Genomic DNA, 71,020 nt, shown 5'->3' on the forward strand with positions numbered 1-71,020 from the left:
GAGATAAACAGAGGACTTCAGTCCAGAAAGCTATCTTACAAAGGCAATAAATTCCCTTTGGGGAAAAAAAAAAACCCAACAAACACCAACTCACACTTGTGTTGCTGATGGAAGTGCCGTTACCTTTTGCTACTGCAAGGTAAGGCAGACGTGTTTGAGCTTTGCTTATGAAATATTCCTGAAGGCGTCCTTTATCTATGCAGGCTTATCAGAAGTGGACCTTTGGAGAGGGAAGGGGCTGTGCGCAGGCATGCAGAGGCACAGCCCCTGCAAGGGCACAAGGAGCCTGGCCTGCACCAGGGTGCTGGCCCCACTTGCTGAGGGGTTAAACACATACAGCAGGGATGCTCTGTGTGCGTGTGGGTCCTGCAGAGCCCAGGCGGGCCCTCTCCCACAGTCTCTGGCAAGCCTGTGCTGCAGCCATGCTCACACCCTGCCGTCTTGCCCGATGGGGCCCTGGCTTGGCCCCAGAGCTGTGCACAGTGAACTGTCTTGCAGATGACATCCAGCTGAGATGCAGCTTTTCCCCCACACCACATTACCTCATCGGCGAAATCAGTTTCCTGGTTTGTTTTTCTAGGATTCCCTAATGGAGAGGGCAGTGTGTGATAGGGATGGCTGGAAGAAGGGTGGGATGGAGGTCTGCAGGCAAGGGTTGCTCAGCTGGGTATAGCTGCTGCATCAAACAGCAGCTCCTGCAAATCTGGACTGTCCCTCTGCCTTCCCTAGGGTCGGGGGGAACAGTGGAGGAGAGCCATGTGTCATGGCTCTGTCCAACCACTTTGGTGCCAAATGCCAAGAGTGACCCAGCGGCTGTAGTGCTGGAGGACAGTGAGTGAGGGGAGAGCTTGCAGGACCTGACCCATGGCATGGCAGTAAGAAGAACAGCCAAGTCACCTGCCATCACCTGTGCACCCCTGCCTTAATCTTAAGAAAAAAAATCTGCCCTTATTTAGGGGAAAAGCCAACTGCTGTTTACACTGCAGGTTACGCTACTCTTTCAGTAGCTAAAAATACACCATAGCTTCTTCAAACAAATGCACCTTCCTCTTTCACACCTGCTAACTCTTGGGCTTTGAAAAGTCACTGCCTCTTCTAGTGGTAGCCAGCTGGATTTGTATACCCAAATAAACAGGGCAAGTGGCCTGCATGCACCGCCCGTCCCTGTCTTCCCTGCATGGTGAGGCATGCAACAGATACTCCATGTCCGTGGGGAAGCTGGAGTGAAGGCAATGTGCTAATTCATCACAGTGAGACTGCTGCCTTTTGGACCCATCAGGCTATGGGAACGTGCTGATCAGCCCCATGGGGCAAGCACAGCGGGACTGACCTGCGAAGGGTGGGAAACCCACTGTGTTTGGAGCTGCTCATGCCTTGGGTTCCTTCCGGTGTCCTCCTAAAAAAGTCTAGCAGGTCTCCTCTTCCCCCACCTGTCTCTCGGAGCACCGCTCTCCCTACAGCCACCAACAGTAGATGCCTTAAAGGCAGCACATCAGATGTGCTGAAAACATCTATGGGTTGTACAAGCAAATGCTGACTTCTCCTGAAACAGGTGGATGTGAATGGCTTCTCCACCTCAGTAACAAAAATGTCACTTTTCTAATCCATTTCTGCCTTGGATTGTGACAGACTTGGGCTAGTATACCTTACACTGAGTGCCTTGCTCTGTCATTCAGATCTCACCTCTGCTGAGGTGAGACTAGTCACAAAACATGGTGCTGCTCAGAAGTGTCGATGGGGTCTAGCCACTGGCAATTAAATTATTCATCTGGTTTTGGTAAGACTTAAATTACAGGGAGGAGGGCTTCATAAAATCTATATTTTGGACAGATGGCATATGTCACATTTCAGCTGGAATAGTTTTGTACTAAAATAAAGCTTTTACACCATGTGTTGAACAGGTGAAAAATGTTTAACAGCAGGTAAGATCCTCCTTTTTTTTTTCCCAGTTTACCCATGTAATTCAGGTAGTGGGTATTCTGGTCAGTATTCCAACTCACAGTCCCATTCAGCTTGGCCAGTAGTGGTTTTGACCCCATATCCTCACCATAAAACAGCTTTCTCTGATGGCCAAAGATAAGCCAAGAGCTAAGAAAAGCCTGTTCTGCCCTGAATTATCTGCTGGGCCTCCTTAGAACATTGCTAACTCTTCTTCTCCTGACATCCTATCAAGCCCTAGCATGGAAGCTTTCGACTGCTTTGACAAAGCCATTTTGTTTATTAAACTACATTGGAGGATAAAACGTGGCTTTCCTCCCACTTGGTACAGTAGAATGAGGAACATTTTAAAACCAGATTGTCTCCTCTAGGAGAAAAATTCACCAGAGGGACGGCTCTGTGGTCATGAAAGATGTCTCCTTCCAAGCACCCAGAAGTAAAACATGAATGCTGCATCCCTTCCGACCCTGCTGGGATGGGCACTGTGAAACTGCCTCTGCAAAGAGTCTTGATGATGATGCTTTAAACTCAGAGGCCCTCTCCCTGTGCATGGGCATGAACTCTACTGTTACACCATCGTGTGAGAGCCAGGAGCCGTCCTGGTGCTCTTGCCTCGGTCGCTCCCTGTGCCTCCCTCTTTTTATGACCAGCTGGCCAGTTCTCTCCAGTCGTTGCTTCCCAGTCCGAGGACACTGCCATTTAGTCAGCGGGATCCCGCAGGGTAAAAGCCACAAGGTAACTCTTCAGATAGAGGACAGGGCAGTGCAAGCCTGCTGTGGAATAAACAGCTGTGCGATGTGCTCTTGTGTTTTTTCAGGTTAGTAATCCTTAAACACAGACACTGCAGAACAGCAAGGTAAGATTAAGTACGCACAGGCCACATTTTCATTAGGTGCAACAGGCTATGAAGCGCCAGGTGTCTGGTGTGGACTGGAAGCATGACAAGGGTGCCAGTGAAAACCCCAGTCAGACCCCACAGACCAGCTCCTCCTCTGCCCTTAAACCAGGCACAGACAAAGTAGGAAAACCCATCTCAAAACACCTGCTGTCCTCACCTGCCAGGGGCAAAACTGGCTGCATGACTGCCCGTAAGACTGGTGATGCCAAACAGTCAGACTGCATAGCAGCTCTGGCGGTGGTGGGCAAATTACCCGAGCATTTGGATAAAGTTTAGTAAGCTTTTATCTCACCCAAAGAAAAGGGCATGGGGAAATTTTTCAAAGTCCCCAAACTTGTCATTTCGATCTTTTGTGAAGAAAATATTTCATTAAAAAAAAATTTTGTTAAACCAAGTATTTTATTTCAAAATTATCTTCTGTCCTTCCAAATGTGCATCCATATGTCTGTTTAATTTAGACTGAAAAGATCTCAATTTCTTGCAGTTTGGTCACTGAATCTTATTTTTTACTGTGTCTTCTCTTCGAGCTGCTTCAGGAGGTAGCCAGGAAGGGGTGGCTGGGTTATTCTGTAACTGCAACCTCTTTATGAGAGACCTGCATGCTCTGTGTCACATCAGATAGCCCCCAAGATTTTCCTACAATGGATTACCTCTGGCAATGTTTTCCAGAGAGTTCATTTATTGCAAAAAGACCAAAGGTAATGTCATTCCTGTGCTAATACCTACAATAGTTGTGTCTTTGAAAGGTTTAATTCCAAAATAAGCAGTCCAATAAGCCTTATTCTCACCTGATGAGCTGAATAGTGGTGAAATTTCCTTTGTGACTGTGTTTTGGGGGAACATGGCCCCAGTCTGGGGCCCAGCTGTGGGAAGAAGTGGGGGAAGGAGGGACTGAAATTCCCATGGGCTTTTCCTCTTCCAGTAAATCTTCACCCAGTTAATTTCCTAATTGCCCAGCCAGCATTTGGGAATTGCTGCAGAGCAGAAGCTGTTTGCTGCTTTTGGCTGATTTGAGTGCAGTGGCATGAGGAGTGGGAGCTAGCACAAGAGAGAGGTTTAGGGCTGGAGGTGGTGTGGAGACTAACCCTGGGTTCCCAGAGGACACGGGGAGTCCATATCAGACAGCACCTAACATAATATGTAATTTCTGTCGTTGCTTATGCCTGATACAGCGAGGCACATGCTGACACAGACAAGCCAGGTTTAAGCAGCACGTTAAGTACGAGACACAAAATCAGATCAGAAACAAAATTCTAAAACCACCACAAAATTGCTGAGGGGTGGGTTGAGAGCACTTCTGAAGATAAGTATGAATTAAAATGCACAATAAATTGCTTATCTTTTTTTTATACCCCAATCGTTTACTCTCTGAGAGCAATCAGGTGCTGGGCATAATTAGGTGTGGGGCAGGACCCAATCAGCGTCCCCCCGCAGAGCGCTTACCGCTGCTCATTGGCGTCCCTGGCCACTGGGCACATATAAGCTCAGTGCTGGAGCACAGCGGAGGCATTCGGCTGATACACTGAATGTGGTAAGTATGGCTTATCTATTACTGAACACACTGCTTTTTTTTTTAATGGCAGACTGGAGGGGAGTCATGCCTACTAACCAGGTAATTTTGTTGCCGTGGAGAGGCTTGAAAAGAGGAGGAATCTGGTAGCCCCTGCTTCTCATCATGTTCAAAGGTTGACTCTGATCTGGGGAGCGTCTGCACTTTCAGCAAGATCTGAATAAATCTGAAAACTGGGGAGGTTCTGGCTTTATGCTACAAGGTCAGTCAGGTGGTGGAGCAGGTTGTCTGGAGAGCTTGTGCAGTCTCCATCCTTGGAGTTTTTCAAGACCCAAGAGGACAAAGCCCTGAGCAACCTGAGCTGAACTTAGTGCTGAGCCAGCTTGGAGCAGGAGGCTGGACTGGGGACCTCCCAAGGTCCCTTTCAGCCTGAGTGACTCCGTGATTCTGTTAAACTGATGTTGCATTTGTCTTGCTCAGTGACAGTAATACCATTTATTTAAAATAAAGCAAGAAAATGGCATTTTACTTTGTCTGGGACAAGTTCATATGTAACTCTGCCCGGCTGAGTTAATCTTATTTTCCTTCAGTCTACTTAATGAGTGTCTTGATTTTCTTCTTTTTGAAGTTATCAGTGCATTCTGATAACCTAATAATTGCAATCTCCTATCTGCAAAGTACTCTATAAACATTAGCCTATGCTCTTTGTCATATATTTTCAGTAAGTGGCAGCAGCTGCAGAACTACGTGTTAGCACGCCCAGTCTCTTGGCTTGCTTCCCAGCTCCAGTGGATATTTCCATTTATCCTTTGTCCGGTCTTGTGCCATCTCAAGCTTCTTAATTTAGAAGGCAGTAACAGGGCCGTTGCAGGACACCTACAATAGGTCAGATGTATTTGATGGTTGATCAGATGATAGCTGAAGCTTCAGTCAGTGGTTAGGGGGAGTACTGGGACATAGGTTAAGAGTTTTGGTAATGAAGAGAGAACGTATCTTTGCTTTGTGATATAAGGTGACTTGAAACTGCACTGGAGGCAGCGTGGGAACGTGTTTGCACTGGACATTGTTCCTCTCAGCCATCCTTGGCCGCAGTCAGACCATCCCCGGTGGCCCCATGCCCCATTCTGCTCACACTTCCCACCCAACCTGTGTGTTCATGGAGTGCAAGTGCTGAGACCATCAGCAGGGCAGAAGCTTGCTGGTGTCGTGTCAAGGCTTCTCAAAGATACGGGAAAGTCAGATTCTTCCCATCCTTTGATACCATTTCAGGTCACTTGTTGTCTCACATAGATAGTACTGGGGTTCCCACATTTCAGGCATTTTTTTAAGGTTACCTTCAGAACCACAGTGGTTTTAGACATATCTTAATCTAAATATGAATCCAGACCCTGGGCACAGCCATGCAGAGGTTTTAGAATGACTCATAACTGGAAGGACATCTGTGTAGTCCTGCAGCACCACATCAGGAATTAACCAATGCTTGAAGAGATAGTTGAGAAATCCTCCAGTAGAGAAGAATGTAGATGTTGACCTAGTCAAGGGCCAGGTCTTGTTTCTTTGTTCTCTGGGCATCTAGAAAATACATTTGCATACACTTTGGGTGAGCAAACAAATGAAAACTCCATTCTTGCCATTTTTTTATGTCAGATGTTAAGGGACCTGAACACAATGAGCAGAATGCAACCTTATTTTAGAAGGTGTAAAGCCAGTAATACTTTTCCTTCCATGAAGTCCTCCTGCACCAGCTGCCTCAGCATGCCATGCTGCCTCCAACCCTTGGCTTTAGGGCCAGGTTGGCTGCTCCTGGCAGGGGCAATGCTGGGGCCTGTGCCACTTCTTGGCAGTGGCAAGGGAGGTGCTTGGATGCTGCCATTCCCAGGTGGGTGCCTAAGGGGGCATCAGGGTGCTCCTGAGCCCCCGCAGAGGTCACCCACCTTCACTCAGGGCTTGGCAGGTGTCCATCCCTGCAGCTGGACCCATGGTGTTGCCTTCCCTTGTGCTCAGGTGAAACATGTAGTGGCTCTGGGGCCACTGCCCTGAAGTGGGGGTGCAAACCTCCACCTGGAGGGTGGCCAGTGGCACAGGGCCCTCTCTGGCAATCCCTGCAGCTCGATGTCACTCCTGCAGCTCCACCGAGCTGCCCCATGGAGAAATATGGGTCACACGTAGTGTGTCCACGCAGCTGGGGCTGGAGGGGAGAGGGAGCTTGTGCGAGGCCCTGCCGCCAGTGCTGGCCTCCCCCAGGCCTGGCACCCACGTGCCAGCAAAGGTGGAAAAGACCAGCAGAAGTAGCCCTAATAATTTCAACCTCCTGCCTCTCCTCTCTTTCCACTCCACTGCAGAATAGTTGAGATGGGCATTACCAGGAAAAAAAAAAAAAAAAAAAAGAGAGAAAAAAAATGCTTGTAAAATCTAGTCTGCCAACATTTTGGTTGGTAACCAGTGACCTCAGTTGTGAAAGCATGCTAACTGCCTCAGATACACTGTGGCTTATCTCTTCTTTACCCACAAGCGACTTTTGCTCCTTCCCAGTTAATTCATTAGGTAAACAAGGATTTGCTTGGAGAGATATACTCAAGGCCAACACAAATCCTGGCTTGCAAGGAAATGAACTTTTTTCTTTCCCATTAATCCCTCCTAAAAAGCAACGGGTTTAGCAGTGGTGGGGAAGAGCACTGGGAGGCAAAGTTTGCCAGGAGACATTTTGTCAGCTGCAGGGTCCAAGCTGTTTTGGTATGACTGCCCTCATAGTCTCTCACTGTTTTGTAAGGCTGGAGTCAGTGTTCCCAGAGGAGAAAAGGCAACTCAGTGCCTGGCATGGAGGTGTCCCCGTGTCCCCTGCCTTCTATCCTGCTTCAAGCTGCAGTCACAGGACTAGGCAGTGACATGAAGTTGTTGATCTCCATCTTCAAAGATGTCCTAGGACCTCTGGCTGAGAAGAAAGCTTGGCCACATGCCACAGGCCATTTCAGCCCTCCTCTGCTGCTAGTATAACAGTGTGGTGTATTTCTGTGTTTCAGGGACAGTCTGACACTCGGGGAGTGAACCGCAGCTCCATCCTCTTGGCTGGTGGGGAAACCACCAGGAAAACACGGCACAGACCTCAGATAGTCGTGCTGTGCTGCTTCAAAGAATCTCCTGTCAAGTGGGTGAAACAAGCAAGCGAGCAGAAGGAGAATGGCAGAAATGGTAATTAAGGTCTCCCTTGGACTCACATGTCGAGCCACAAATTAATTAGATAATTAAGACCCAGCCATAACAGCGTGCTGGCTGCGTGCCTGGCTGCTGTGACTCAGCTGGTCTTCACAGGTGCTGCAGGCAGCCCGGGTGTCTGGGGGACAGAGCCATGGCCTTATGGCCTGGAATGAAGATGATGCTCTGCAGACCTGTTCACCTCCTCTCTCTGTGCAGTGCACGTTGGCGCCAGCATCCTCCTGCAGTAGCTAGAGTTCATTCCCACATCCTCTCCCCTCCACGTGGCAGCAGGGCTGGTCCTTCTGCAGGCAGTCCTCTGTGTTTAGAAACGTAGAGGTATTTCTTCTTTGTGTCACTGGTTTGGTTCTATCAAATTTCAAAATTATGTCTTTGGTCTTAATCCAAAGTTAAATGTAGAAAGAGGGTCCAATATCATGCCCTTGAGAATTTCTACTACAGTGAAGTTAACGAGAGCATTACACTTGTTCTAATAGTAAAATGCACCACCACGGTAGTGTAGGAAGATAGGACAGGCTATGCTGCAACAAGCAGGTTAATACCAACTTTCAGCATCAACTGAAGTAAGACACAAGTCTCCAACCATGATCCTACTGAGCTGCGAGGTCCCTTTACTCAGCAAAGGCTGAATCAAGACACATTCATTCTGTGAACAAGCCAGAAAAGAAACTTTCAGTTACCAAAATCATGTGTCTTTTCTCCATGTGGCTGGTTTCCTTAGCACAAAAGGTTGGCTGATGAATTGCAGAGCGGGTTACACCAGAGGGGGTCACACCAAAGCTCCACGTAACCCTTGTTTCTGCTATTGGTCAGTAGCAGATGCAGAGAATAAACTATAAAACCAAACCCCTCCTTTTCTCTGTAAATGCACCAGCGATAGAGAAACCAGCACAGCACACAGAGCACAGGTACCATCAAGGCCAGTGTGTTTAAGAGCCATTAATGAACTCAACCTTTGCAAACTTGCTTTACTCTTTTCTGGTTCCACTTCTACCTGCTGCACTCCTATGGTTGTTCCTGATAATTTCATTTTGCCTTATTATTCAATGCTGAGAAGCAAAAAAGTGTTTCTCGGTCACCTTCTCCAGATCCCCCAGGATTTAAAGCCTGCTTTCACCACTAGTCACCTGTCTCATTTCCAGTCTGACGAATCCTCCTCTAATAAGCTGTTTTACTGTAGAACTCACTCTGTACCCCTGAGCACCTTTGCTGCCCTTCCCTCTTGTTCTGTTTCTATCGATTCTCTCTTTTCCTTTTAATACTCAGATACCCAAGTAGAAGTGTTCTCTGGCCCTTTGAGGCCCACTACCACCATACAAGTATTCTCAAATTATTGCTGGGTAGACTTATCTACAGTTTCTTCACTGCTAGGGTGAAAAATACTGCTCTTGACCAAATAATTAAATGCAGAGCACCAAATTTTCTAGTGGAAGGAATGCTTCGATGTACATTAGAGCAGGGGAAGACTTACTGGAGATGGTGGTCAGGTGATGGTTTACCATGTATGTTGTTCAGTACACTACTCCAAAAAGAGCAGTTTGATGCATCTGTAGAACTGGGTTTCTGATATGCCACTGTAGGGATGCCCCATGCAGGCTGGTCGCCCTGCTTTCACACCCAAACAGGGAAGTCGTTCCTTGCCTTCAGCAATTATTGCCCAGGTGCTTGCCTGCCTGCTTGTCCTCCTGGGTGACTGTGGGTCTCTATTTCTACAACACAGGAGCTGACCAACACGTGTCTGCTTGTGAATGGCAGTTGTGTGGGAAGTCAGGAAAGCAAAGCCGACAACAGCACGTGGATTCTTCCCAACTTGCCCAGTAAGTGCACATGGACAGCTGCAACGCCTGCCACCAAGTCTCCACATTCCTGTATGCCCTTGTAAGTAATTCTTTCATGCTGGTTATTTCAGAGTGCGGACAACTTGCTGTCTTTTTCTGAAGTACTACTGTTACACCAGGATGGTCAAGTCAGTAATTTGACAGTATGTTACATTAACGGTGGTTTGTTTTCCAGGAGGCAAAACCCACCTACTTTCTCCTCTCCAGGAAGCACTTTCTCACTCCCTTTATGTGGCTGGCTGTGGCTGGCTGTGGCTGGCTCAAGACTCAGTTATGTGTTTCCCAGCACACATTTGAAAGTGTCTGCTAGTTTGGGATATCTCATTTTAGAAGAATTAAGATGAACATATTTTAGAGGTAGATTTCAACCAGGGACTTGTACGCTTCCGCAAAGTGGACTCCAGGATGTCTGGTGTACAGAAGCGAAGGCACTCCCAGCTGCTAGGCACTCAAGGAGGTGCAGCAATGGCTCTTCTGGCTACAGTGTAAGGCATGCATACAGCCCAAAGCTGTTGCACCCATCTGTTGTACAGCACAGGCAGTAGCAGCCATACATTCATGTGCAGTGGGTTTCCTCCCAGGGTAAGATAAGCCTGCCAAAGTGCCCAGACTAGACTAGACAAGACGTGCTTTAATGGCCCGGCAAACCAGATCCAGACGAGCTATTAAAGATAAGGCTGTCCTATAAATGTCAAGGGAACTGCGGTCACATCCCTGCTGTGCTAAAGACGTAAAACATAAATTCAGCTCCAGCACGTGAGGAACTGGAGCCCATGGGAGGTGCGGCACTGCTCCGCGTGGATGCCTGCCTGCCTGTGGGAGCTTTGTACAGCATGCCAGGCAGGACACGGCCGGAGCACAGCCACCAGGCTGTTGCTTCTGGGTCTGGCCCATGAAGGAGGTAGGAGTGGGCTGCACAGCCTCAGAGCTGACCCAGCAAACATGCATCCAGGCACTCACCCAGTAAATTCCCTGTGTCTCAAGATAGGATCATCTCTTTCTAGTGAAACTTTTTTTTTTTTTTTTCCCCCCCTCAGTTACCATGCCGAGCAGGATAACAGCCTTGGTTTTTAGTAATTTAGCATCAGGGTGACATGGGGCAGCAAGGCAGGGCTTGTGCCAGGGCCCATCCCACCCCCCAAGTCAGGAGCTGGGCAGCCAGGGAGGTCACCAGGGCAGCCACAGCCCCAGGCATCGGGCACCTCCCTGGGGATGGGGTCTGGCTGAGGGGGCCCATGTGGTGTCGCTGCGGCAGGAACTGAAACATAACTCCAGTACAGCAGTGAGGAAAATACGCTAGGACATGTCACGCTGTTTCTTTTACTTTGCAGCAGTGTGCGGAGGGGGGTGTTCGGTTTCTCTGCTCTGGGTAAAGCACAGGTGGCAGCCAGTGTAGCCAAAATCTCTGGACTGATTCCCATGTGAAAACTGATTGAGTTTTGGTGGTAGAAGCAGAGGATGGGAGTGAAGGGAGAAGAAAAGATGTTATTTTAATTAAGAATATTAATTATTTAAATTTTTCCAAAGATACAGGGGTAAACTAGTTCTGATATCCCTTAAGCCAATTCTGACCTTCTAAACCCTCAGTAAGAATCGCTTCATTTGCCAGGACTGTTTTTCTCCTGGACACCTTATGGAATAACACGCCATGACCAAAAGCAGGAATCTTTGAGAAAAACCATCCTTGTCCACTGCAATTCTGAACTGATACTAGCAGCTGCAGAACCAGAGTGTCCCCACCACATCCTTTAGAAGGCATTTGCCAGAGATCCTTGTGTCCCCAAAGATTTGCTGCCTTCAAGGCACATGCACAGAGCTCATGCAGCTGGGGAAGGAAGCCGACCATGTTACTATTATTTTTGTAGTAAAAGATGGCAGGGATTGGGAAAGGAATTTGATAGGAACTGCAGAAAACTTATCCCAGAGTGAGAGAAAAGCTATTCTTTTTAGGGGGTGGTAGCTAGTTGCAGTGCAAAAGAGCAGTCCAGTTCCTCTTTGCCACCTTCGCCCTCCCATCAAGGCTTACCCAGGCATGCAAGGCAGCACAGGTTGCCTTCCCCATTCCCCTCCCCTCACCAGGCTCCATCACTGCAGACCTTGGAGCTGCACAGCACCTCACTGTGCCACATCGCCTCTTGCTGGGGTTCAAAGGGCACAGTAGCATCTTGTTTACAACAATTACTAGCTGAAGGTAAATAAATGGGCTTGCTTTCTTCTCTTGACGACTTCCAGCAATCTAGATTTGTAATGTAATATGCAGGTCACTCTCTTGAAAGCCAAGCTCTACTTAAAAGCTGCCTGAAGGAGCTGGAGTCTCCTCGTGCCATGGCTCAACTTCACTGAAATCCCTGAGCATTCTGGTGGCTTTTAGAGCAGATGGAAAATGGCTGCAGCTGTGGGGGAACCTCATTTATTGAGTTATTGCCTCACATTTACCAGCACTCAATAGAGGTTGAGATGTGCGCAGTTACACTTTCCATGGAGGGAGAGGTAGTAACAGCATCATTTCGGATTCATACTCCATTATTTCTGGGCTTGAGATGTAAGGAGGCTGGCTCCTTCTGGTAGTAAAGACCTGCACTAAACCACTACCCCTGTACTCTTGCAAAGCAAAAAGTGTTTATATCATGCTTGCAAAACCTGGAAGGAGGTGTGTGTGTCTTTCAGTAAATCAGCATGTCAACCCTGCACCATATGGACTTTCTGTCAGCAGACAGCCATCTGCCCGGCTGTGATAGCAGACAAGGATAACTTGGGTTCAAGGTTCAAAGGATGATAGTAGGCGAGAGCTGTTCAAAGGAGAGCTGAGCAGTTTGGGGGTGGGGCTTTGTCACCCCACTCAAGAGAGCGGTGTGCTGGCTATCAACCAGGGGCAGTACATTTGTGGCCCCAATAAACACAGCCCTCATCAGTCTTTTCCCTCCATCTTTTAAAAAGTGTAAGGACACGAGTTCCCTGGCTGCATAGCACGATGAATTCAGCTCTGTGTTGTGCAAACAGGTCTTTTTCATTCTGATTGCAATTGCTGCGACATGGTTCTTGGCTTCTGTTGGAGTCTGACAGAGACTAGCAAAACTGGGAGGCTGGATTGCACTGATCCAAGAGCTTTTTTCAATTAATTGCCAAAAACCCCTCCAGAGTCCTCTGTGGCTTGGGCCTTTCTGATGGCTTGGAGCCACTCTTGCAAGTCTGTGAGTCCTGGCCAGGCAAGTAACAGAGATAGCTGAAAATGTGAAAAGCAGAAGTGGTGTTGGGTAGGACAGAGAAAAAAGGGGGAGTCTTGTGTTGTGCATGGTCCTCCTGCTTTCTCACCCACTACATAAAATCCTGAGGCTTGTCAGCTCTTCTCACTTCATTGAGTTATAGTCCTGGCTCAGGGCCTTGCAGAACAAGACAGTTCAGAAAAGCCCTGAAAATTAATTATCTTATTTTTTATGCAAAAGAATTAATAATTCTCTGTAAGAGTGATGGAAAACCATAACTAGCTCCTGTTGACATTAATTGTTGATGGGAAACTTTTCTCCTTGGAGTTGGGGTGTCTCTCAGTGGCCTTGATAAAGTTGCTGAAACCTCACTCAGATTTTATCTTGGTTCATGTTGCATGACAGTTGCTTTGATTTGACTTTTTTTTTCACCTCTCTGCATTATTTCAGGCCAGAAGAAACAAAGATCTTGCCCAACATCCTGAAGAAAATTGGCTGCACCCCAATGGTCCGAGTCAACAAGATTGGGAAGTCCTATGGGCTCAAGTGTGAGCTCCGTGAGTGTCCCCTTTCCACCCGGTTTTTCCGTGCCACGAGGTGAGGGTGAGGGGCGGTGTTGGAGGGGGGCTTCGGAAGAGTCTCTGTGGAGAGCAAGGACAGATGGGGAGGGCCAGATGTGGCACGTGTTGGGTACTCATGCTTATTAGGTTATACTACAGTCATTTGTCAGACCAAACAGGATGATTTCAAGCTGCAATGAGCAGGGACCTATTGGTAGTGGAGGCGTCTCTCCTAAATAACTGCAGCATAAGCCCAGAGCAGAGCTGGTCTGAATTTGAGGATGGGCAGATAACATCATGCAGCACCTGGGGTAGCATGTGGCGTGCCCAAGAGAGACTGGCCAAGCCTTCCCAAAACGTGGTGGCTGGGATGGGGCGATGGGCATGGCAGGACTCCTGCAGCCTGCCTGGGCAGAGGGAGCAGCTTGGGCTGCTGGGGACACACACCAGCACAGCCCCTGGCCACCAGACATTGCTCCCATGCAGGGGTCACCTGCTCTGCTGTGGCACCTCCATTGGGTCAGCTGGAGCCGGGCCAGGCGCTGCCTGTCTGCTGCATCACTGTCACAGGGGCAGTGACAGCCTCTCTTGGGGACCTTCCTAAAAGGCAGCCCCAGGCAGAGCAGTGGGGACTGCAGACAGCTGGGTTTATCAACCATATGCATGCCAGCCTCTGGTGCTAAAAGCCAGGCCAAGGCACTGGCTGCTGGGCCAGGTTTTCCAGCAGGACCCAAGCCCTCCCCTGAGGGGATGTTAGCATAGCGCTGGTGCCGTCTCATACAAGGGTTACTCTTAGCCTGCTCACCTACAGAAATAAGGATGATACGATCAGGCTGTCTCTGTATATATGGACTTTTCAGTCTCCTTTCCTGTAATTTTTAACCCTATTAATTTCAGCCAAATTGGGCAGAAGGACAGTAAGATTCAGGCAGTAAGGTTCATGAGTGTCACATAGCTGGGTAGGAAGGAGATTTGGCGAGCACTCATGCTCAGTAGAAGGGCACAGCGGGACCCTGTGGTCCTGTGTGGCAACAGGGAATCCACCTGGCAGCCAGCCTCTGTGGGCACACAGCCGCATGGAGCATGCAGTGCTCTTTGACCAGATCCCCTCTCAGGGTCTGGGATCCTCAGGCCCCTAACCCTGCAACCTCTATGCTGCACTGCTTCTCGCTTCCCAGAATGAGGCCTCAGGGAATGGTAGGGGAAAGTGGACGGAGGTGGCAGAGGTGGGAGGATAGGTCTGCGGTGTGGGGTCCCCCTCTGAAGCAGTCTGTGCCTTGGAGGATGTCTGGCTGGGGAAGGAGCCTAACGGGAGCGCAAACAGCAGCGGGGAGGCCGGGCAGACCCTGTTTGCTGGGATGGTGTCTCCCTCCCCTGGCACAGGAGGGAAAGGAGAGCAGGACAGGCAGAGTGGCTGCATGGTACTACCCTCTGAGCTTCAGGTCAGCACAGAACCTTTTACCAAGAAAATATAAGAATGCTTGCAGCAGTGATGTGTCAAGGAAGCAGATATGGTGGGACGCAATTACCTTGTAATCTCTGTGCCTCCAGGAATCTCTCGAGTAGCTGAAGTTTTGGCAGTTTGGCATTCTAAAATGCAATGATGAGCATAAGATTTTTTTTACCCCGCTGTTGTGGCTGCTCAAGTGTTGGGTTGATTTGTCAGCCTGAAGTAGCTGTCTCTGCTAGGATAAAGTGAATGATACCCCAAAAGCACACACTTCTTCCTGTTGTCTGTAAATCAGACCTCAGTACCATCAGTTCAGATGTAGATGCTCATCAAAACCCTGGTGCAAAGAGTCCTGCCCTGAGCGTTAGCAGTGTGGAAAGCCTGATTAGGAACAGAGTTTGAGTGAACCTTGGGAAGTCTCCATTACTTGGGGTTTGGTAGCTTGGCTAAGAAAGCATAATTTTGGATGACACCTGAAAGTACCTTTTCTATTGTTTTTCTTTATGGCACCCCATTCAGGACTACAAATCATCCCTACAGAAGGGCACGTTTTTAGATACCTAATAATAACAAGCTTCCATGCCTCAGGAAAGACCATGAGACCTTGATGTTAACCCTGACAGTGCCTTGCTCAGAGAAATGTCCTCGAGGCAGGGCAGCAAGGTGTATCATACTGGTGTGGGGTCTTCCACCTAGAAATCACTCTATGTCCAGTTGATTTTAGACCCATTCTGGACTTACCAGACCTTCTCACTGCCTTCAGGGTGCTGCAGGTAGATGAAACATGGGGAAAGATGAACTATGGGCAGGTACACTTGTGGGTAATCCCATGACAAGCTGTGGCACCCTGTAAGCAGATGGTGGTTGTGCTCCCCTGAGCAAAGGACCATCCCGCAGGGGAGGAATGGGTGTCCTCAAATGACTACATTGAGGGCTGGGGGATCACGGAACTGGTGCTCCCGGCTGAAGCCTGTCCCTGATGGATCCTCCCTTTTCATTTCTAGTGGCAAAATGTGAGTACTTCAATGCAGGAGGCAGTGTGAAGGACCGCATCAGCCTGAGGATGGTGGAAGACGCAGAGAGAGCTGGGATTATAAAACCAGGAGACACACTGATTGAACCCACTTCAGGAAACACAGGTGGGAAGGGCAGGGATGCTCCCTCTGACCCAGGGGTGCCTGGGCAGGGTGGTGTTTCCAAGGGGCTGCAGGAGGAACAGGGATTTGAGGAGCTCTTGCACATGCAGTTACAAGGTCAGCTTGGGGCCCTGAAGCTCTGGCTCTGTCCTCCCCTCAGCTCCCCTCTCAGTGGCCGTGGGCATCCTAGGGTACTGAGATGCCCTGATGCTGAAATTCCCAAGGGCCTGCGAGGGTCCCACGAGGGTCCCATGCCTTGACAGGCATGTCTGGCAGGTTATCTTGTGGCAAGGCAAACAGCCTCAGGAGCTGGGGCAACCCCAGGTGTTTTCAGGCGGGGAAGCTCTTGAATTTCAGAGGTTCCCAGAAAGAGTTTCACTGATGGGCTGGAAGAGAAATCATCTGGTTTATTTTCCTTACCACTGTCATCCTGCTCAGGCATTAGATTATGGTGGGGTATGAGATGAAGGAGGAGACCAGAGGAGCCTCTCTCCTCTTTTGCAGCCTGCACAGGACCATCAATGCAAGTTTACATGTCCCTTTGCTGGTCCCTGAACCAGTGTTCCCACCACATGCATGTGCATAGCGTGCTTTCCTGCAAAACAGGCTGTCAAGGGCTCTGGATAGAATTGAGGCCATGTCCCTCACTGTACTCCCCACCTTTCTCTCATGAGCCATGCAGAACGGGGCTCATCTCTAGGAATTTTGCTCCTTACTGTCCCGTTGCTGCAGGTACCTCAAAGCCAGTCCTCCTCGCCCCAGCACCCCCCAGACAAGGGGATGAGGGGACCTGTGTGCCCCCAGGGCTGTTCCCCAGCTGGCTGCACTGGCTCCCTGCCCATCTGGGGCAGTTGGGGTGTCACTGTGCTCCCTCCAGCCTCTTGCCAGGACATGCTGCTCCAACCTCACCTTCCTCCTCTAGCTGGGAGCAGCTGGCTCCATCCATCACCCCCAGTGACGTTGGAGCAGCAGTCCCCTTCACCTGCTCTCCTCAGGGTGACATGTGCAGCTTTGTGTGTGTGTGTGTGTGTGTGTGTGTGTGTCCAACTGAGAGCATTTGAGGTGGAGGGGAAGGCACTCCTGAAGCAAAATTACCTCTCCCCTGTGCTTCAGAAAACAAAGGAAGAGGCTTGGCCCTTGGTGAGGTGAGGAAAGGGGTTCCCAGCCTTGTCATTCTCTCTGTGCCATGCTAACAGACTCCTGGGAGCAAGAGGAATACTGCAGCTCAGCTTTCCTGTTAGCACATCCCCCTGTGCTCCCTGGCACTCCTGGAACATCCCAAGAGGCTCGTGGAGGATGCCCTCACCTATAGCTCATCAGTGAACATTTCTAGGTTATATTCACTGGTGGGAGAGAGGAATGTAGGAAGCAAAGCACGTCGGTCGGCCTTGTCAAATGCTGTTGTCAACCAATTCCCTTTCCTCCCCATCACCTAGGAATCGGGCTGGCACTGGTAGCTGCAGTGAAAGGTTACCGCTGCATCATTGTCTTGCCGGAGAAAATGAGCATGGAGAAGGTCAGAGCTCTGTACAGTAATACCACACAGCCGGGGAACATCTCCTTGCCTGTCTCTCTCTGCCTCTCCCTTTCTAGAGACAGAGTGCCCTCTCCTTTAAAGGGTGATGAACCTTGCTGCACACACTGACATAGCTTTGTAGTTATTCAGAAGATTTCCTCTTGACGAATAAAAAGAACACTGTGATGGCCTGGCTGATTATCTAGAGTCAGCAGTGCAGCTCAGGTCATGTGTTAGACAAACATGGTGCGTGGCTGCAAAGAAATGGAGCAATATCTGCTGTCTGTGAGGGCAAGGGCTGGATGGAGCAGAGGAGAGGCTGGTCCTGTGCTAACTTCCCCTCTGACGTCTGACGTGTCACTTGGTCTCTGTGTCTTTACTGTTTTCTTTAACCTGGAGATGCTTATGATTTTCTGAGCTGCTTTCTTGAGATGATGGAAGTCAAGTCACTTACATGAGAGCTGATGATCAGGTAAAACTGCTATCCCAGAGGTGGCAGAAACTCTGCCTTGGGGATCCAAAAGTCTCACAAACTGCTCAGCTGAACTCATGACAGTGAAGCCAGATCTGGACTCTGACTTGGCTCAAAGTTGAGCCCTTCTCCAAAGCACCACCCTCATTTTAACCTAAATCTCACTTAAACTTAGTCTGGATCAGATGACACCTCCAGCTGCCATGGGCTTCGTCTCCAGGTGCTCCAAGACTCACACATCCTTCTCTTTTGGCCCCTTCTGCCCCCAACAGCCACATCTCCCAGTGGATTAATACCCTAGGGCTGATTTGTAATTGCTCCTTCCCCATGATTCGTGAGAGGAGAGAAGGGACTTGGGGAAAAAACAGCTTTAAGACTTCCTCCTTGCATGCAAGGGCTCAGATCACAGCACATAGGAGATGCTGCTCCCTACCCTGGTTCCCTCTGCCCCTTCCCCCAGGCACCAAGGAGCAGCATAGTGTTACCTACTGCTGCTGTGTCCCCAGCCTGCCCTCCGAGTAGGACAGGGCACGAGGCCAGGCTTTAATCTCTGTGCCAGCTTCAGACAGGAGGCCCTGGGTGCCAGGAGGATGTCAGAGATAGTGTAACTGAGAATCGGACATTGCATCTTCAAATGCTAAATGTCTCCTGCATGCAAAGCTCCTCTGGCATCTGGTGCTGCCATGAGCCCCTAGGTTTGGATTACCATTGCTACGTGGGATCAGTTACGTTACATCTACTCTCTTCCCTCCCAAAGGTCGATATTCTGAAGGCACTGGGTGTTGAAATTGTGAGGACCCCATGCACCCGCTTTGATGCCCCGGAGTCTAACATTCGTGTTGCCTGGAAGCTGAAAAATGAAATCCCAAACTCTCACATCCTTGACCAGGTAAATGCTGTTCCTCCACTGACTCTCATTCCAAACATGGTTTATAGCATGTGCTTCAAGCGTGCTGGTGTTTGGGGGCTTCATTCAAACTGGCAAGGGAGGCAGATTTCATCAGTGTTTTATGGCGTTTGAAACTTAATCACTCCTCTGTAAAGCATGGGGTGACAGAAACAAAATAAGGGACACTTCCAAGCCTGTAATACTTCTGCCAAACCCTGGATGTGGGCGAGGCTGTGTTTTCTTGCACAATTCAAAGACTCCTCAAATTGCTTCAGATTTAACTTTGACCTGAAAAAAAAATTACTTTTTATGCCTGGCTAGCAGCCTCTGTTCTGCCTCAGAAATAATCCTCATGTTGTAAAGGGCAAACACTGATAGTTCACGCCAGCAGTTCCTGCAGCACTGGATCTTGTAGGGGAGGGCACTCCACTGTCTGACCCCGCTGCGGGAAGGCAGCCCTATAGTGAGTAGGGAGCCCCTGTAGTGCAGAGAAGTCAGGGAAACTCTTTCTTTTTAAGAAAAAGGGAGCTCAATGCCTGAATATGCTTTTCAGAAGCAGCCTGATCTATGGGCGTGAACATGGGGCTGCACACATTTCAGTGCTGTACCTGCATACCCCTCTGGTAAATCCCTCTGTACAGGTAGGACAGCTTCTCTGGCCCACAGTTCCCAGCCACCTAACTTGCTGCACTGTCAACCACAAATACCCTTAAATGACAAAGCAGTTCTCAAAATTAGATATAGATGTGATACTTGAAAACAGTTTTCTAATACGGCTTTTGAGGGAAGATTTTTTTTGTTGTTTCCTGAGCTTTTTAGGAGTATTGTGGGGCTGTGTTTTCAACTTTTTTGAGGCAGCAGAAAAAGTTAAAATGTCTCTATTTAAGCAATAACTAAAATAACAAGGAGCTCTCTCCCCTCTGGCAGCTAGGGCTTTGACAAAACCACCAGACTCCACAAAACCTGGCAATGCAGCATATGGGACAGCTGCACCATCCCCACACCGAATAAGCACCAAATGCCAGAGATTGAGTGTTTGTGGGCACATTTAATCTTCTAGTGTGGACAAATTCCACGTGTCCTTTGAAATCTGTCACAAAGTGACACCCAGGAGGAATACCTGTGACCTGGCCTGGCCGGGTTGCAGTCCACCCCTTTGCCAGGGAGAGGAGGGGGAAGTTGCATGCTTTGGGTAAAGCTTGGCAGGAGTTATTGCTAGTTTGGTATTTGACCTACACTTCACACAGTAACTCATGCTGTTCTCTGTTGAAATAAACAGTACAGAAATCCAAGCAACCCCCTGGCTCATTACGACACCACAGCTGAGGAGATCCTGGAGCAGTGTGAAGGTACCGTCTGCGCTGTTGTTTCTATGTGCTGAGGATGTGCAGAGGGCTACAGGCCCCTTTTGAGAGGCTTATTTTACATCATTTATTGACCTAAATGTCTAGAAACAGCCAAAAAGGCACCCTTAATAATACCAACACAGAGAGTGTAGCAACCTCTCATAATTCACTCCAGATACACCTGAGCCTGCAGGGTTTTCGTGCTATGGCCTCCCATTTCAAAAGCCTAAGGGAGGAGACTAGAGGCTTAGCGAATTCAGACTGTATGCAAGGAGGAAGAACCCGTCTCTCAGTGGCTAAAACATCTTTGTGAGCTGTCAGCTGGGAACACAAGATGCCCCTGGAGGCCTCACTGGGGAATATAAATCCACCAGGGCATGGCAGGCTGCATCTGATCCTGCACACTCATTTGCAAATCAAAATAGACAGAAACTTCACAGACTAATGACATTTGATATGACGGCTGTGGGAGGACTCTCCCAGTCCACGTCTGTGCAGATAGAAGTGAAAATTATTGCCAGTATTGGGAGCACTGCACAATGCAAACAGGACTCAAGGGTTTTAACTGGAGACCAGTTATCATAACAGTTAAGCAGTCGGGTAGCAACAGGAACAAGAGACTTCCAGACTCCTCTCCACGACAACATTCAGATTTGCTCCTACTGGCTATCAGCAGTGAATTACAAGTCCCCTTTTCCCACTGCAGTTTCAGCATAAGGCTCTGAAGGCTTGACTCTGATTGTGCTCCTACAAGTCCTAAATCAGTATAATTCTAGCGATGCCAGTGGGGCTACATCTGACCAACATGGGTGCTAGGGCAGAGCTCTGCCATCTCTCCCCATTTCTCCGCTGTGGATGCTAACTCTAGCTAAAAAGTTGTGCCCGCTACTGATAGGTGTTTCTATTCATGTGCATGCTTTGCTTCCACGTGCTGCAGTTTGAAAGGGCTGGAAGTGCTGAGATACTCCCTCCCCCTTAAGCCTGTAGATGCCAAAGACAGAGAAATCATGGAGACCAGTGGGAGATCTGGAGGTCACCTTCAGCCCCCTGTGCTGAGGCAGGATCAGCTGTGCTCAGATCCTGCAGGCTCATCTGAGCTTGTCCACAGGACCATGCTTTGGCCTTTAGCATGACCTCTGCCTATCCTTTCTGCAAACGGGGCTCTAGGAGCCGAGGGGACATGGGCTCTGCATCTGCGCAGGCCCCTGAATAATGGGGAGACCATGCTGGAGACCATGCTGAGTCCCTGCAAGCCTCCCTCTTTCCTGACCTGCAGGCAAGGTCCACATGGTGGTGATTGGGTCTGGTACAGGAGGCACCGTCACTGGCGTTGCCAGGAAGCTGAAGGAGAAGTGTCCGGAGTGCAAGGTAAACCGGGAGGCAGGGCTGCCCGCTGGCAGCCATGGCCCCCCTGGATTTTCCTGCCGTGCTTTTGATTGAGCCTAACCCTCACCTGAGCTAGCAGCTGTTGTCTCCACCTATACGTTTTTTCACAGAGAGCTTGGCTTTTGTTGGAAACAATTTGGTGTTACACTCAGCTTGACCTAGATCCATCTGAGTGCCTTAGAAGTCAAAGGCTCCACAGCCCCATTACTAATGCCATCGTGCCTGGCGCCCTGCCCTTTGCAGGACACTGTCAGACATCCACCACAGAAGTGGCTGGCCCTGCTGACAGCGTTACTGCTCCTGGTTAACCTGCCTGCTGGAAGTTTCTGTTCTGGTGGTTCTGCGGGACATGCAGACTGTGCAAGTGCTTCTTGTCTGCCATTGCAAAAGCCTTCGTGCTTCATGGTTGACACCAGTCATAGATGCTCATTCCGGAGAGCTTGTGCTTCAAGGCAGACTGGAGGCCTGACAGTTACTGCTTCTCAGGTGTAGCCAGTGTGTGAGCCATCCCTGCTCCACCAGAGGCAAACCAAGATGGTGTGGACCCAGCCATGGGAGGACCCGTGCATAAGATTACCTCACCAACTGCTTGAAGCTGCATGTGGAGCAGTGTCACCATCCTTTCTTAAATTGTGTGCTGAGGAAGGCAACCTCAGCCCAGATGTAAAGCTATAAGCAACCAGGATGGTGCCTCTGTCAGCCAGCACAACTAGATCCAGAAAGGATGTTTGTGTAGCTGCAGCTTTCCACAGGTTTGAGCTAGCTGAATGGCTTTGCACTGGAGCAGAGTAAGAACTGCTATCCTAAGGGTTGATCTTTGGAAGTAGCAGGCTCTGCTAAAGGGGTGATGACAAACACCTTGAGAGTGGTAACATTTTAAACCACCAGCCACTTCTGCAGCAGCTGAACACTAGCTAGGATCTATTTAAAAACCCAGTGGGAAACTGTACCCTTTTATCCTGGAAGGTCTCCATGCTGCCAGTGGATAGGAATATTAATTAATATAATGGGAAGGAAAATGTTGCTGATAAGGGCATGGGTAATTTTTCCTGAGTTGTGTTTGACTATTTCTGAGATCCCTTTTTTGGTTTAACAAAACTTCCTTCCCTCAAAGATAATTGGTGTAGATCCTGACGGCTCCATCGTTGCTCTGCCCAGTGAGATGAACAGGACGAACACCACAGTCATTGAAGTGGAGGGCATTGGGCATGACTTTATCCCTACTGTCCTTGACAGATCAGTAAGTAGCCATGTGATGAGAGGCTTCTGTCTGATCTTTGGCTTTGCATCCAGCCTGTTCCCAAGTTCAGAGGTAGCCAGCCAGTTCTGGCACCCAGCTGTGGCCCAGCCCTAAGGCTACTTGTGTACCTTCTTGATGAAAAACGAGCTGTTGTGGGGGGATTGGGACCCAGTACTAAAGCATCTCTCTGAGTAAATCTGGTTATAACTCACCTACAAGGAGAAGGCAAATACAGGAGTAAACGAGGAATATGCCACGGTACCAGGCTCCTCAGCTCAGCCTCACCAATGTTCAGAGCATGCTTCTCACTAGAGTCACACAGAAGAGGTCAGCGCTGAGGCTGTCTTCATCACATTCATGTCTCCTGAGCCTTTGCTGCCGCAGGCACCACACGCACACGGCAGAAACCTTGCACCATTTATGGGCTGGAAGACAAGATCCAAGCCATATAGGACAACAAATCATGAACCTCATACCGCTTCTTGTCAAGTTTCTTCTTGGTGTATCAGTTGCCACCAAGCACAGAGCTTTAAAGCCTTAATTCAAGCTGCCTGTGTTCCCTGGTCTCGATCTTAGAAATGTCCCCCACAGCTTCAGACCTCAGATTCTTTTCTGCTTTCAGTTTTGTGTTAACCACATCTCTGCCGTTGGCACATGACTAGAACTGTGAACTGTTAATAACCCAAAATTCTTTTTGTAGTTGGATCTAATTTTGCCTGGCAAAATCTTGACCACTAGCCTAGCCTAGCCTGGGACATCATGAATGCCACTTGCTCTTCCGCATCCTGATTCTGGACCTGTCAGACATCCCTAACTCTCCAAGGAAAGGGTGCTGGCTGGAAAGACTAGAGTGGGTGCCTGCAAGCAAAGACACACCCCCTGGACCAAGGATGCCCTGACAAATACATTTGCTTTTGTGGAAAGCAGCTCAAAGCTGCCAGATGTTGTAGGCATCAGCATATCAGCGTGCCTCAGAGGGTCAGGACAGCCTGAAATAACACAACCAAGACCCAACCTTCTTGCTTTCTCTTCAGGTGGTTGATCAGTGGTATAAATGCAATGACAGAGACTCGTTCCTCATGTCTCGCAGGCTGATCAGAGAGGAGGGGTTATTGTGCGGTAAGCAGCAATGACAACAATTTCTTCTCTTAACAAACTTTCTGAACCTCATTCTTTTGGGACCAAAATGCTTCGGGGTAGGTGCTCTCTGCATTTTGTGTCTGCTAGGTTAACAGAGCTGAATGGCCAAACTCTGAGCTTGTGTGTAGGTCACCGTAGAGCCTGTAGTCTGGGATCTGACTCACTGGCCACAATAATTATAGAAGCAATAACTCTCCTCTTACGGGAGCACTTTTGCACATGGAACTGGATCTTCAGGCCTAACTCTGCGTGGTGTAGTATTACATGGGCTGAAGAGAGGATTAATGGGACTTGGGGCAGGACAGGTGGGCTAAAACTGTCGCTCTGCTAACAACTCTGTGAGGCTGTACTCTCTGTCGTTGAACAGTTGCCACGCTAGAGGTGCCAGGTTTGGACCAGGACAGTTTGAAAGTAAAGAAAGTGTAAGATGTTCTTACTGAGTATTTCTGCCTGTGCCAACAAGCTGTAAGTGATCCCACCAGCTTTCCAAAATGAACAGGTGCCCCCAGACAAACCCTGCCTGTACCCTAAGAGCCTCTACACAGCATCAGTTTTTCTGCCTTCCCTGCCACCGATCAAATAGCTATAGGTTTGCATCCAGGACCAGACAATAGTAGTCTTGTAGCTACAGATGATAACAGTCCTGAGCGCTCACACCAAGGGAGTTTTGAAAAAGATCAAGCCATTTGTAATGAAAGACTTAAATGTTGATTTAACCTAGCAGGCACAGAGTCACTGTGTTTCAACAGAAACCCCTTGCTGAACTCAACTGTAATTTGTGAATAGCTTCATGTTTCCTGAACTGCATTGTTCAGAGCCTTTCCTCGTTTGTCTGAAAAATGTGACCCAGTGCTAATTAACCTGCTGTAAAATACGTGCTGCCTTGAATGCGGTGTGTAATTGGCACACAGATAGTGGAATGTGTTTGACTTCCAGTAGTCAAACTATTGGTGGAAGAATTGCCTCTGTAAAGCAGGGACCTGCTTTCCCTACGTGCAGCAAACCACATGCGTGCACACAGACACAGGGAGCATTTAAGTCTTCCCATCACGTTGGCCTGGTATTCCAAGCATGAATGTAATGTTTATGGTTTTTTCAGTCTTTACAATGCATTTAAAGCCAATCTTTGATAGCAAAATATGTCAGTCAGAAGCTCTAGATTTGGCATGATCTTCTCCTCACCCAAAGGAAGGGTGCAGCGTGGGCAGCAGTGGTACACATGTCCCCGTATTGAACCTTTCAGCCCTTGGCCTGCCTGCAGTCAGAAGTGGTTCATGAAGTTCATAAGGTGTCTCTGATGCTGCCTCTAAAGCCCATTGCCAAGAGACACCATGTGAATATGTCCCTTCAGTCCCTACTTCTTCCTCACGATAAAGCCTACAAGGCCGTGGGGCCAATTGTCCTCCCACTCCCAGTGTCTTGAGCTGCCCTGGTGTACAAAGTGTCACTTCTGCTACTGCTTTGCCTGGGAGCCTCTGTGCCATTAGCCAGGGCAGCACTGTGCCCCATGCACCAGGACCATGGCCCTACATCCTGGGCAACCCCAACACTTGTCCCTCTCTTCTTGGTACCTGTCCAGGTGGCAGCTCGGGCAGTGCCATGTCTGTTGCTGTGCAGGCTGCCAGGGACCTGAAGGAAGGTCAGCGCTGTGTCGTCATCCTGCCTGACTCCGTCAGGAACTACATGTGAGTTTCTCACTTCCTCACCTGCTTTCCAACGTTAGGTTGGGAGCTCCCATAGCCTTCTCCCGCACTCTCTGCATACGGCCTGGGTTGGGGCCATGGGGCCCTTCACTGTCATGAACTTATCACTGCTGAGCCCAGGTGGTGTGGGTTGCTGGAGAACCACCCCAGTAACTCTGACAGCATGGCACCTGGAGTGAGCCCAGAGATGAGACTCTCCCTCAAGCAGTTCACAGGAAAAAAAAAACACAAAACAACAAAAAAACAGCAGGGACAAAGAACATACTACCGTGGCCAGCACCAGGGGCTGGGTGTTGGGACACTTGGGTTTTATTTCCTCTTGTTAGTGACTTGCTGCACGGAGCAGGAATCAGTCAAGCTACAGTTTTTGAACTTGCATGCCTAATGTTAGGAAGGCAAATAGCTGGCATGCTTCTAAGAGTTACTGAGCACCCGCAGCTCCCATTGACCTTAAAAGGGGCTAAGAGCAGCCAGCTGCAAAAATCATGGGAGCCCTGGGGCAGTGCTGTGGTCTACTGCATGAAACAAAGCACGACTTCTTCTGGTAGGCTCACAGACTCTCTCTTTGTTGGTGATTTCTAGGTCCAAATTTTTGAATGATAAGTGGATGATAAAAAATGGTTTCCTAAATGATGTCCAGGAGCACAAGCCTTGGTAAGACAACTTCTGCCGATATAAACTGTGCTAAGGGAATCAGCTTCCTCAGTCTGGAAAATATTATCTTCAAAGGAAAGTATTATCTTTTAGTATTTACAAAATATGCAGTTAAGTCCAGATCCCTCTGTGGAGGCCGTAATGTCAGCTCCTCTCTTTTGAGTGGTTAGATATCCTAGTTCTCCAATCCAAGTCTATAAAGGAGCTGTTTCTGTCCTGAAGTTGCTGATCTGCTCCCACATGGCAATAACTGTCCAGGTCACCAAAACCCTGCTCAGCACAAAGGCTGAGGTGGACATTAGATCCACTCAAAACCTTTTCTTTCTACTGCACAGCTGATGTTCAAAAGAACAACGGGCCAGTGGGGAGATGGGTCCTTCCTGTAGCAAGCACCCTTTCAAACAGCTCTGGAAGTCTTTTCAGGCAGGGAACGGTAAATTTTAAATTTCCAGAGCTGCAAGCCAGAGAAGATGACCAACTCAGCTGTCTCTTGGACACCATGGGGTGAGAGTCCCCTCAAGGCAGGGAATCACAGATAAACTGTTGATGCCAGTTGGCATGTGACCGGGCAAATCAGGTTGTTCAGAAAACGCCTAGTCTCACTTTACAGACGGCAGGTATTATTCATGTCATCTGCTCCTTTGGGTTGCTATAACCAAAGGTTATTGCAAACTATTTCCTAAAAACATAATATATCTCCAAGGCCTCTCATGCTTGGTTAGAATTACTCTTGACCCTTCCAGCCTCTAGCGTTGCCCTGCCTTTTCTGCAACGACCAAGGGCTGAGATGAATTGGGAGTTGCCTATGGTCTCCAGCAAACAAGTGTAGCTTGTCCCTCATAAGTCACAGGAGCATCTCTGTCAGGCTCTCTCCTGGAGAGCTGCAGATACTGTGTTTTGACTACCAAGGATACAACCAAGGAAGTAAAACTGGTAGACCTCCCCAGCCACAAGCTTGAAGTGAAGCCCTCAGAGCTTCCTTGGATTCAAGACAGCTCAGCCCCTTGCCATCTGCTGGCCTCAGCCCTGCCTCTGGAGTTGTAGGAACACCAGGTGTAGGGAAATCTTGGCTTCCACAAGACCTGGCCTTGGTGGACTTGTAGCATTACTGCTTTGGGGATAAGAGTGGGGTGAGGTTTGCAGGCAGGCAGAACATCTCTGCGTGGTTGGTGTCATCTCTACTGGCCTTGCCTCCCTGAGCAAGGCCCACAGCCGCGCAGCAGAGACTAACAGCTTGGTGCTGTCATTTGTCTTTCAACAGGTGGTGGAACATCAAGGTGCAGAAACTGAATCTCTCAGCCCCTCTCATTCTACTCCCAGAAGTCAGCTGTCAAAAGGCAATTGAGATCCTCCAAGAGAAGGGATATGACCAAGCTCCTGTTGTTGCTGACTCGGGGTAACTGTTTTCAGTCATCACAGAGGTGGCTATTCACATAGGAAAAGCAGCCATGATGAAGTTAAAGTCCCATTTAATGACCCAGTGACGGGACTCTTGCATTGGATTCTATGATGCATATTTTTAAAATATCATCTGCCTCCTTGCGAAGATTCATCAAGAAATCTCCCTGTAAATGAGCTAGTCAAAGCCAAATCCTGTGCCCACCAGACTCAGCTGAGGTTGAATCAGTGCACAGGCAAGGGGAGGCCAGAGGAGAGGTGAAGGCTGGGTGGAAAACTCACTTAAATAAACAACCAGAGAGCCTACAAGTTTTCCTTGTCCCAGCAGCTAAGTCCTGGACTGCAATAGCAAACTTTAACTACTGTTAATCCAGGAGCTTGGTGAGGACAAGGACCTTCTTGTCCTGCTCAGATGAGGAGAAAACTGGGGCCTCCCACTGATAGCAGCAGCAAGTTAGTCACTGACTTCAAGGGGAGCAGTTCAGCCCCTACATAAAAAGTGTGTCTTACCTCAGGTCTGACATTTTGTAAAACTCCCTGTTCCCTTACAGACTTATTTTGGGAATGGTGACCCTCAGCAACACCCTCACCTCAGTTCTGGCTGGAAACGCACAGTTCTCAGACCCCGTTACGAAGGTCATCTATGACCAGTTCTCAAAGGTACCGCTAAGGCTGTGGCTGATGTCAACTCCTGCTTAGGGATGGGGAGAGGGGGAGAGGTGCACCACCACCCTGAGGTGTGGGAGGAGCTGGTAGAAGAGAACAATGAAAAGACAGAGAGGTGAAGGTAGAGAGAGGTGGGGAGGGTGATGGTGACATCATGAAGATGAGAGTAAGGACAGGCACCTGCAAAAACGCTGCTGAGCCGCTGGAGTTCAGACATCGCAGTTTTCACACCAGGATCGAAGTGTGTGAATATCCACCCCCAACCTTATATTGTCAGAAGACTTAATCCAGCTAGGGAATCAGCACCCCCTGAAATCAGAGCCCAGCCATGGCCAGGGGTCAGCAAGCTGGGGCAACAGGCTGTGGTGGGACACAGGGCAGGTCCTGTGGGTGTGCAGGGGAGGGATGCCTGGGTCGGATGGCAGCGGTCCAGAGGTGGAGTGAGCTAAATGGATGGTGTTTTAGGGGAGCTGGACCCATCACCTCATGCTAGCCCATGGAGGCCCTTCGGGCTGTCAGGAGACAGTGCTGTATTTCAACTGCAGCAAAGCCAGGTTTACAGGTTGCTTGCATCCCCTCCCATCTCCCCAGAACAGTGCGGGTGGCTGAGGCGCACCTGATCCTGGTCCATCTGGGTGCCACCCTGCCTGCTCATGGCTACAGTCAGAGGCAGGAGTCAGGCTCCACACTACTGTCCTTTAAATGTGAAGCAAAATGTATAATCCCTCTTTTTGTCCCATTTAGATTGGCCTGGAGGACAGCCTTGGGAAGCTTTCCTCCATCCTGGAGAACGACCATTTTGCTATTGTTGTACATGAGCAAATGCAGTGTAGGTATCTATAGAAGCACGGTACGGGCTTTGCACAAATGTTTGAGAGGGGAAAGGGAAATGCTCAAACTGAGTTTGGTAGGTATCAGTGCAGCTGCTCCACATGTGCAGCCCCTGAGCCTTTGCAGGAAGGATTTCTGTCCCGTGGCTCTGCAAAACCCTGCAACTGCCAACTAGTCACCCATTTCCTGCCCTGACACCACAGGGATGAGGGAAGAGGGGGGAAGCCTTAACCACAGGAGCCTGGGACCAGCAAACCACTGGACAGATCCTGGCCATGGGAGCTGTGCTGTCCCCCCATGCTGGGGTGACGCTGAAGCAGCCACCAGCTCCATCCCCTCCCCTCATCACATGGTTTCCCACGGAATCCCACTTTGGCGATGGGAAGGTATTCATGATGTGATTTCATCCGGTCCCTTCTGACAGCCAAGGCGGGCTGTAGGTAGCAGCTTGGGGTGCAGTGCCTTTGCTGCACAGCTGCAGGCTCAGGCTTCTGGTACTTGTTTAGTCTCTTGACCTTGAATTCAAATCACTGCCTTGCTGACTGTGGGCGACAGAGGAAACAAGGGGGAAGTCAGGGTTCTCCAAAGACTTAGCATCCCAAGGGCAAGGGCAAAAGGAGAATTTGGTCACATTAGATAAATCTTAGGTGGAATTCAGGCATGTAAGTGCAAGGGAACAAACTACACAGTCTGCATCCCACTGCTTAAAGACCTCTGGAGATGCAATCAAGAGATGTCCTTATGCCTGTGTGCCCCAGGGTGTCTGGGTAAATTGATATGTTAAGTACGTTAAGGGACTTTGGGTGCTGGGTGCTATCAGATAGCTACCCCAGTGATCCAGGGAAAGTCAAGAAAGGTGAACATAAATGTGTTGGACCATGAGTAAGCCCTGTGGCAGGGGCACGTGAGTCTGGAGTCAGAGGGCACAATGCACACTGATGTGTGCATCCTGGGGCATCTGAGTAGGGCCCTTACCTGGACCATGTCTGGGTATAGGGATGCTCTGTCAATCTGGAAGCACCATTAGACTAGTCCAATAAAGCAGCCGTAGCAGCAGCTTTGGTTTATTCTCAAGCCACTGTACAGCCACCCCCTCCTTGGTGAAGCAAACCAACTCTGTAGAGTCACGTGCAGTAAGACCACATTAGCATGAGGATTGCTGACACATCCATGGTAAGCAGGGGTCACACCTTGTCACTCCCCTCACCAAAACAGCTATGTTGTCAGGTGATGTTCTGCAAATAACACACCTTTCCAGTACAATTATACCATTAAACTTCTAGAAGTACAAATTTGGCCTTATCTTGAGGGAGTTGCTTTGTTTAAAATGTTAGCAATGTGAAAAGGCAGTCAGAAGACCCACATTTAGGTCTTCTAAATTAGGGCTGAGGGTGTAATTATACTGATTTTATGGGATTACACACTGAACATGCAAAGCACTTCTGTGGTGAGCAGCATGCAATATTGTGCTGTATTGACAGCCAGCAAAGGGTTGCCGGCTGAACTCGAGGCCTCTGAAACCCACCGTGCACAAACATCCCAACACCTCTGCTTGTACCTCCGTGGCCTGCTGTCCTGACACCCCATCAGCTCTAAGGCTGGCTTGCAAGTCTAGCCATATTTCCACAAAATGTTGCAAACAAAATTCTGTCATTTAAAACTGCCTTGGATGCACTTTGATTTCCCATTCTCATACCAAAAATAATGCCAGGCAGAATTTCCTTTCTCAGCTGTGTTGTCATAAAATAATGAGAATCCATTCTGTATCACATTTCAATAGAAATTAAATGGTATCTGCAAATGAAATGGTACCCACCAAAAAATATCAGCCAGCTGTACACAGTGCCTCTTGCCCTGGTTTTCAAACAACACTCGTTTTCTTTTCTGGAGCTGCGTTCTAATGCTGTCACAGTTACTCCCTTATTTATTACTTTCTTCCCACCACCTTTAGAGCTTGCACTATATCTCATGTTTGGACTCTGGTGGCTAGTTTTATTTTTATTTAAGGAAACACTTAGCAGATAGTTGAAGGAATTGTTGCAATGCTGTTTTATTAATGGTGGTGTAGGATGTTATGAGAACAGAGCAGAAAGTGTCTCACTGCTGCTCTTAAAGAGTCTCATTAGTTTGGCCTGAAAAGCTTTGTGGTGATAGAAGCAGGACTGGAACAGAGGTTGGGTAAAAACAACTGGGAAACTGAGTTTCCTGCTCTGGTAGAGAGTGTAATATTTGCAGCTAAAACCTCCCTGATGTGATTCCAGTAACCCAACCAAGGCTGCATTAGTCATTTCTGGTGAGGCAGAGCAGAGACAGCTGCTGTCCCCATTAAGGTTTTCTCTTAATAAACAAATAGCATCCTCTGCACAGCTGGGGTGTGGGGGTGTGTGTGTTTCTTTTTGTTGGTTTTTGTTGTTTTTTTCTTCCCCACTAAACTAGCATTTTCTGTGCTTACAGTCAATGGAAATGGCAGTTCCTTCATGAAGCAGATGGTATTTGGTGTGGTCACAGCAGTGGACCTCCTCACCTTTGTCAGCAGAAACGACAAGAAGTAGCACAGCGATGTGGCTGCGCCCACCTCCACTCCTCCTGCAGGGCCAGCTGCACCCTCCAAGCCCGAACCACACGGCCGACGGTGCCTTCTGGTCTAATCCAGCTCATAGTTTCTCAAAATGACTAGGGGAAAATTGTAATGTAATAACCATTTGTCTGCTAAATGCCACCCAGAATATCACTAAAGAGACGATAACTAAAGAAACTGTGTTTAATAGCCATGTGTGGTTACGTGGACCTACCCAGGGCTAGAGAGGTAACATGGAGGGAGGGACGGGAAAGGGATGGTTGCTAATGGCCCAGATTTTAGCAGGTGTGGGGTTTGGCGTGTTTGCCAGCGGTAGCTACCTATGCACTGCCGGTGTTGTAGCTGCCGCGAGCTGTCCAGGTCCCATCAGGGCCGGAGCCTGTCTCCACCATGAGAAGCTCCAGCTTTCCTGAGGGCTGGGGGCAGGCCATGTCATGGCTGCATGCTCCTGCTCCTCTCCACCTTCAGGCACCCCCCCCAGAGACCTTCCTTCTCACGCCCTGCTGTCTGGGGGCCAAGGAGGCAGCTTCTTCCTCCCCTCCCCGGGTGTGAGGCAGAGCCCTGGAGGAGCAGCGAGGATGGGAGCAGAAGGGACATGGGACATGGCACCCTGGCTCGTGAAAGGTGGGGAGCTGGGCATGGGCAGGAGGGACAGGAAGGGACAGGAGAGGGCTGTGATGGGCAGGGGGCACAAGGTGCTGGGCAGGTGGGGAACAATCACTCCTGTAGCAGCAGCTGGCCTTTGGAAAGCACCTTCCTCACCCCTGGGGGAGATGGTGGCACCAGGGGTCTTGCCCACGGTGCTGTGGGAGGGGGCAGTGAACCAGACCCCTTTAAGACGTGGACTCCTTCTCAAAATACAGTAACAGAGAGAGGGGATATGACTTCATCCCTGTGTCCTGTAACAATCATCTCACAAATATCCTGAGAGATCATTATGGAGGGGTAGAGGGGAAGGAGAGGTTGATCTTAATTTTGCTGTCAGAGTATTATGTTCCAGGAACTGATAATGAAGGTCCGAAGAGCCATTTGCCATGGCTGCAAAGAACATAAATGAAAGCAAATGTGAAAGGAGGGCTGTGGGACCAAACTGAATTGCCATTGAAAATACAGTTTGGGGGACTTGGTGTCAAAAGACTCTAAGTGCTTTGCAAATCTTTCTATAAGTCTTGGGAGCTGCTCCAAGGGGACAAGAAACAATTTTGATTCTGGCTTGCTGCTAAGTGGGCTAGTCCATACTTTCAATCTAATCTAGTTTATACAAGACTTCTATTAAATTATAGAGTGCTTAAGTATTTATATTTAGGAAGAGTGTCTCCACTATCTTTTGTTTCCTGAGTGACACAAGCTAGATCAGATCTGCAAGTTTTTGCTAGAGCAATAACCATATTTGTCCAGAAAAAGTAAAACTGGATTATCTCAACCTCATTGTATGGTATTTATTTTAGCAACTCTGTTGCAAACTGAAGGATGTTAGTCCAAATGATTAAGTCTTAACTCCATGAAGCCCAGAACTGAGTCTGAATCTGGACTACTTTGAAGCCTGGGACACGCCAGACCCTTCCTGATGCCTATAACCGCAGTATGTCCTCCTGTGCACCAGACCTGCCTGCAAGGGGAGCAGAGATTTGCCTCCACCCAACAGCCAGGGGCATGTCTCTCTTTGCAGGGATCTCCTCTTCACGGGGAATTGGGACCCTCTCCTCCAACCCCCAGATCCCCCACCTCCGATGCGAGTACCCCAATGGGATGGCTCTTGTCTCAAAGGCAGGTCATGAGTTTTAAGGTCAGGTGTGAGATAGCTCCTTGGGCTGCTCCAGAGACATGGGCATCTTCAAAGAGATGGCCTATTTGTGCCTGGAGACCACTGCCACCTTGCCCCAGAGAGAGCCCCTCTAAGTGCACATGGAAATAAGACCCTGCATGCTGGGCAGGTCTCTCACAGGGAGTTAGGAAGCTTTAGGATGCCTGGGTCACACCCAAGAGCTTTGAAGCAGGAATGAAAGAGCTCTAGGCTGCTGCTGCGTGTGTGTGTGTGCAAACAAGAGCTTAAGGCAGCCCTCCTTTTGCTCTAGCAGTGCCCAGGGCTGTGTGGGACAAGCCACAGTAATGGGTTGTCCTCTCAGAAATTGCGTATGTTTATGCAAAACATGTTGCATTATCGTGAGTTTGAGCAGAAATGAACACGTTACTTGACGCATTTGAACGGAATGCTTGCAGAGCAGGCTGCTGCCCAGCACGCTGAGCATGCGGGGGGCTGTGCGCTCACCTGGGCATAGAAATGTGGTAGCTCTGATTAAAAAAAAAAAAAGAGATGATGTGCTAACAGCACGTAATGGCTGCCCAGACTTCTGCTGCCCTGAAGCTCCTCTCAGTCCACACGGCCGCTTTGGCTCAGCCCAAACCCAGCGCTCCCAGCAGCAGCCTCAGCAGTACTGTGGGGCGGTGGCCGCCAGCTGAAGGCAGGCGATGGGGCAGGCAGCTGCATTTCAGCAGAGGGTGAAGTGACTGCTGAGTATTAACCACAAATATTTACAGAGGCTTCTGTTTGTTAATTAGGAATGTGGGAACTAATAAAGTTGGGTGCAAGCTCCAGATGTTCTGAGATTGCCCCACTTGGGCTGGAGCCAGCCTCATCGAGGGGCTCCCCAGGCCCCTAGCCCCCTGCCCCCAGCAGGCACATCTGACAGTGGCATTGCCCTGGCCAGGGGTGTCTGTGTTACATCTGCTCTAGTTAGCCACAGGCTGGGACCCTGAGGATGCAAACGTGCCCCACAGCACATGCCGAGGGCAGAGTGCTGCCCCACCTGCACCCCAGGGTGCTGGGTTGGGCGTACTGGTCCTTGAGAGGGACTGGCTGGTGCTATCCTGCCCAGTGTGTCTCTGGGGTGGAAAAGGCCTCAGGAAGCAGGGGGGGAGGTTTCATTTGCCTTGTCTGCAGAAATCCCTGCAGGACCTGTAAACACATGCCCACACACAGGCTGGTGGCAGCAGCAGGACCTAGCAGTGTTTCACCCACCACCCACCTTCCCTTCTCCCCTCATCCCCAGGGCTGCCCTCTGACAGTGACGACCCCTTCCAGATAACTGGTCTTGCGAGTTTGTTTCCCTTCCCTCACCACTGAGGCCCTATCGGTATTTTACGTGTCCAACAAAAGGCAGCCCCCCCAACTCAGTGCAGCTCAGTGCTCTCGGGCTCTGCAGGGTGCAGGGGTCCCATGCTTCTACCAGAGGAATGGGGATTTTCAATCTTAAGGAGCCATGAGAGGGTGGTGGGAGGAGGGCGAGGCCCCGGCAGCATCCCATCCCACTGCCCTGAGCATGGCACCCAGCTCGGGTGCATGAGCTGGACCCTGATCCTGCAGCACCCGCCCATGCTCTTCTCCCAACACCTCCTGCTTCGAGGGGTGTGCGTGGGGGTCGGGTGCCTCCAAAACTCTTGCTGCTCTCCACAGTCCTGTGTGCTGCAAGATGTCTCTGCTTTTCATCCCATTGCTCTTGCGAAGTTGGGGGACACATTTCCAACGAATTTATTAGCACCTCAGGCTAAGACACTTTCACACCAGGGAGCAAATGGCCCCCAGGGGAGCTCAGGCTACCTGCACTGGTCAGGGAACACAGGTTATGCCCATACGTGAAACTCATGCATACCTCCTCTGCTGAGATACATGGCCTTGGCTCGCTGCAGCTTAATCCAGAGGAGAACAGCCATGCAGAGCCTAAAGCACTTCAAATGGTGTGTGTCAACTGTGCTGCATGGGAGGGCTGCCCTGCCCTGGGAAGCTGCATGGAGAGGAAGATAAAATGTGTGTCCCAAGAAGGTCCGTGCCCACCTCTGGCTCCTGAGGAGACTGTGGGGTGCATCAGCCCAGAGTTGGCTGCTCTCCGCCTGTGCTGCCTTGCTAGAGCTTTTAAATCATTTTGCTTTCCCTCTGGACACTGGTGCCCATGCCCCCGGCAGTCTGCAAAGTGCAGGGGGATGCTGACACTTCAGAAACCCTGGCTGAAGTCTGCAAAGAGGGGCGTGGGGAGAGATGACAGACCTGCAGACAGCTGGGAGATGCCAGATTAGTCAGCAGTCAGTCAAACTAAACCAACACCACCAGCAAGATAAGCATCTTGCTGGCCCTGCCCAGCCACCTTTTGTGTTATGGAGGCTTCCCCGCCTACCCGTCTCCCCCCACCAGTGTTTCATGGTGGAGCCACCACCTACAGCACATAAATAGAGGGCCCCGGGCGGGCTGAAGACCAGAGACAGCACTCGGGGTCCCACAGCACCTGGCCGTCCACCCTGCAGGTAACCGGGTAACCAGGACCCGGGGTCCACGGGGACTTGGCGTGGGGCAGGGGGCAGCGACTCAGCCAGCCCACAGCCTGGTTTTCCAGAACTAAGAGGGAGGATGAACATTTCACTGGGGAAAGTGGCCTGGCACAAGCTGTTCCCGCGGCAGCTGCCCAGTGACAAACTCCATGTTGTTGTTTTGGTGGGAATTGTCTCTGCTGCAGGAGTCCGATTTCATTGCTAGGTGGGGACAGAGGTTTCAGTGGTGAATGGGCTGCTGGGGCTGGGCAGAGGTTGGGGTGTGCGAAACCTTTGACTTCATGGTGGCTGATGGCAGTGCCCTGCTCTGTCTGTGTGTGGAGCCCGGAGGAACCAGGTGGCTGAAGCCGGGGAGTCAGGAGGGGGCTCTCGGCATGGGGCTGCGGAAGGGAGATCCTTGCTGCCACCACCTTTCTGTGGGGAGTGGGTCTGTGCTGCTTGGCACAGCCATCAGTCCACTGCGAGCAACGGTAAAGTAACTGCTAGATTAAATTGTATCGATGAAACGAGGGGGCAGAACAGTAGCTTAGAGCAAGGATAAAGCAGTAACCTGAACAAACAAAAGTTTGCTTTTAAAACAGGAAAGTTTTAAAGTTGGGGTTTGGGTGGGTTGTTTTTTGGTTGTTTGTTTTTTTTTTTTCACATTGAAGGCAGATGGAGTTCATGCTTTCAAGTTTTACCTTTATAGTTATGCAATTTGGAAATAGCAAAGGCTTCACAAGTTGAAACAAGGATGAGGTGACCCCTTGGCTTCCTGTGAGGGAGTGAAGTGGCTGGAAAAGGCAAGCAGCGAGCTGCCAGGTGGTGGGTAGCACAGCGTGAAGTGCTCAAGCTGACACCCAGACCCTCTCCTGGCTTGTGTCAGCAATAGCGTGGCCAGCAGGGACAGGGAAGGGATCTGACCCCTGTACTGGCACTGGTGAGGCCGCCCCTCGATTCCTGTGTTCAGTTTTGGGCCCCTCACTACAAAAAGGACATTGAATGACTCGAGCGTGTCCAGAGAAGGGCAACGGAGCTGGTGCAGGGTCTGGAGCACAGGTCGTACGGGGAGCGGCTGAGGGAACTGGGGGGGTTTAGTCTGGAGAAGAGGAGGCTGAGGGGAGACCTCATCGCCCTCTACAGCTACCTGAAAGGAGGTTGCAGAGAGCTGGGGATGAGTCTCTTTAGCCTAGTAGAAAGCGACAGGACAAGAGGGAATGGCCTCAAGTTGCGCCAGGGAAGTTTTAGACTAGATATTAGGAAGCATTTCTTTCCAGAAGGGGTTGTTAGGTGTTGGAATGGGCTGCCCGGGGAGGTGGTGGAGTCCCCGTCCCTGGAGGTGTTTAAGAGTTGGGTCGATTTGGAGTTTAAGGATATGCTGTAGGTGGGAACTGTGCTACGTGAATGGTTGGACTAGATGATCTCCAGGGTCCTTTCCAACCTAGATGATTCTGTGATTCTGTGAATATAGGGGTGAACAAGTTCCATTTGCTGGCCAGGGCAATCGTGCCAAATCTGTGTGTGCTGCAACATGGACTTTGCTAACCCAGTGCCCATGCTGCAGCCAGCCAGGATGAGCACTGGGGCACAAGACTTTCTGTTTTAGAGCAAACCACCCGGGTCCCAGCAAGCTGCAGATGACAAAAACAACAGCTAATGGGCACGCTGGGGAGAGGTGGCTGCATCCTGCTCACTTTAAACCCTGGGGGTCCAGACCTTGGGCGTTTGGTGTGCCCATGCCTACCGTGATGCTTGCACCTATCTCCCCCTTTCTCTCCCCAGAAGCATGGCTCTCGCTGGCACCCTTCGCCTGTTGCTCACCTGCCTCCTGCTCTGCAGCGCTGCCCCAAAACCCACGTGCGACCCCAGCGCCTGCACCCCATGCCCCGAGAGGGACGTGGAGAGGCTGACCATGGCCACTGAGGGCTGCTGCCCACCCTGTCCCCCACCCTGCGCCTGCCCCCCCTACCTGGAGAGCGACTGTGAGATGCAAGGCTTCGCCAGTGGTCACGTCCCTGCCGGCCGCTCCTTCTACATCGACTTTGCCCGCAAGCTGTGTACCTGCCACCCTGGTGGGGACATCACCTGTGCCCCGCTGTGCCCCCGCCTGCCCCCCACCTGCCAGGCTGTGGGCAGCCCTGTGGCCGACGGCTGCCCCCGCTGCATCTGCTACGACGAGGAGGAGATGGCAGTGCCTGCTGGCACCATCACCACCCACGGTGACCGGATTTGCACCTGTCCCCCCCAGGGGGGCCAGCTGCAGTGCAGCGGTGGTAAGAGCAAGGAGTGAACCTCTTCTCTCCACCAGCTTGAGGGCAGAGCGACAGGAGAGCCTCTCTGGCAGCAGAAGGCTTTCTGCACTGTGAGGCATCCTCGCTGAAAAGCATTAAATACTTTAAACTGTCCTAGAGGACTTGGCAAATATGGCCATGCCACAGAGCGCTGAAGAGATGACCCATTGTATGTCATTTATATGCCAGGGCAAAACATCTATAGTGGGTGAGCTTTCTTTGTTGTAAGGTTTGTTCCATGACAAGTGGGCTATGAGAGGTTAGATTGCTGCTAGCATCTAACTGAAACAATGCAGTTATTTATTTATTTGTAAGATGATTGGGCTTTTTGTACATGTTTATGTTTATATAGTCTGTTTATATAGTCTGTTTTTCCTGGATAAACTACCTCCCAGGAGCCAGGTTTTCAATTCCTCTATTTCACCAAGTTCAAAGTGCTGGGACCAAAATCAGAAGATTGGCGGACATCCCCCTCTCCAGGCTTTTTTTTTTGTGGTGGGAGGAGTAGGAGGTGGGTTAGCACATGGCTGTGTTCTTCAGAGGAGACACACCCCTCTCATGCCTCCATCCTCCAGAGCAAAACCTTGAAGACTCCCGTAGGGATATTGGCAGTCAAGGGTCGATCCTTCACAGCCACCTTGATGAATCAGTTACCGAGGGCTGACTGTGTTGTCAGTCCCTGCTGTGTCCCAGTTCAGCAGCAACACCCCACATTGCCAGTGACTGTCTCCTCCTCACTCTTGCTCTCCCCTTACCACTGCTGCAGACATGGAATATGGCAGAACTGCATCTTCTGAATGCTTTGACATATAGAGATATATACACATATATTAATGTATAGGGAGATTGTAATCAAAAACATAGCTTCATCAGGCTGAGACGTTAACAAGTGTTAATTGTGTTCCTTCAAGGCGCTGAATAAAATCAATTTTACCAATATACTGTTGAAAACTTTACTGATAAGCACACATACACTTTCCTCATGCCATTAGTCGGTGCTACTTAGGCCAGGCAGGCCTCAAGCCAGGCCAGCATCTCCAGTCACCTTGGCCCCAGATATACCTGGAAACATTAAACGTACTCCCTGGCTTCTTTTCTTATGCCTCTCTACTGCTCTGTCGGATGCCATTCAACTGCAGAAAACCAGCAAGAGCATAAGAATCAGGTGAGGGGTTGGAGAAAGATTGGAGGAAGGAGGTAAATTTGCTTTTCAAGACTAAACAAGGGTCCTTGGCGACTGGGGCTGTTGGAGGCTAACGCTGCCCAGGGCTGTGGTGACCCTTGGCCAGACATGAGCACTCAGCATGTCTGAAAGACTGCTTCATCTCAACCTAAGCCTGGGAAATAAGGGCACCCGAGTGACCACACTGTCCTCCTTGGAACAGCCACCACACTGATGGCCCTCAGCTGGCACCTGCAGTGGGTGCAGGCTGGGACCCAACATGGACTTCTCTGGAGGCTGGAGGGGTCTTGGGGACTAGGTGTGCCACGCTGGTCTGGGGTTTTGCATCAGCCAGTTTGAGAACACATGAAGGGGATGATCTGGGGACATAATGGGTTATGTTTGGTGTGGAGCTGGGGCAGGCGGGATACCTCCTTGCCCTGGTCCTGCACTGGCTGCTGAAGGAATGGGGAAGCAAAAGAGGGGAGAGGGAGAGGATGCCTCTAACGATGAAGAAGTCCCTGCCAGGTGCCCAACCCATGCCTGGCAAGCTCCCTGTCTTGTCCCTGCTGGGAGGACACTTGCAGGCATCACCCACCCCACAGAGCTGACGCTCTTGGCAGCTTTGCCTCCTGCCTGTGTGATATGCAGAAAACTGCAGTGAACCCGAGGGCTCAGCAGGGTAAGGAAGAGTGCTCACTACAGAGATGCGACATGGCCTCACAAAAGCCACCATGAGCTCCTGCTTGACATGGAAAACCACAGGAGGCACCAAATCTTCAGGCAGTCAGCAATTTTTGCAGAGCTTGTTTTCCAGTTCAGTTTTCAGAAACTTGTCCCTTGCGACAACTAAAAAGGTTAGGGAACAACACCTCTTACTTTCCCCTGGTGAGGTAGGTGTTACTAGAAATGTTAGATGGAGACTCTGGATGTCAGCTAACACTGAGCTTGTGACACTGACCACACGCCTCTTCCACCACGGATTGTACTGCAGCTCAGCCGTGGGGAGGGGGGCATCAATCACCCTCCCCGGGCAGCGAGAGTGCCCCCACCCTGGCATGCTCCAGGTCCAGCCGGACGCCCCAGCTCCAGCACAGGCTGAGCCCCATGCCTCATACCATCACTGCCCTGTTCCCAGAGGATGCGTTTCTGTCACAGTAAAGGGGGTTTTACTTGGTGTCCTGTACCCCTCCGCTCTTCTCCATCTGGTTGAAAAAAACCTCTTCGTTTTTAATAAGGTTAAAGCTCACTGTCACCTTACAGACCAGACACCAGACATCCCGTGCTGCTGTTGAAGCCAGCAGCGCAAGAGGTTTTTAATTACATGCTGTGCAGGTATCTACAAACATCCTGTTTATGCTTGCAAGGTGTGAGTATTTTAGCCCATGGGGTTACCTCTCATTCGTATTTGCCAAGCATTTAAGGAAATCAGTGTGCAAGCATTCTGATCAGTTTTGCAAGTGTAGTGATTGTTTGGAGGGAGCCACGAGTGATTTGGGTAGACTCCGTGTCGCCTGGGGAGGGTGGTGGTGGCAGACAATGTTTATTCTTTGTCACACATCTTATCTGCCACACCGCTTCCCCCCTTTTGTGACTGATAACCTTTAAACAAGAGAGAATGACTGACAGATGGCAATCCCTGAATATTATTGATTTTGTGCGAATGCTCTTTATACAGCATAGGACCAGTGAGGAGTTATTCATCAAACATCTGTGCAAAAGGTCCCCAGTGGCTCCTTTGCAAGCTGCCCGTTGGAGGTGGTCTTTGCTCTGCCACCATCATGGATTTATTTGATGACAGCTTGCACCTCCAGCCTCTGGCTGGAAGTCTCACAGGATCTCTGTCTACATTTCATGACACTGAAATAAGTAGCCACATGATGTTACTTTTCCCATAAACAGCTGCACCAGCACAGAGAGAAAAGAAAAAAAACCCTGTTCAGAGATGACACCATTCAGTTGTCAGAATTTACTCACCTATGTTTAAATGTCTTGGGTTTTGGTATGCTTTAATTGAATGGGTGGTGTGCTGGATTCTCCAGTATTAATCACCCATGTGCTTGTCTACACTTTGGACACAGTATTGCTGGTATTGTTATTTAGATCTTTCCAGCTCAGATTTTCCCCATGGACATCAGCGTAGTTTTATGGCTGCCCATTTGCATGCTCGCTGTAGTTTTGCATCACAGCTAAGCACATGTTTGCAGCTAAGAAGCCATACATGTTTCTTAAGTGCAAAGCAGCATACAAACGCTGGTGCTTCCCTGAACTAGCCCTGAAAATTGAGTCAAAAGCTGAAATTTGCCACTCCTAAGAAGAACTCCTTTTATATATAGTGCAATCAAGTCAGGGGTGTATGTGTGTGTTCATGTTCTTCAGTGTCCCATAACTTTGTAAAAGATCATTACTGCTGCTTAGTTATTTGTGGAACTAACATAGCCTTTCTTCAGTGTATTAATGATTTAATCATTGAATTAAACAGAACCATGTTTTAGGCATCAGTCCTTCTAACATGCCCTCTCCCTCCCTGCCTTGTGAGGCTGTAAAATATTAGGGTAAGTGAAGGCCCATTAGGAGGTGTCCTTTTGGCGCAACTATACCCAGTGCCAAGAAGTTAAAGTGCTTGTCCAAGTCCTTCTACTTTTCCTGACACCCTGCCATTAGTGAATTCTTTCTGGGTGGTTCACCAAACAGCTTTAGCATCCTTGCTGCTCTGCTCCCCCAGCCCATGTCTGCAAAGCCTGTGCAGGGGAATGGCTGCTTGTCATTTTGTCTAGGTGTTGTGTCTTAAATGATCAGAAATCCTGATCCTGTGGCAGGTTCAGTACTTATGATTCCTGATCAGGATGAAAATGTGACAAGAGGTTTCATAGAGGATCCCCTAATTTAACTAATCTGTACCCACTCAGTGTTGGTAATGAACTGATTTGACACTACCTTTTGAATTTGCTCAATACCTTTTGAATCTGTTCCTTATAGGAAATTTTAAGTGCATACGGTTGTTCTGACATGCCTGCCAGCGTGCCAGTGATGCAGCGTACTACCCAGCAAACAGCACACAGATGAAAACTAAACTCACACAGGCACATGCAATTGGGTCAAGATAAAAAGACAAGTAGTATGAAGTAAAAGTTAACCTACATCAGGACATTGAGCTGAAGTGGATTTTTTAATCCTTCCTATATCCCTTTGGTTCAATATCACAGTGAAAAAATCATGGAGGTATTTTAGAAGAAACTGCAAATAATTATTGCATGGTATTAAGATAAGTCCCAATTGTTAGATGCGCTCTGTGTTACAAATAACAGCCTTTCCTTCCTTTGTGTCAGTGGGCAGGAAGGGCCCAAAAATGGAGATTTGGCATTTAAAACAGCTGTCTTTTGGGAAGACCAGAAGAGCCAGCACTTGGGTTATCTTAGTCAAAATTACGTAACAGCAGCAAGGGGCTGCATAAGATTTACCAGTCAGGAGTTTCAGGGCAAACTCAATATATACACACTTGATGCAGTATATATTTTTCTTCTGAAATTTAAAACAAAAGCAGATTTTTCTGACTCTAAGTGTAATGTCTTTAAATTAAGGATTTGTATGCTTTAATAGGGAGGGGGTTTTCATGTTTCCCTAAGATGTCCATGTTTTGTGATGCATAGTATTAAAATATGCATTCCTATGCCTAAAACCTTTTACTGGAGCAAACACAAACATTACAAAGCACGTACGTGACAAAAATGACACACACTCATTTGGGAAAATAATCTACAAATTGTTCTATGCCTAAAGTGATTTAGCTTTAACCTTGTGCATCTATGCTAAGGACAGGTTATTTTTAGTTACCACTTCAATACTGCATTCATAAATAGCAGCATCCACAACTCAGTTCTGTAAAGTTGTTGGGCTTTTTCCAGCAAAGCTGGCTTTGAATCTTGGAGTGATTTGTGGAGTCATTATTCAACACTATTCACGGTTCAAAAGCTCAAGAGACCCAGAAAAAGTCTAGGGTATATAATCAAGGATTAATTGTTGCCAGCTTTCAAAGAAAGGAAGGGGGGAGGAAAGAGAAAGAATAGGAATACAAAAAGAGTTGCTTGAAAGCAAAAGGGAGGATCTTAGAGGAAAATGATTATTTCTGTAGCTGCTTAAAGTGTCACTGCGTCTAGAAGTGACTCAGTATTGTTTTCCCCAGCATCTGAAAAGCTGAAAAGGCAGCACAGATATTATCTAACAAATACCAACATAGTTACTCAAAATCTCTGGAGTTTTGCAATTCTGAGTTTTATTTGATGATGCTTCTTCAAAGTTTTCAGAAGCTTTCAGCTTTCAATCCAGCTATAGTACTAAGTTAAGAAAGTTAATCAGAATCAGCTGTGCAAAATAGTCCTTTTGTGTATTAAAAAAAAAAAGAAAAAAAATCACCCTCTTGTTCCACTATAAAAATACAGTGAGACACCAGTAACAGAAATTATTGTCTCTCCCCCCTTCCTGGCCTTAATTTGGATCTCAACCATGGAACCACACATATTCCTAAGTATCTTTGAAAAAACAGTACCTGTGCAGTAATTGACTTTGCTTGTGTAATTGCACATCTAAGTCCCCTTTTCCGTACGCTAGCCTCTGCTGAAAGTAGTCTAAATCTCAAAGACCAAATAAAGTTATAAATTGTGCGACACAGAAATGCGTAGTAAACATAATTTGATGAACGTTAAGACATTAAGGAGAGTCTCTGCAGTTTGCAGCTCACAGTGAAAGGTTGCGGGGGTGGGGGGGAGCAGAGCAAAAATAGCATGTAAATCAGTCACTAGCCTCTTACGTATGATCTGCATATTTTTCATGACTATTAAAAATTTTTCAAGTTTAAAAATGCTTGGATTTTAACAAAAACATCTCTAAATTAAGTTTTATTACCACACTCACATTTAGTATGTGCTTCAGTTTATATTTAGAAAAAAATGTGTGCTGGTCAGGAGGCAGCCCAACAACTCTGATTTGTGCTAGTAGTGACACAAAAGTCCAAAGACCAACAGAGAAGATAAATATCCATCGGTTTTCCCCAATTACTTCATAAGCTCTAGAGGAAGTCTTAGTTACATCAGGAAGACAAACCAAATCTGACCCATGAAGGTCACATTGCTTTCAGGTATTAGTAGAGTATCTAAATGGTGGTTTGTCTTTTTTTTTTTTTTTTTTTTTTTTTTTAACTGCACACCTTGCAACTCTGAACTTGCATGAATTTAAGTATGGATTTTGAATAAATACAATAATAGTTACCTAGTGTGTGTCCCAGCCTTATCTGTTACTTTTTGCAGAATCCTCATTTTCCACTGTGCATGTTTATTTTCCCATATTGCTCCGGTTTTCTACAGATAGGTATTTAAACAGCCCTAAACTGCATACTAAAGGATTACTGTTTTGTAAACAGGTGCTCCACAAAAGCAAACAGGCTCATCAGTTACTTATGACTATGCTTCTGATTCCTGAAATGCCTTCTTGAAGAAGGCAAATTCATCTTTCAGGGAAATTTAAAACCAACAGACTAGGAATACACTATATTGGAGATAATTTAGGTGAAATAATCTGGTTTACAGGTTGAGGGTTTTTTTGGTTGGTTTTTTTACTCTCTTCAGATTAAGGAAAAAATTGCTTCCTCGCAGCAGTGGAGTTAAAACTATTTACAGTGTTATCACCAGGAGTTATTCTCAGGCACTCATTTAATGTCAAAGAAACGATCGAGTGCTCTTTTTACTAGGTCATGTAGTGACAGGACGAGAGGTAATGGTTTTAAACTGAAAGAGGGAAGATTTAGATCGGATATAAGGAAGAAATTCCCTACTGTGAGGGTGGTGAGACGCTGGCACCAGGTTGCCCAGAGAAGCTGTGGCTGCCCCCTCCCTGGCAGTGTTCAAGGCCAGGTTGGACGGGGCTTGGAGCAACCTGGTCTGGTGGAAGGTGTCCCTGCCCGTGGCAGGGGGGTTGGGACTAGATGGTTTTTAAGGTCCCTCCCAACACAAACCAGTCTGATTTTATGGTTAAATATTCCTGTGTCTAGAAGACATACTACTCAGAACACATACTATTCGGTTAATCACAGAATAACCCTTAAAAAAAAAAAAAAAAAAGATTCAAAATCCTCGGAGACATATTCTCAAGTAAAAAGCTGTAAAAATCTGGCATGGCGTCACAAGGCTGTACCAGCCCTAGGCAGTACAGTCACATACAACCCCTTCAGCCAGAGGTATTGGGCTCAGGGCTGCATTGTTCAGGGATCATACTTGGATGACACCATGACAGACGCTGGGGAAGTAAGAGTAGGAATAAATAATGCTTCAGTGCTAAGCAGAGGTATATCTTATCTTCAGAACACCCATGTCTGACTTCATCTTTGCCGAGTAAGACTCATACACACTGAATGAAACGAGTTTTTTGCTAGAGAGGAATCACTATCTTGTAATAAAAAGTCTGCTCATTTCCCAAAGATTTCTGATCTAGTAGAACATGATGATTTTAGAAATTTAGAATTACAATCTATCTGCCCAAGCAAGTTAACACATGGGACTTGCACAAGAGGAAGTCTTTTCAAATGAGTTGTCACTATATATGCTTGGAACCATTATTGGAAGTTTGATGTCCATGCCATTTTAATTAACAATTTTGAAACAACAACAACAAAAAAAATGAAGTCACACATATTATGGAATATTTACCTGCTAATTCTTTCATTGAAGCTGCTCCTGCATTACAAAAGCATAATAAAAATCCCCATACTGGTAAGAACTAGAAAACATTTTTCTTCATTTGCATAAACAAGAAAACCCAAACAAATTAAAAGGCCGAGGATTGTCCCTGGCCTGGAACTGGTTAAGCAGTTTGAAAGTGTGCTCAAGATTTCTTAAAAACATTTGTCTTTCAGCCAAACAATAATGTTAAAGAAAAGTGAATGCTTTGCTTTATAAATGTGCTTTTTCAGTTCACAGAGAACAGTAGTGTAAAAATAAGTCATCCATGAAGTATATTCTGATTTTTAATTTTATCCCTTGATAGATCAGTTGCTGCAAAATCCCTTAACAACCAAGGAAAAAAAGTTACAGGGTTCACATTTTAAAGATTGTCGATTGTGTAGACCAAATGTTGCTAACTCACAGAAAGATTTATGGGTGACGTAACCTGGATTCTATTAACGTGAAGTCAGTATCTTTATAGTAGTCTACAAGGTTGGTAAGGCATTTCATTGCTTTCTCACACCTTGCTTTTCTCTGGCAAAGCCAGCTGCGATCACTCAGCAGGTCCTAAAGAACTAAGTCTCAGAAAAGGAACAGATTTTATATTTCCAGGTGACAAGAATGAACAAATAACATGATTTGGGCAATCACTTAAAAACACATTAGTGCCGATTTCACTACACTTTACACTGGATGATCATGTTGCTTTAGGACTTAAAAATTAAACAACCCCAAACCTATCTGAAGGAGCTTAACAAGCCAAAGGCGGATGGGGGGAGGGATTCACAATGAGTTTTGAGTTTGGCAAAACAAACCTGCTTTACTATTCAGCTACACTGAACAGTAAAAATCAAAATGTATTCAGCACAAGGCTGATGATTTGATCATTTGCACACTACAATTAAACGTGCATTTTCATGGATATGCTCTGTTTTTAGGAGGTGGTGAGAGTTTGAATTTATTATTACGAAACCAAAACATTTCACTTAATTGTTTAACATGCGAGATTTTCATAAGGAAATGGTAACTTACATTTCCAACAAGATTTCAAAATTACATTTTGCCTATTCAGCTCTAAAAACTAAGCTGAATATAAGGCTAAAAAATTTAAAAGACTGATCAAAGTAACAGAAGTCAGAAAGACAATAACAATACAGCACCTAAAAATGGGTAATTCACACGTTTTTGACACCTGTGTCTTGCATAGACAAATACTCATTTTTTTCTCCCAAGATGACTCAGCTTCAGAAAATAAATCTTAAATCAACATAGTTACAATTAAATGCATGTGTTCCAATTTTTCAAAATACCAGGGTGTTTTGTTTTTTCGTTTAAGTGCTACAAGTCTAATGGTTTTATGAAACTATCACCCTTTGAAAAGGCTTTGTTTCATCCTTTGGGCTGTCAAGTTCATAAAGCCAGGAAGCTGAACTGCCTTCTAATTCTACCAGAAACAAACAGATATATTATTCATGCATTAAGTCTTTGTGGCCCTACTCCACTAGAATATCCATAAACCTGAAGCTACTTTTAAAGCACAGGAACCGGGAACTCTAATTCTGCAGCATAGGTCTGCTTTCTGGCCACATTTTGAACATCAAAACAGTATGTGGTGCACACCAGGTCAACATGAATTGCTGCTCTTCCAAGCCCTTCATCCACATCCTGGTTTCCACTGGAAGAAAACCTAGGTATGCAGGCAACAAAGTTGGAGGGTTCTACAACGGTTCCCACTAGTGATCAGGGACCAGAACAAGGAACTGATTCTCTTGCAGATAAGTGCAGCCCGACATGCAGCCTTACAGAGCTTCCCTGAGGTCAGCAGGACTCCACTTTGACCCAATATCCAGATTGAGGATCTCTCTGCAGAGCCAGAGCCATGCCTGTCAACTCTAAATGTTTTCCAACATGATTATTTCTTTGGAACAGTCATTTAAAAACACATCCTAATCGATTTTGAATTAATTTCCTAAAATGCAGTGTTTATCTAAAGTTACAGAACAGGAAATTGCCTTGCCTGTTACAGAAATGTTGGAAAAAATTGGACTGAGAACCCTGTTTTGGATTAATGACCAAGATTATGTTGAAAAAAAGTTTCAATAATCATAACTGCAGAAGAATTACACTGATGTTAAAAACAAATTAGTTCTATTGCATATGAATAGGACTTTAAGGGGGGGGGGAATTATACATGGGTTTAAAGTTAGTTTCCCTGTAAAGACTTTTTAAACTAACGTGAACATGTACCTTTCCTGAAGTACAGAAATCTTTCTTACACATCAAAACACTAAGGTCACTACTTTTTTTTTTTTTGTTTAAATCGTGAAAAGAACAAGTGTTTCTGTGCAGCTCATACCCACTACAGAATAAAAGAAAAGGTTTGAGTTCCATATGTTAAGCAATACATTTGATTGCACTGGTAAAGCCTTTTCAGTTTTAGGAATTCACATCCCTATGGTTTGCAGTTTCTGATGTGACAGTAAAACTATTCCATATTCCCCCCCTTTCACAGTAAATTTTGTCAACTTCACTTTCTAGGTATTGATAAACTAGCTGAAGACAAGGTTGCAAATGTTTCAGAAGAATAAAACTTCGTCTGCATGTAAGGTAGGGGGAATAAAAAAAAGCTAACCAGGTAAGAGTTTCTTTCTGCAAAATAAACTTCAGTAAGCTTGCAAACTCCGATGCCTAGTTGTTTCCAATTGAGTTCCAAGTGGCACATAAACCACATATTCCTGAACTCTCTTCCAGTCAGCTGTGTAGATCTTAAAAAAAGAGAGGGTATTAAAACAATTTAAGATCTCAGTTCTCATAGTCTTGAAGTGTGGGCAAATGCCCATTGCCCCGTTATCTCCAAACCACAGAAGTTTTGCCTGTTTTGGTTTACTCTTCCCTTCACTGCTGGCTACTTGCTAACCCAACAGTTCTGCCGGCTTAGCTGCTTTCTAGACTACCTTGAAGCAGGCTAGGGAAAGCTCTGCTGGTAGAACTGAGGCAGCATCAACTGGTCAGGGAGAAAAAGGAGATAGTGAGAAATGGCCTCTTCCTCCAACACAGGTTGATTTGGACAAGCAAGTATTTGTCCATAGGCCTGAAAAAGTAGACTATTCATCTGCCTACGTGCTAGAAATAAAGATTAATGAACTATTAAATATGAATAAGAGTAGCTAAATAAAAACTCCAAACAAACCAAAACGTATAACCCACTATATAATGGAAACTGTGGGGGTGATGAAGCACTTCGGAGTTAAATCAAAAACGACGACGAAAAAAGAAAAATACAGAATCTGTTTCTCAGTTCTAGTCATCTCAGGTATCCTTTATAGCAGCAGTACGTTGAATGTTTCCAAAGTAGCATGATCTGTACTTGATAGCTGTCTTTTTAAATGTTTTGGGGTCAAACTGGATTTGGCAATAGCTTTTGACATAATTCTGCTATATCAAAGCCTTCCTAATTACATCTTTCATTATTCATTTACTATGCTTTTTGACAAACATGGCATGTTAGTGGCAAAGCAGAGAAGTTAGAAGAAAACAAATTCATCAGAAATTACCACTCCAGCTGGAGTAGATCATTACAGTATTTGAACTAAGAAGCAAGATCTGCAGCCAGGAATAAGCAAAAGCCATAGCAGAAGCACCACTTGTGTTGAGTAAAAGCCAATGCCAATTTTTCAAAATAGCTACTAGTCGTTGAAAACTAGTATTATTCTCCATGTATGTCTGTATTCTCCATGTATGTATGCCAGCGCTACTGACCATACCAACTTACACTTGCCTTGGAAGAAAATCTTTAGAGACCAACTTCCAACCATCTGAGTATGTCAAAAAGTACACATGTTAATCCTGCTGAAATCAATGGGACCTAAGCACATGCCTGAGTGTTTTGTGAAGCAGAAATTAAGTATTCAGTTAAATACTTGCATCTGTCAAAGGCCTTTGTTCAAATACAATATCTGAAGATTCTAAAAGCTAACGTCTTCTTCCCTGTCATGTTAGAAATGCAACTAGATTTGGTCTAAATCAGAAGGAAGTTCTGGCTTTGATCTCATCCAACACTGTGACAAATGGACAGGGGGGAAAGAGGATGTTGATCATACCATGAGACTCTTGGAGTCTGCTATTTGTACTTAACAACGGGAACTACAAAGTTCCAAAAGTAAGTGTTCATGGATAGACAGACACAGACTCCAAACTTTGGGGGAAAAAAAAATTAACTGTTAGCATTTAAAAAAAAAAAAAAAAAGCCTTTTCATCACTAGCTTTTAGTTTTTAAATGACACACAAAAATTTTCTACTCTAATAAAGCCTGCTGTATATTCTGGTAGTGACCTTCAGATTTGAAGAAATTTTATATAAATCCGTAAGATATAGTCTTTTTGCATTAGGGGAAAATATTTCAAATGCAATAAAATAGCAGAATGATAGCAGAATTCATGACTGTATAGTAGGCAACTTTTCATTTTTCAGATGCAGTTGTATAAACTATAAACTGTTAAGCTTCTCTAATAACCGGAAAAGTTATGGGTATTTGAATTTACTTACCTGAATAGTCATTTAGCAAATATCTTCAGATACAAGTCTAGATACAGAGTTAATGTAATCTGAATATTAGTTTACACATAATATAAATCAATGTTTGACAATATCAAAATCCCATCGAACAGTGGGCCCTTCTTATGCTATTATCAAATATAGTATATCACTGTGGGATAGCTGAGAACCATAGAATGCTAGTGTAGGCTTGTTTATTAAATTTGGTCAGTTTTCAGACCTTCCAAATAGGAATACTAAACATTTATTTTTCCCCTCTGGAAATTTTTTTTTTTCCTCCTGCTTAATACAGTCGTCATCCCAATTCCTAGTGAATTTATAAAAATATTTTTTATCCAATAACCCCGGCAAGGTAAAAATAGGAGTTTTTATAGCAAATGATAAACAGGCTCACGGACTATGAGAGAAACTAAACTTATTTAAATTGCCATACATTCGCTACTGAATCACACATCAACATTTTCTTTTTATGTGTGTTGCTGTCCACCTCAGACTAGCAGTTTTTAAGGTGCAGAAGCATCTTTCAAATATATGCATCTAACTTAACCATCAAGTTCCACACACTAGTGTCACATGCTTTAAATTTACATCACCTGCCCATCAAGAGCTGTGTTAAATAACAGCACTAATTGAAACTGCGTAACTTTTTAGAAATTGCAGCACTTCCAATTCATAGAACAAAGGGGTGCTTATGTGGTTCTTTATATTACTAGATATAATTTTCTGAAGTAAGAAAAAGGAAAAGAAATGATAGAACAACACATTTGAAAGAAGTTGCTGCACCTGCAAAAACACTCTTTAAGCTTACTATGAAATACAAAAAAGTGCACCCTTCTATATCTACATATAAAACATATTAGAAATAAAACTTGTGTAAAATGTTTGCTGTGCAAACTATAAAAACAGTCAGTCAGTTCATTCTTTTTCCTAAACATTTTGTCACACTCTCTTGCTTCCTACTGCAGAGAATCGCTGTTATCCAAGACCAGCCCACTGATATTTGTTGTTGAGAGATCTCCTCCATCATCTTCACCGCTGTCTACAGACTCATCCTCACTTTGCCCTGCCATCATAACTTGCTGAACAGCCAAAGTAGCACCATCGGATGACAAAGACTGGAGACTGTCTACATTCATGTTGACTGGAGCTGTAATTGTAACAACAGCACCTGGAGAAGCATAATTGTAGTACTTTAGCACCCTTCTCGATTTCTAATCTTAAGTAATACATATTTATATATAACAGAGTTTGTTTCTAATCAACAGGAAGAAAACTTAAGGAGCTAAATGAAAATAAAAGCTATATAGGTTGTCAAACACTTAAATATCAGTAAATGCTAGAATTAATTTGTCCAGGAATTGTTAACTTAGCTGTGTTACGGACACCCATTACAGCAATTCTCCTATGAATTCATGACAAGCCCATTGCTGCAAAGTATTCCAGCTTAATTCACTGCAGAAAAATGGGAGTGTTCACAGAGATCTAAGGTGGTTTAAATGGATAAAACTGTTGTCAGATCCAGTGGAGGCTAAGGGAAAAGTTGCTACAAACCAGAAAGCAAAAAAGCAGCAGGTGGCAGGACAGAAAGGATGGTCCTGAGATTAAAGCTGTTACTTATCTTTCTGAAATTAAGTCAATTTGTTTGATCTGATGCTAAGAAAGTTACATCAGTCTAAACCCTTGGAGGCTCTATTACATTTCTCTGCTTCTCAGTGTTCAACTTGAAACACATGAGGCTTATATAGAATTGCAGAGGCTCAGTCCCTCCAGCAATAGCGAAAGAACACCAACAGGATGAGATGTCACAAAACTGAAATTGCAGTCCAATACTGCTAATCAAACAGAATGCTACTGACATGTGTACGCATACTAAGAAAACATAGTTGGCCCATCTAACCTTTGTTCTGTCAGTTCGGAACTTCTGAAACAAAAACAACAGTCTCTCAAATGAATTCAGTAAAATACCCCTCAAAACACAGAATGGTTTTTAAGAGGGAAAAACTGACACATTTCTGTCGCTTTTCCAGATTAAAACCACATTTATACTGAAATATCAAGAAGTTCCCCTCCCCCCAAATGCATCAAACCCTTCATTTCCCTGTTACAGAGGAATTAACTTCTTTATCTGTGGTTTAGCCAGTTCTCCTTACCATCTGACATCGTGAGCTCATTAGACTGCTGCTGAGCAACTCCTGAGGCAATGGAGTCAGGCCAGAACCTCTGAACTGGTCGGTTCTGAGCTGTTTTCTTCTTTGTTTTTGGAGTTTCAGAACAACTGGAATCCAGCATCGGCTGAAGAATTCGCCTTCTAGCATTGATAAACCTAAACACAATCAAAGGCAAGAAGTACTTATGACCAGTTGGCTGTAAATTCTCTCTCCCTCAGATTCACAAAGTATGCAGCAGGAAAAAAACAATTAAGAATATAAAATCTTCTCCCTACCAGCTTGGCTTGACACTCTTTCTAACACCTAAAACTGCTTCTAGAATACTGGCATCCTTTGATTTTGGCAAACTAGCTAGGAAAGTACTTCTATCCTTTTGCTGCTAGCAGTATTTCCCCCCCTCAACCTCAGAAGGGGAAATTCTTCAGACAGCATGACAGATGTACATTTCAAGATCTTATTAAGAACTAAGCACCAGAAAACTTGCTGACAGCACAGCTCAGAAAGCCGATACTCCTCTCATTAGGGTTCACCTAAAATCTAGCTCCTGCCTAACCTAGTTTGTTTAGTCTGGTTTCATTTACTTCCTTAAGCTCCCGTATTACTTATTTTATAGGCTCCCTGGCTTTACAAGGTCTGGTTCCTGATCCAGGAGACAATAGCAAACATATTTTTCAGATCCTTCCCAATTCCTTTTCGTTCCTTGATTTTCACTTGTTTATTGTGCATGCTAATTGCTGCCCTTCCCCTTTCTGCTAGTGAACAGGAAGAAGATACTTAAATCACACCTCACTTAGCTACAAGCAGTTAACTGAATCAGTGTCAATGTAGCCAGATGTGGCAAGGAGCTGTGACTGAGGATAGCATCCCTTGCTAAATCTGACAAAACATATTCAGGACCCCTCGTTACCTGCAGTGGAAGGAAGTAGGGTGCAGCTGGCAGGTCCACATGGTGTAATGCAATGCTTTGCAGAGACATTAGTCGGATCCCAGTACCACAGAGCTCCGTTACTACCGTGTCACACAGGCATAGTTACACTGTTCCACTTTTGGAATCAGTGTACTGCCACTATCTTGAGTATTTCCCCACCGGAGCCCCTCTGCAGCCATGCAGCCAGCGTCATCTTTGAAATCTGAGGAAGATCCCTGTTGGACTTAGCTGCAATAATTTTAGGAACCAACACCACAAGCAGAAGAGGATGCATGTCGGCACCCTCACTCTTCTCTTCTGCAGGGGCAGGTGTATTATCTTAAACCTCTAGTGAAGATAAGACATGCTAAAACATGTTGAGACCATGAACTAGAGTAGTTGAGTTATTGACACTCTCCATTTGGACATTACTGCTCAAAGTACCACCCTTTGATAGGAGAGCAGAATGCATATCTGTTGACAGTAACTTCTTAACATTTGCAACCATGATTACCAGAGAACACTTTTCAGATCTTCAGGTCACTAAACGCCTTTAAACTTCAATTTATTTACTTGCAGAAGAGACATGAGAGTACTTCCATCTCTTTCAGCAATAGAACAGAACGTAATTCCTTAATGTTGCAAAGTTTCTGGAGTCCTTATATAATTTAAAGGGCACAAGTATTATTAAACCTTACCATAAAAATAATATGCTTGTGTATCAGTGCGTAATTCTTGTATTTTTATATGTATTTTGTAACACAGGTAAGCCAGCAAATTTAACTCCAGATGTCCAGGTTATACTTTTAACTATTTCTCTATGTTATAAGCATGTGGAGACAGTGACAGACATTAAGTAAGAGTTTTTGCTCTTACCAGTTGTTAACCTGGAGTAGTGTCAAATTTGTTTGTGCTGCAATCTGTTTCTTTTCATCTTCTGTTGGATATGGATGCTAAATAGGACAAAAAAGCAGACAAAAAAGGCATAAGCTTGTTTCATCTCCTCATCAAAAATAAGGACTCCTTTATTACAACTGATTAAAGCTGCTAGATAGATTAAGACCATCTGACTTGTTAAAAACCAAACTTTAGAAACCTCACAAACTTTTATAGATAAAAATCATTTAACAAAGACTGCTTTACTAAATGAAACTGATTTTATCCTTAAAAGTGTATATGATTCCATTAAACTGCTGATGTGTAATTCGGAAGAAAAAGCTTCTCATGGCTGACAGTCTTTATTAAACAGCATGATCCCTGGGCAACACAGCATGTGACAAGATCTGATTAGTTATGCTGTCTAAAGGCAATGTCATATGAGGGTACTGACATACATTTTCTAGTTAAATAAAGCTACTCTGAACTAAATAGATGAAGAGAGCGTACGTAACATAAGAAGCGTACACGCAGTTTCCCTGTGTCATTTGTCTGTTGTAAAATGTTGTAAAAGACAGGATATCAATCAACTAAACATTGTGATAGAACTTGAGACTAATTTATCCTTTCAGGATAAGTATTTATGCAAAAGAAAGACATTCTGCTGAAAGGACAAGTAGACAGTAACACACTTGGTATGCATTAGAAGGACTGTTGGAAAAGGCGATAAAGCCAGAAAATTTGAAATTCTCCTCTACAAAAAAAATTCAACCAAAACCACAGATGGAACTATTTTCCCTTGTGCCATGAACCAGGGTGTAGCGAACATTAAGTCCTCAACACAATGATGAAAGATCCCATTTGAGATCACAAGGTACAAATGCAACTTACTTATTAAAATAAGAAAGTCGAGCAACGTTCGATTGTGGAATTACTCCAAATGACTTCAGGGAAAACTGAACTGAGATTATAGAAATGACAACAGAATAAATTCACCTTCTTTATGAAGTAAAATCATAAGAGACCACATAAAAGAGTTACATAAAAACCTGGGTCTCCTGACCACATTCAGTCCTTACCCCTATGTGCTGAAAAAGCCAAGATCTCATCACATTTGTGGCGTGCTTGGGAAGAACTCCTCTTTTATTTTTTGATGAGCCATCATCTTGATGCAAGATGCCAAGATCTTGGTTTAATTGCAACTGAAGCTGCACATATAATTTTAGCAGAAATAAGGCAGTTAACACAGTAATAGCAGTATTCTGTATCAATGTATGAATAACTCATTTATAGAAGGAATGAAAAGAAATTAGGCTTGAGGCATGCTGATTATAAAAAGCTACTTTATTTTCTAGGGAAGACTTACAATAGGAGCTCTCCTACAATAGCATTCTAAATGTCTTTATCCAGGGAAAATGTTGTATCAGATTTCTATAGTTTTCACATTTCATGTAACTTCTGTTTTAAGAATTACAGCTGTTATCAGGCTGTGTACGTGATCCTGTGACAACAGTCAAATGCTGATTTACTGTAATTTAGAATAAAATCCACCTACGTTAATGATCCTCTGTACAAATCTACACTATCCTGGGGATCCGTTTGCCTTGTCACTCTATGTGGTCATTTGCACATGTGAAGAGCAATTAAAAAATACAATGCTGAATATACTCACTGTGTGCAAACATAAGCAACTGAGAAAACAGTAAAACGGTACTGGATCTAAGACTGAAACGAAGGACTTAAGTAAAACTAATTATTATGCTAGAAGCTAGAGTTGCAAACAAAGACATAAAGGTCCTGCTAAATTAATGCATTTAAATTCTCAAAGATCAACAAGATATATATATATATGGTAGAACCCTTAATTCACCTTACAACACATTTACTATTTTCCTAAAGGTTTGTAGTTCTTTCTTACTTTTGCTTTCTTTTTCACTTCCTATGGATATATCAAATCATTTGCACATTGGTTATCTGAACATTAGGGAATATGTTCTTAAATGCTTATTCAGAGATAAGAAGAAACAGCTTATATATAAACTTCATATGAGATTATATTTCAGATAATTATAACTGAAATAATTCTAAATTAGTTTTTTCAGACTATGGAGCAATTTCTTCAAGCCAGTCATTATGTCTATGTCCTGTATAAAACAAGTTTTAAAATGAGGTTTAAGCTATCAAATTACAACAAATATATCTTTGGAGCACAGTTTTCTTTCCAATGTTTTGCATTCTAAATAATCTGCTTGTATACGGAGGCTTTATAATAAACTTTCAATAGCACCTCCACAGCATTCTGAAACGCTGAAAAAGAAGAATTTGAAGGATTTCCTATGGATGACAAGGGATACAGGTCCAAACCTATGCATAAATGGGTTTGGAGATTCCTAACAACATGAAGAGTAGCCACAGGTATATATAGGTCAAGTCTTTTTTTGTTTATAGGCATTGTTTTCCACTCAGCATTATATTTTTTAATCAGAGGCATAAAAAGCATTTTCCTTCAAAAACACAAGTCTAGGAGAGTAATTCTAAACATTTCTTTCTGAAAGGCATCTGAGGAGAGAACAGCATACATTCTAGGGAAGAATATGGGCAAGTACATGCATTCTACTGCCAATAAGAAGATAAGGATATTCCAAGCATGCTTTCTCGGTTGGAAGGTCAGAAGAAGAAAGAAGACAACACAGTGAGTCAGTGATTACCAACAGATTTTATGCTGTGAAGATGGTAACTCCTCATTCACCTTTTTAATTGACTCCAGATTCCTGAAAGATCTGATTTACCACTTCCTGCTCCAAGAGAAAGCTAGCAAGGTTTTCTGTAACTAAGATGGTCTAGTTTTCATGTTTCCTTTTCCTCAGTTGTTTCTTTGAGCTCTCCAGATTAAATTCTTTAAGAGTCTTCCCCACCCCACCCCCAAAAAAAAAAAAAAAAAAAAAGCCCTTATCTCATAGTCTTAACTGAATATTTTAAAGGTTTTAAGGCAAAATGCTTCTCAACATAAATTCTGAAATACATACAGTTTCACAGTACTAGTGGTTGCCATCGTGACAAAAAGTCAAACTTCTGACAACAGCAGTGTGGCACCATAATGCAATATAGTAATCTATCCAGCCATAAACCTAGTTCAACAATTAGATAAGTTGTATTAACTGAAAAAGTATCTATTTAATTCAGAGTGGGTTTTGGTTTGGTGTGGGGTTTTTTTGTTTGTTGGGTTTGGGGGTGATTTTTTGTTTGTTTGGTTTTTAAAATCCATGTACCTATACTTTTCTGCCATCAGTAAAACAAGATCTTTAACAAGTAGGAACTATGATGATTTGTCACGGCAAGGGAGATCTGTCTGGGACCTTATGACATGTTATACAACTTGTAACTCCTAGAGTAGTGATTGCATTAATTGATAGTCTGTCAAATTTAAACTAAAACTCTTAAGACCAGTGAGATTTATTTCAACCCAGAATACTAATCTGTGAAGCCCAGGAAACAAACCTGAGAGTTCTGGATCCGAATAGTCCCAGGTGACAGTGCTTGTGTCACCACTTGACCTTGTGGAGTGACCACAGTGACTGGCTGATACACTGTTCCCCCTTAAAATAAAACAGCAACAAAGATTATAGGTAGATAAAAGACCTCCAAATATTATTCTCTTTAAACACACAAACACATCAACACTGCAGACAGTACATCAACTATTCTTTTCTGGTAAGCATGCAAGATGTGCTCTATGCTATAGTAAAATTTTTTCCATCCACAAAAATCTGCATATGTTTCCCTGTATTTTAGGCATTCTAAATTTATTTTCAAATTAAATCTATACTATCACACTATAAAATAGTTCACCATTTTAATTGAGCTAACTCTTCAGCCAAAAAGGGTCACAACACCAAAACCACACCTCTGTGCATCAACTGATTAGGGCAGTCAGCTGGGTGACATCTAGACTTTCGGGTCAACTAAGGTGACAGAATCTTGGTGAATGGACACAGGGTCCTGGGACCAAGGCCACAAAGCACATATTGTGTCTTGGGATAACCTCTCTGGAAGTATACGCTGTGGGAGCAAACTGCATCGCTTTGTTGCATTTGTAGTCAAAGTTTTTTTCTGTTTGTTTGTTTTAAAACCTTGCTTAGAAGCAAGATAAAACATTTCAGTCCAAATGAATGCAATAACAGAACAACTTGGATATCAAAGATTTCACAGACATGCAGGTGTGGTTCCAAACTCCATTAAGCATGAGACAGCTAACAAGTGGAATTATTTTAGGTAATGCAATGATTTTGTCAAACAGAGGGAAAAAAAAAAGGAAGAGTAATACATCCCAGTCTCTGAAATGTATTTTAACAAAAGTAGTGTTGCGCAGAAAGATCTCTTATTATTATATATGTAACCTCCACTCACATACTTGGTACACATATAAATTAAATGAACATTCAGAAACCAGTAAGGCACTCGACTGTATTATAACAACTTTTCAAGTATTAAAGTTGAAACACATTTTAAAAACTATTTGTGTATTTTTGTAACAACTATAAAAGAAACCAAAATTAAGAGCAAAGTGCCAGTTTTTCTTTACGGTGTCATACCTGCTACTGTTGCCATAGTTACATTTCCCTGCTGCAATGCTGATGCTGGCACCATAATCCCTTGGGGACTGAGTGTGCCAGCAATGGCACTTGGAATTTGCTAGAAAAATAAAACAATTAGTTGCTTGCTTTTTTTTTTTTTTTTTCCCCCTTAAAATTTTTTTAAGGAGATAAAGCATACTTGTGTAGTTTTGGCTCTAAAAATACATTTGGAGTTTAATCATAGGATTAACTTCAAAAAGACTTCATTAGAGGTTCATCATTACCTACATTAACTTTCTCATTATCACCAACCATTACCTTTGAAAACCCTCATGAAAGCAACTGTTAGAAAAGATATAAAACTACCTTGAGAAATTTTAGGAGATAAATTATTCTCAGTATATAAACACTAAGAGAAAGAGTTTCCAAAGGCACAAGGGAAAAAGGACAGATGAAATGGACCCTTGATGCTCTCTTATTACAAGCATCAAAGCTTTAGAATTTTAGTTAATACCTTAATTCCTTCAGTTTCAAAATAATGTATATTTAACATGCCCAATATGTTTTACTCTGCTTAGGACAGTTATTACTCAGCCCTGACCATGCAAACCTTTACACATTCCTTAATATGTATGAATAATCTCTATTGTTAAAAAATGCAAAATTCAGTTGCTCCTGTCTCTACAGAAGACTGTAACAAATACAGAAAAAAAATCTTTTAAAAGTTGTTTTTATCTGATTTTAGACTCCCCTTTCTATGCTTCCAGACACCAAAACCGAAGGAGTCCAGATAGTGAAGTTCAAAGGTCATTATTTTCAGTGTACAGAGCATCGAACACATTTTAATAAGTCAGAGAAGAGCCCTCCCCTAAGACTCAGTATCTAGTAGGTACTCAGATGGCAGAGCTCACCTTCCAGCACCTAACAGCAGAAGTATCAACCATAACATACTAGCTGTTGTTAATTAACTGTTGTCAATTTACTACAAAAAATGCAGCTGGTTATTGCATTTAGGTAATGTCAACAATATATAAACTGAAGTTCCCATGTACAGAAATGGGTACTGTTCATAGATACACAGTCACCCCAAGTGACATGCAATGACATACATCTCAAATATTGCAACTACAATCCATTAGACATTGTCTATTTGTTCCAGAATACAGATTGTGTATAAAAAAGTATAAGTCATCTCAATATTTTAATGAGGCAGACCAGACTAAGGAGACCTTTTTAACAAGGATTTTTTTTCCCCCTCCTCCTTTGTTTATTCTGTTTCCCAGCCTCCTTCCAACAAAACAGCAAATCCAGGCTATTCAGAATATCTCCATTTGTTGAACTAAGGGAAAATCATAAAAGGAAGACAGACTAAAAAGGTAACTCTGTTCTGGCACATTTCAACATATGTCCATCAGATAGTGGCACACAGGTGTGCACAAAAAAATACATCCGTTTCTACTCAATAACAGATTTTGAGAAAGTGAAAGAAACTGTAGTACAAACTCTGTTTGCAAGCTAATAGCAACAGAAGTGTAGTTATAACTTCTTAAGGAAATTTAAGCAAAACCACACTTAACTATATTTGAAATATACCTGAGATTGCACAGGTGAATAAGGACTTCCAGGCTCTCCACTTAATAGAGTTTCACTGTTCATTTTTGTCTTCAGGCAGGCAATGTAACGACTACAGAAATCCTTGCAGAGTTCATTAACCTTTTCTAGCTCAAGCAGGTGGATACGTAGAACTTGTATTGCTTTTACCATCTAGGGACAGAATTGGGGAAAAAAAAGGAAACAAAATAACTGTTAATTTAAAAAATAGTTAATTCAAGATTTAAGCAAACACTACTTTCCAGTAAAAAAGGCCATCCAATTGAAGCAGAGTTACTATTTGCTAAGTGCTGACGAGCGTTCTCTAGCTCTGATCATTATGCTTCTGAAACATGACAGGAGCATGTCTATATGCAAAACCTGTATCATTCCACTTCATAAGTTAACTACCATCCAGGGGAAACAAAACATGACAACAACATAGTCTTTGTCTCTGGGACACATTAGAAAGACAGAGTATAGTTAAGCTGTACATGGAGTACAGAACGAGCCTTCATGTCCACATGATCTCTAGCCCCATCATACAACTCTAGGTCATATACCACACAAGACTGAAAGTGAAAGAAAGTAATCCTATCCACACATATTATTTGAGAAGCATGGTTGGAACAGGCTTGGAAAACAATAGCCATCTTGAACTACATATCAAAAACATCAGGTTCTGTTCCACATTACACCCTGACCCAAGCAAGCCAAAAGTGTACAGATGAATTTGAGATACACTGAGAAGATCCTTCTGGGACTTAGCACAAATTTGTCACATAGATCACTAGAGAGAGTGAAAGGTACAGTAAACAGCCTGCCATCTCAATATAACAAAACCACAATAGATTTAATTTTTCTATAAAAATCAGAATAAAGGAGGTCCCAATGTTTGTCACATTGTTCAACAAAGCTTAAAGTAATCAAACCGTTCTTCGGTTCTAGAGCTCTGAAGTTCCCCTGCAATTGTATGTCAAAGATTAATAAATCTGAGGTAAAATCTTGTGATAACTTTCAGGTGAGGAGACTGTTTCTGAAATAGAAACCATTAAATAAAAAACACTAAACCCAGTAACAAATCCATGTTTAAACAAAACTTGAAGCACAGGAGATATGTATGTGATGAGAATAATTAACCAAGCTTACTGCCAGAAAAAGACTTGTAAGCTTGGATAGCTAATGGTATTACATACAGCATAAAAATAGTTTAGGTGATTGTAAGGGTCATGGCAGAAGATCAAAAGCTAAAACCAAATCCAGATGGTCTAAATTTTCATGAAGCAGCAGGAAATTCAGGACATTCAAATATGTTCATAACACACTGGCAAAGTAATTAATTACTTTATTTTTCATACAGCATGCCATCCCCAACATGTACTTGCTATGCTAGATCTCCAAGAAAAATATCCTTCAGTTTTATGAAACTGAATAAATTATACTTTTGAAAAACAGTGCAGAGCCTGATTTTAGCATTTTTTTAAATAAATCTGTCCTATACGAAGGATCTTTTAACTGGACAAAGCACTGTGACCAGAAATGATAGCTTACTAAGTAATACACACATTACTTTGAGCTAAAGAAGCCAACTGCGAGCTGAAGTTGACTTTGTTCAAAGCACATGAAGGAAATCAAGGCAGGCAAACTTCTGGGTGTGTTCCCCCCTCAACTGTGACAGCTTTAGCTTTCATTGTGACAGATCTTTTCCCTGTTTTTTCAGTAGAAGGTATTCCAGTTGTATGACACTCACGCAGTGTAGACAATTGCATGTTAAAATAAACAAGAGGAAAAAAATGAAGTGATAACAAAAAAGGAAATCTTATCCCTTCTCAGGGCTAAAAAGAAAAAAAATCCAAGTATTATCTTTAAAAGCAGAACTGAAGAAAAATCAAAGAGCTGTAAACTTGAGGCAGTTGATCCAAATATCTGGTAACTCGTATGACCTCCGACACCAAAAGCCTTTGAAATAGTTAAGTACAATGACCCAGTGCTGGGGTCTATAAAACAGTCATCTTCTAAAACAGCCCTCAGCAGAGGCTGTTGTTTAAACTATATTTAAAGTACCTTTAAACACAACCAAGTTAAATGATGCAAATTTAACTAGATTTTAAACACAAAACAAATGTCATCTATGTTTAAAGATATTTTGCTGCTTTCAGAATTATTGATTGTTCTGTAATACTCCAATAGTCAGAGTTTCAGAGACAAAAACTTGAATTATAGAATATTTCATGTGTGCCAGACCAACAGCAAGCACATATATTAGTGAATGCCTTAAACATTTAGTTAAAACTGAGGTAACAAAAATATGCCTTTGAGTGCATAATATTTGATGGTATTAGTGATTAGTTTTGCTCAGTCAGCAGGACTTTTTTTCCTTAAACCATTACCCATGTTTATATTATGTACTTATCAGAATTTGTTTGGAGGAAGAATATAAGTCCTTCCTTCAGCTTGTATTTATTTTCAAATTGATACTTGAAGTGAATGTTGAATTAAAGTCAAAATTAGCTATAAACCAAGAATTAGTAACGCTACCCAGGTTTCTGCAGAGCCACACAGTCACACTACTCTTACAGGAAGCTACACTACTGTGGTTAGGAAGGCAAACAGAACTTTGTAAATACACTGTGCCTGTCACCAGAACCTATTTACTCATTTACAAGTACACTAATTGTGGCCATATGGCTCCTGCTCTCTTGCAGCATGGGTGGACCAAACTTAAATTTGTTGGCAGAATTTCACTTTCCTTGAAACTAAACTAAACTAAACTAAACTAAACTAAACTAAACTAAACTAAACTAAACTAAACTAAACTAAACTAAACTAAACTAAACCTAAACTAAACTAAACTAAACTAAACTAAACTAAACTAAACTAAAACTAAACTAAACTAAACTGTATCGAGAACTCCTGATACTGGACAAAGGTAATAGAAAGAAATGCTTCCAGACAGATCACAGCAGCAGTAATACTTCATTCCTGTGTTCTTAAAAGGCACACCTTAAAAATCTACAATAACCATGTTTTTGTTATGTAGTGCTACTGAGTAGAATATGTCACAGAACAATGAATTTTTATAACCCAATTGATTCAGCCTTTTCAGCTGTAGAAATAAACCTGGAGCATCACTTCAGAGAAACACACAAAGATGGAAGTAACCATGAGATGTATGTATATTTTTGAAACCATTGTAAATAAAGATAATGGTAAACTATTAAGCAGAGAAAGATTACTGAAAACTTCCAGTACTTGCTAAAACTGCTGTATTTATATGTTAATATTCTTTGGATATCATATACTAAATTTGGAAACATCTTTAGCCTTAAAAATGCTTTAGATTTGCCTGTGTCCTGTCTTTTCAGTGCCTTAAGCATATGATGCAAAGGGCACAGAACACACTATGCACTACTTTAGTCATAATCCCCAACTCACCTTTGTTTATCTAAAACACATACCCAGAATTTTTTACAGATTTCAGGGCTCATAGCATAAGCATAGAGCAAATGCATATGTGGACAACATACATGAAAGAATCTCCATATACTGACAAGTAATCTCACTCAAATGATCCTTCTCATTTGCAAAAGAACAATTAACATATGTACATTCACAGCTCACCTACCTTCCTGAGCAAATCCTTCCAGGGTGATTTAGGTCTTCAGAGGAAGAATACAAACTCTGGGAGAGGGAGTATTTTGTTTCCATTTGTTTTGACTTGATAAACTGTCTCCCCTATTTTGAGTCCCCAGATATGAGACATAGCTAGGAAAGGTATGGCTAAAGGTTTATGAGACAGTTTGCACATTACAATAGTAAGAACACTTTTCAGAAATGCAAAAGTATGGCTTGTTCAGTCAAGAATATTCAAATGACATCTGCTGGCTTCACCATCACTACAACTTTTCCTGGCACAACTAAAAATTCAGTAGGCTGGTCTTTGAGAAAAGGGTACTGAACCAAAAATCCTTACCCCAAATGAAACAAAAAACTCATGGGGGTCTTCAAAAAAGGCAGTGTCCTGTTCAAATACAAAAGCGAGAGTATATTTAACACCCCTTATTTTGCACTGTTTCTAGATTTGCTAAAGCCATAATTATCCTGCTCTGACTTCACAGCTGACACTACTCTGTCAAGGAGGTTGGACTACAGAACTTCTTGAGCTTGTAATCCAACCTGCATCATCCTGTGGCCCTATTAATGTGGGGAAATTTAAAAGGCCACTCATATATGAGAAGAGCTTACTCTGAAAAGAAGCTATACACAAGAGGTAGGAGCCATCCTAAGGCAACATGATGTTTCCCCAGTGTCTTGGCTAACAGTAAACAACAAAGAAGTGTTAAGTACTACTGCATGTCTTAAAACATAATGTAATCTGTGAAAGCTCTGAAATTATCTGCAAATACTCATGCTGAACAATTTCTTAGACATGGAGGAACCTGTCCATGTAAGTCCTAAGCACTAAAGGATACTAATGGAGAAGCTGGTTCATTCCAAGATCCATTTTATGTGTGAAAATGAGATAGAGATGGCAAAGGGTAAGGAGCTCCAACAGATGATACTCCATGTTATGGAGATGCAGCTGAGCATGATGCACTTGGGAACCTCTAGCTAGCAATACAGACTACCAAGATCTGGTTCTTAACAGCCAACACTTCTCTTCTGGTACTGATCTTGGATATAAGGACTAAAGTCAATGTAATGTAACAATCCAAAATGATATGGAGAACATCAAAGATCTGGGAAAGAAAGCACACGTCCAGTCTAGTAAGTAAAATGTAAGTACAACCTTCAGCTTCCACATCCTTCCCACAGGGATTAGGATTTGAAAAGGGAAAAGCTGCAGAACTTTTTGCAGCTAATCAGCATTTACAATCAATGGAGACACAGACAACATGAGTGACCAAGAATCACAAAGAGAGAACAAAATTGTTGAAAAACAGAAGAACCCTGTATAAGACATTCCAAGACAGAGGATAATTCTGGCTCAGATAGTATGCTGTGGCACAGATATATTCTATAAGAGCTCAATATTTACTGCAAAAAAATCATAAACTTGCACCTCTCTCTTTTACCTCCCTGAACAGTCTAACTTGTGTGGTCAGAGCCAGTGAAGTTGGAAGGGAAAAGTTTCAAAGTTCTGTTCGCAGCCAATAGTTCTTGAAGAGCAAACGACAGAAAAGCCCTTTTCTTTGTGTTTTTATTAGGATGTACTGGAACTTCTGGAAGAGTTTCAGTCCAAAGACAACTACCTCTTCTGACTGGAAGATGAACCTGCATTAAAAGTAAAGACATACCTAGAATGACAAGACTTCCTACATCTCAGAGCAAGCTGCTAAAATCTGTCCAGGAGCTAGCACTGAAGCTTCTAAGGTTTCTTTCAACAGATCTTAGAACTGAACTTTACATTTTCCTGTGATACGCTCTTCCTCGGAAGGAAAAGAGACATCTTATACACTTCTCAAACAAAGGAAGAGACAACAACAGAAACTTTATGCTTCAATGAAGAAATAACACAATTTTGTGGGTTTTTTAATGCTGCAGGTTTTGAACACAAACCATTGCCGACTATTACATGAATGCACATAGAGAAGAATAGCAACATAGTAATCGATCAAATAAAAATTATGCTTAATCCAGGTCGTTTCACAGAGTACCTTAAAAATACATTTAAGGAAAATAAAACTTCCACAAGAAAGTGCCATTTTTTCCAACTCTTTTCAAATTCTTACAATCTCTTCTGAGAAATTCTCACTCTTCTAAATATGCTGAAGCCTAATACCAAAGTTCTGACCTGATCCAGAAGCCATCAGTACTTCTACAAGCGTTCTCATCCATTTCACTGCAAACATCCTATTTTCAAAGAATCAAAGAATGGTTTGGGTTGGAAGGGACCTTAAAGATCATCTAGTTCCAGCCCCACCTGCCACAAGCAGGGACACCTTCCATCAGACCAGGTTGCTCCAAGCCCCGTCCAACCTGGCCTTGAACACTGCCAGGGAGGGGGCAGCCACAGCTTCTCTGAGCAACACATTCCAGTGTCTCACTCAGAGTGTTCTTTTTCAGATTATACTTAATCTGAATCTACCCTCTTTTAGTTTTCACAATGTGTCTGAAGAACTCAGACTTGGGAAAGACCCTGCAAAAACAAAAAGGCCTAGTAATACTGTTTCTGTGTTGATCATAACCCTTTGCCATGCCACTTCAAGATCACCAACTGACACTGTTGGAGTGGTTAACTAGAAAGAATGGAATCCCTCCATCTAGATAATAAAAAAGGACTGAAACTTGGTTTACAGACCAGGTTTAGCGATATATGGATATCCTTAAAATTAAATTTCAGGTCGATGCTGCCTGTATTTCCCACTGCTGAAATCCTTTATACTACTAAGGCAGGAAACCACAAATTAATTGAGAATGGGAACCATAATACCAAAGTAACAAGGTAATCTAGACCATAGTTTACTAAGAGATACTCAAGTTAGACCAACCATACACTGCTCTTAATGAACTTCCTTTCTGGTCAAACTCATCAAATGCCTGTGCTGTCCACATTAACAGTCTGTGGTCCTCAGGGTGAAATCCAGACTTTTCCTTTGGAATATTCATGGCATTCCAGGTGAGTGCACAGCGGGAAACATTGCCAGGATGCAAGAGGCCCTTCAGTCAGTATCTGTGACCCTTCACAATTTCTCTTATCTAGGCAACTAGCCTATAGGCAGCATGGAGCTTAAAATGGTATTCTGCTGTTTTGAAGCTGTTAGTTTAAGCTTATTCACAAACACTGTGCATTGTAGTTGAGTTCTACATGACACTTCCAAAAGAAGTAAAAGGAAAATGGTGAAACAGCTGAATCGGTGGCCAATTTCCTTACTGTAGGCAGGCCTGTGACTCTTTTTGGATAAGACTGGAATTTGTCTCTTAAGGTACTATAGTGGTCTCAGTTTAGCTTTGGCTCCAAATTGAATGACTGCTACCAAGCACGGTTTTACCACTTATTTGTTTGACTGATGGAGTCAGATAAGAGCACAGGCGGAAAGCAACCTGCTGTCTGGCCTACCTGCTCCACCCTTCTGGCTTGTTCTAATTAGCAGTCTTCACTAAACTTTTCCTTTCAAGTGAATGGTTCATTTAACATTGGAGTTAAAAAGGAAGAGAGAGCAAGAACATAAGACAAAGGTGCACAATATCTGAATCCCTCCCTACTAAAAAGAGATTTTTCATCTCTATAAAAATGTATATATTTATGTGACACAAGGCAGAAAAAACTGCCCAGCTACAGCCTTCTCTGTGCAAGCAGAAGTATTTCAAGCTGAAGAAGAGATTGAAAACCATACTAGCTATTTTGCAACTTGACAGAAACTCTTCTACTCATTGCCTCTGACAAAATTAACAGCTTGTCAGAATGTCAGCTGTTTAGAGTCCCCAACCTTCAGGACAGGCAGAGGACAAGTCACACTCAGATTTCATTTGGTATCTACTAATAGAAAGTCATAGCTAGCAATATGATTACAGAACAGGAGTTCACTGCCAAAGATTTTTGACTTTGCCATATGGTTCCAGTTTAAGACAGTACTGACAGCAACCACGCAAGGCAAGACAAATACTTCCCCATCCATCTCAAGCAAAATCAGCCAGATTTGTGCAGCCCATTAACAAAGACAAATACCACATGAACCAGAGACTTTGTCACCACTAAAATCAGAAACAGGTCAATTAGTAGGAAGGATTATTTGAACACAGCAGACCCATCTACAACCAAAGTAAGCTAGTTCTGAGAGGATGTTTGTGTACAAACAAAAGTATGTGAAGCAGATCAAAGCATGCAGGACCTTTGGGAAATCAATCTTTGAAAGCTCACAACACCCACATTATAGTTGAGGTTAGAAGGGACTCCTGGGATTGTTTAATCCATTAATCATTTAATCATTTTTGAGTAAAGTACTGGAGGCAAGCATATTCAAAAATGTTTCTGAAGAAGGAGTAATGGAAAATTTTGCTGGTGTCTTCAAATTCACAGCTGATGTGCAAGTAGCACTCTGGAGGTGTCACTGATAGCAGTGACAAAAACCTAAACATACTACAGAGTGAAACAGATAAAGAAAGAAGCAATTCCAAAATGATATGCATTCCTGGTATCCAACTTTCTGGATACCTGGGTCAAACCACAAGATCCTGAAACCAGTATGTTATTTGGGGAATTGTGTGTGCAATTCATTCTTTAACAACCAAAGGTCCCACAAGATTTTGTTACATGTACAAATTAGCATCTGTTACGAACTCAGGTTTTAGCCTGGATTTAGTCTTCCTCAGAACCTAATAACTCTTTAAAGTATTCATCTCCTTCTCCCTCAATAATGCACTTTCCTCTGCCCCTTCCTCCCCCAAATTTGCCTGAGTGCTTTTCTGTTCAAGAAAGATCAAGAATGTTGGTACTAGTGGCCCTCAATCTTCAAGGATTTCTCCACCCCAACAGCACAGCCATACTCTTCAGACAGACGATCTCATTGTAACCCTTCTAAAATACTTACTTCTGCTTACAAACATAAGACAATCATTATATTTTGCTATAAGTATTTAATAAATATTACACCACTCACATTTCAAATAAAAAGAACTTTTTAAAAAGGAAAGCACCCCACACCTCTGCTGCTCACACTAGAGCAGTAACTGAAGAAAATCATCATTTATGTCTCCTTGCCTTTATTTTTCTTCTTTCATATTCTATTTTTAATTCCTACAGTTGACAACAGTTATTCTGCTATAGGGTTTGTTCATGGAACTGTTTTAGTAGGTATGCCAATGATTCTTCCTACTTAGAAAACTAAGTCACTGTCTGTATCAGTACGTATTTCTCAGGTGAGCTGCATAAAAATTTGCTCACAAAGATCAAATGTTTAAAGTTATTAAATTGAGATTTTGGGTGTTCAATTCTGTTCTAGTTGTAACTTTGGTCAAAGTGGCCAATGCCTGTTCTTCAGTTCTTCATTTATAAACTGAGAATTTTCACACTAATACTGAGAGTATCATTATGCATAAGATTATGTGTCCTCCTTTAGCTGCTTTTGATTCATCCTGAAGGGCATTATTTTGGGTCACCTTCTAACACAAAAATGTTATTTGCGCCCCAAAATGTTTCCAAACTGAAAACAAAAGCTTCTGTAAGACAGCTCCACAGCCAAAGCTGTAAGAGAACTTTTTGAAAGCAGTCTTGCAGGTGGATTAGTGCAAAGTGCATTGTGTTAATTTGATTCATCCTTGAAGAAGATTTAATCTAAGGTGACTTTATATTTACATAGACTAGGATCGTTGACACAATGTATTAAGATATTACAGTCTTGTGCATTGTAACCTACAGCTAAAAGGACGTAACAAGTAGTCAAGAAGGTAACTTTTTATGACTCTTTGAACAGAGCTGTAAAAGCCTTCCTCACTCTAGAACATACTGTTTTCAGCCTTCTTTACTTTCACACTGGTCTAATTATATGTAGAGACACTTGTACCTTTATTTTCTATGATACTATTTAAATACTATCTTCCCAGAACTTAAGTACACTAACGACTGGTCATAAATTGCTTGGAAAGAAATCAAGTTACGTAAAATGACTATTTAGGCTGCTTGCAAAAGCAGCCAAAATTGACTTGGTTTTTGCTACAATATGTACCCCTCCTAACATGCTGTTCACTGCAATGGTCCTGCCAATTCTAAACAGCATCTCAGATTAATTTGTTGTTTAAGTCTTGGTTTTATTTAAGTTTTCTCTGCGTACATTACCTTCGTCTCCCACACAGGGTATTATTTACCCACATAAATCTTTCTATGTATCAGCTTCAAAACATTACCATTTCTGTTGTTTACAACCTCATATCAATTTAGTTTTGTTTGTGAACTTCCATACGGTAAGTATTTTTTTCTCCTATGAGGTAGACTCAAGGATGAATACTTGTTTTATTGACACAGCCCCCTTTAAGGAACAGGTTTTCAAAAATGAAACAGAACACTTGACCTCTGTAATTCTAACACTCTTGAATGTGATAACATCTAGTTGCAACATGACTTGAAAGAGATGAAGGCAGGTAGACATTTTAGAAATTAGCAGTATCTGGAGATGTGATTCAAGAAGAATAAGGGACTAGGGAAATCACAGCTTCATCACAGGAAGGACTTTCAGAAAGTCTAAAGGAGACAATGACACAAAGAAAAAATTTGTATATGACGAAGAGTTTCTAAGCTCATCTTGTAACAGCTCTTCTCCCACATTAACTAGATGAACCCCAATTAAAAAAAAAATGTTGGAAAACATTTAAATCAATTACGTGT

At 44.5% G+C, this 71,020-nt stretch overlaps 3 protein-coding genes across 8 annotated transcripts in view; 2 read left to right on the forward strand and 1 right to left on the reverse strand.

Annotated features, from left to right (window-relative positions):
* Positions 1-2,842: 2,842 nt before the first annotated feature.
* LOC113478884 (cystathionine beta-synthase-like) lies at positions 2,843-31,717 on the forward strand. The gene is made up of 19 exons (XM_026846418.1): positions 2,843-2,956; positions 7,399-7,535; positions 7,758-7,785; positions 7,830-7,877; positions 9,283-9,437; positions 13,051-13,157; positions 15,615-15,749; positions 17,183-17,262; positions 18,492-18,623; positions 19,903-19,972; positions 21,246-21,337; positions 22,470-22,595; positions 23,630-23,714; positions 25,315-25,420; positions 26,021-26,092; positions 27,354-27,488; positions 28,042-28,150; positions 28,901-28,985; positions 31,442-31,717. The coding sequence occupies exons 1-19, from the start codon at positions 2,843-2,845 to the stop codon at positions 31,537-31,539; spliced, it is 1,914 nt and encodes a 637-aa protein (XP_026702219.1). The 3' UTR covers positions 31,540-31,717.
* A 4,110-nt stretch (positions 31,718-35,827) lies between these two features.
* LOC113479544 (fibulin-2-like) lies at positions 35,828-39,064 on the forward strand. Its single transcript, XM_026847664.1, has 2 exons — positions 35,828-35,861; positions 37,647-39,064. Exon 2 carries the CDS (start codon positions 37,651-37,653, stop codon positions 38,152-38,154), a length of 504 nt encoding a protein of 167 aa, XP_026703465.1. The 5' UTR covers positions 35,828-35,861; positions 37,647-37,650; the 3' UTR covers positions 38,155-39,064.
* Positions 39,065-45,928: 6,864 nt separating this feature from the next.
* PKNOX1 (PBX/knotted 1 homeobox 1) overlaps positions 45,929-71,020 on the reverse strand; it is a 40,367-nt gene continuing 15,275 nt past the window's right edge. For 3 of the 6 annotated variants that reach the window (XM_026868007.1, XM_026868014.1, XM_026868000.1), the window contains 8 exons: positions 64,673-64,720; positions 60,703-60,873; positions 59,128-59,227; positions 58,034-58,131; positions 55,615-55,743; positions 54,536-54,612; positions 52,735-52,907; positions 51,433-51,752 (listed from right to left, as the gene is read on the reverse strand). In XM_026868007.1, the coding sequence (XP_026723808.1) occupies positions 51,541-51,752; positions 52,735-52,907; positions 54,536-54,612; positions 55,615-55,743; positions 58,034-58,131; positions 59,128-59,227; positions 60,703-60,873; positions 64,673-64,720 (1,008 nt within the window). In that variant the 3' untranslated portion in view covers positions 51,433-51,540. Of the gene's footprint in view, positions 51,753-52,734; positions 52,908-54,535; positions 54,613-55,614; positions 55,744-58,033; positions 58,132-59,127; positions 59,228-60,702; positions 60,874-64,672; positions 64,721-71,020 lie in introns of all 6 variants that reach the window. The other 3 variants (XM_026868031.1, XM_026868022.1, XM_026867993.1) reach the window with 2 other exon arrangements.

The sequence above is a fragment of the Athene cunicularia genome, assembly GCF_003259725.1.
Source record: "Athene cunicularia isolate RWA chromosome 1 unlocalized genomic scaffold, athCun1 chr1_part1, whole genome shotgun sequence".
Classification (NCBI taxonomy): domain Eukaryota; kingdom Metazoa; phylum Chordata; class Aves; order Strigiformes; family Strigidae; genus Athene; species Athene cunicularia.

What these genes read in the sequence shown, in the direction of transcription:
- LOC113479544 (XM_026847664.1), top strand. Translation starts at nt 37,651, where the DNA reads ATGGCTCTCGCTGGCACCCTTCGCCTGTTGCTCACCTGCCTCCTGCTC.
- LOC113478884 (XM_026846418.1), top strand. Translation starts at nt 2,843, where the DNA reads ATGAAGCGCCAGGTGTCTGGTGTGGACTGGAAGCATGACAAGGGTGCC. An exon ending in AGAGGAGGGGTTATTGTGCG is followed by an intron (nt 23,715 to 25,314) that starts GTAAGCAGCAAT and finishes GTACCTGTCCAG; the next exon opens with GTGGCAGCTCGGGCAGTGCC. An exon ending in GACTCCGTCAGGAACTACAT is followed by an intron (nt 25,421 to 26,020) that starts GTGAGTTTCTCA and finishes GGTGATTTCTAG; the next exon opens with GTCCAAATTTTTGAATGATA.